This window comes from Notothenia rossii (assembly GCF_949606895.1).
Source record: "Notothenia rossii genome assembly, chromosome: 6".
NCBI lineage: Eukaryota > Metazoa > Chordata > Actinopteri > Perciformes > Nototheniidae > Notothenia > Notothenia rossii.
The window spans coordinates 88,335,538-88,399,337 of NC_136909.1; the positions used below are offsets into that span (position 1 = coordinate 88,335,538).

The 63,800-nt window shown below is 43.3% G+C and overlaps 3 protein-coding genes and 1 long non-coding RNA gene across 4 annotated transcripts; all 4 read right to left on the bottom strand.

The window, feature by feature from the left end:
* Positions 1-2,759: 2,759 nt before the first annotated feature.
* Positions 2,760-10,651, bottom strand: LOC307042888 (uncharacterized protein; the record flags this gene model as incomplete). The annotated part of the gene is made up of 8 exons (XM_079687054.1): positions 2,760-3,585; positions 3,712-3,758; positions 6,103-6,276; positions 6,529-6,702; positions 7,048-7,217; positions 8,352-10,036; positions 10,177-10,405; positions 10,559-10,651. The coding sequence occupies 8 exons, from the start codon at positions 10,649-10,651 to the stop codon at positions 3,035-3,037; spliced, it is 3,123 nt and encodes a 1,040-aa protein (XP_079543180.1). The 3' UTR covers positions 2,760-3,034.
* Positions 10,652-18,734: 8,083 nt separating this feature from the next.
* On the bottom strand, positions 18,735-19,760 carry LOC307044291. The gene is made up of 3 exons (XR_013809599.1): positions 19,671-19,760; positions 19,218-19,376; positions 18,735-18,792 (listed from the first exon to the last, which is right to left on the bottom strand). It is a non-coding gene; the product is annotated as an uncharacterized lncRNA (long non-coding RNA).
* Positions 19,761-37,019: 17,259 nt separating this feature from the next.
* On the bottom strand, positions 37,020-39,814 carry LOC307044688 (stonustoxin subunit beta-like; the record flags this gene model as incomplete). Its single annotated transcript, XM_079689997.1, has 4 exons — positions 37,020-37,815; positions 38,256-38,262; positions 39,334-39,629; positions 39,751-39,814. 4 exons carry the CDS (start codon positions 39,812-39,814, stop codon positions 37,253-37,255), a joined length of 930 nt encoding a protein of 309 aa, XP_079546123.1. The 3' UTR covers positions 37,020-37,252.
* LOC307044689 (NACHT, LRR and PYD domains-containing protein 3-like) lies at positions 38,367-54,486 on the bottom strand. Its single transcript, XM_079689998.1, has 15 exons — positions 54,298-54,486; positions 54,032-54,061; positions 52,147-52,260; positions 51,431-51,628; positions 46,467-46,571; positions 45,950-46,028; positions 45,568-45,796; positions 43,621-45,427; positions 43,181-43,354; positions 42,577-42,750; positions 41,852-42,025; positions 41,365-41,536; positions 41,240-41,268; positions 40,844-41,017; positions 38,367-40,519 (listed from the first exon to the last, which is right to left on the bottom strand). The coding sequence occupies exons 2-15, from the start codon at positions 54,037-54,039 to the stop codon at positions 40,324-40,326; spliced, it is 3,633 nt and encodes a 1,210-aa protein (XP_079546124.1). The 5' UTR covers positions 54,040-54,061; positions 54,298-54,486; the 3' UTR covers positions 38,367-40,323.
* Between the last annotated feature and the right edge of the window lie 9,314 nt (positions 54,487-63,800).

A 63,800-nucleotide genomic window follows, 5' to 3' on the forward strand; every position in this document is an offset into this window, starting at 1 on the left:
AACCTATGGAGGACAGAACATGACATAGGTAAGAATAAATAAATACATGTTTGAATAAATACTGGAACACTAATATAAATAACTGTGGAAATAGATACAGAAATAAAAATAATACAGTAATAAATAAATAAATACTTTAACTAAAAAGAAAATGATGTAAAAAATAAATAAATATAGATTGAGAACAAACAGGACACACATTATTATATATCTTTAATGTATTTCTACATTTATGTTCACTTACATGCATGTATTAAAACATTTCTGTAAGCTAACGAGGTATGGGGATTTGGGAACTACGGACGGAGGAAACTGTTAAACAACGATGTGTTACGGTATCTGAGAGGACCCAAACGCAGGACACGGCAGAGTGTTGAAAAAAGGTTTATCTTGAGGTGGAGGAGCGGGAAGAATAATCCGGCTGGTGGCGACAACACGGCGGTCGGAGAATGATCCTGCAGCTCAAGAAGAAAACATGTAAGAAGAACATCCAGGTTTGAGGAAATAGCTTAACAATGCTAAGTAGGCTAGGAGTTATACACTGTGGTTTTACAAAGATCTGGCACTGACAGGTTGTGGAGCTTCCGCTGATATGCCGTTGTAAATGGCTTGATGGGAATCAAGTGTGTAGTCGGGGAGGGTGCACAGCTGATTGCAGCAGGTGAGTGGAGGTTGAGCCGGGAGCCAGGAATGACAGCCACCACGCCCACACAAACAACACAGACAGGAAAAAGGAAAACAAACGCAAAAGAGGCAGCTGGAAGAGTACAGCTGCCACACGATGGGATTTCGCCTGATTTTTACAGTACACTTGCTTATGGGACATTTACGGAATTACAACAGCAGAAGTATAGTGCAGAAATATATTAAATATATCAAAGTAGGCACACGTTATTAATAATAAAAAACACAATAAGTAAAAACAAATAATAAGTAGGCTACACTATGGTTAAAACAAACTAAATAGCAGTATATATTTTTAAACAAGGTGACGATACAAAATTATAGAAGCAGCTGGTACTATTTACAGATCCTAAATAAATTGACAGAAAAATAAAGCTTCAATTGCACGACATTTTTAAACCAATCAGTGAATTTGAACCATTCATTTGAATCATTTGACCATTTATGTGAACATGAAGTGGAAGCACTTTACTGAATAGCAGAGGGGTTATTGATCATTAAAAAAAAACTCAAATATAAACACTAGAAATGTGGGAATGGAATTATTGACTACTTTTGAATTATAATTTTTCCGTGTTGCACTTTGTAGACGGTCCCTGCATTCAGATAGAAGTTGAGCAGCTCGGAGGACGGTGTGTATTGGCTTGTTTTGATAGAAAAGAGGGGTTAGAGCTTGTTGTCTACCTTACTGTGGTTGTTCAGAGACGACGATTGTGTTTGAGTCATTGATCTGTCAATATCTTTCTAACTGAACCAACTAGGAAGACACTCATCCCGCCCAGTAACGCTAGTCTTATGAATGAAGACTGTGAGAGGGCGTTAAAGCCTGCCTCTACGACCTCTACCTGTTATCCCAATGATATTTCAAAACCTATAGCCCTTTCTCAATTCTCTCCTCGACTCCTATCCTTGCGTCTTAGTCCCGCCCACAGGAGATGCGAGCGGAGGAGTGGAGGAGGGGAACCGAGGACAAACACCATGTAAACACCAGTCTTTAGTACATTAGAAGTTTATTATGTTACTGCCAACGTTAGGCAGAGGTTAAGATCTGTACAGTGGTTCCACTTCATGGGGGAGCAGACGTGTCCCCTATCCTTTTCTGTAGTTCTGGCCAGAGAGATTTGATTTGTATTCAGAGTCCAGTATGTGTTCGTCTCCCTGGCTCAGGGTTTGAGCTCTCATTCACACAGCAGCACTGGTTATGGGCTGCACTGTTTCTACTATATTTTTATTTTATTTACTTGTACTGTTGTATCTGTGTTATTGTGTTGCTCTGATGGAGCAGCCTGTGACCTCAGATCTTCGTTGTCATAACTACACGGTAGCTATGCACACGTGACAATGAAAGCCTTGAATCTTGAATCTGCGCTAACCACTGAGCCACAAACTGGTTTCTGTCTCTTTCTGAAATCAGCAGACAGAAAAGCTTTGTACACGACTGAGTGGCCAAAACACAACACATCTTTATTTTGAATCTATTTTATTATAATGATTGGTTTTTAAATAATATTTTGTAAAGTTTTTATGTAATGTTTTATCATATTTATTTATATTTTTGTCTTTTACAATTTAACAAAACACTTTAATATTTGTTTGAAAGTCTTTCTATTTAAATGTATTTAATTTGTATTTTTATCACTGTCTTGTTTTATTTATTTTTAATTGTTTTAATTTGAGTGTTTATTATTATTATTTTTTTTTTTATTATTATTTTTTACTATTATAATTGTGATTATTTTTTTATAGTATTTCTATTTCCTTTTTATTATTATTAATATTAATATTATTATTATTTATTTATTCGTCATACGGTTAATCTAAATCTCTCGCCCAAAAAAACTGCAAACACAACAGAAAGACGTGTTGTTGTTCAAACTAAGTGAAAGCTCAGAGAGCGCTCCAGAGGTTTTCTTTTCTTTAAATCTTATTTATTTTTCTGTATTTCCATGTGTTTGATTTCTATCTGTATTTGTGTGTGAAGTGATGTTTGTTGCACTTTCCTGAATCACAGTGAAGATATTGAATCTGAAGCAAAAGCATATTTTCAGAATCAGAATTCCTTTATTTGTCCGAAAAGTGGAAATCTACATTATTACATCAAAAGATGTATAGTGCAGATAAAGTGAAAAGAGTAGACTGTATATTCAAATATAACAAAGCAGGAAGACATTATTAATAATAAAGAAGAACAATAAGTAAAAACACATAACAAGTACACCACGGTTAAAAACAAATAGATGGAAATATATGTTTTAAACAACGTTGGTCTAACATCAGCTGTGATCCTGAACAGACTGAACTCTCTGGGCAGCAGGGAGGAAGTCTCTGGAACAGGAGGAGACTCTTCCTCCTACAGAGGAACCAGAGACGCTGAGGAACCAGAGCAGAACCTAAACCCAGCATAGAGAGGTTCAGTGAATGTGGTTCTGAAGGTGTGGAGGTGGATCAGTGTGTCAGAGGAGACTCTGTAGAAGGAGAGAGAGCCAGCAGGATGATCCAGATACACTGCTACTCTACCAGAGGAGGAGGAGGAGGAGGAGGAGAAGGAGGAGGAGGAGGAGGTGTGTGTTTCTCTCTTATTGTGATAGACAGAGTAACCACCATTAGAGCAGCTCAGACTCCAGGACTGATCATTCCTTCCAAACACACAGTCCTCACTCTCTCCTCTCCTCCTGATTCCTCTGTAAGTCACTGATATAGTAACCCATCCTCTCCACTCGACCTCCCAGTAACAGAGACCAGTCAGAGCTTCTCTACACATCAGCTGACACCAGAAATCAAATCTCTCTGGATGATCAGGATATGGCTGCTCCTCCTCCACACATGTCACCTTCCTGTTGTCCTCAGACAGTTTGAGGTTCCTCTGTGCTGTGTTTGTGTCGAGTGAGAGTTCACAGGAATCTGAGGAGAGGAACAGCAGCAGTTATTCATCTATCAGCTGTTCATTTATTGACACTTTGATGATGAAGGTTACATTTGAAGATGGTGGCTGCTTTGTTTTCATGAATCAAATTAAACCACACTCACACTTCCTCAGACCGGGTCTCAACCATCGGACTCCAGCAGGCTCCATCCTGAAAGAAGAGTGGGGGGGGGGGGGGGGGGGGGGTCAGAGCAGCATGGAGACGTGGACATCACTCTCAAACTCAGAGCTTTGTTATTCTCCACAGATGAAGCTACATGTTCACGATATCATTTTAGATCAGTCGATAAATAAAGCTCATTAACTTCAATTATTATTTCTCAGAGAATAAGATGTAAGAGTTGATCAGTGTTCAGTTAGTGTTCCCTCAGCATCTGCTAGCAGCAGTCAATGAGTGTTTCTCTTACCTGGAATCTGAAGAGGGAAAAAAATGAACTTTATTTAAAAGCATCTTTCATGCAACGCACTTTGGGTTTGCTTTGAGCAATGAAAGGTGCCTTGACCATACCATTTATTATTATTATTATGATGATGAATTCACAGGACATCTGATAGTTCATCATTGTGTTTAAAAGAGGGAGGGACCATTTAGTGCTTTAAAAATAGGAGAAGCACTTCAGAATCAATTCAGATACAGGAGCCAGTGCAGATGGGGTCCATCAGGAGTGGGATGATCTCTGCTGTGTTTAGGTTGTTGGATGGATTTTGACTCTATTGCCAAAATGATAAAAGCAGTTTTTGGTCAGCAAATTAAAATGAGCATTAAAATGGAGATCAGAATCTAAAATGATAAAGATGTATTTCTTGTTGTCGTGTCTTCTCTGTAAACACAGAGCTGCTGCCTGAGTCTTATCCCGTGTCTTTAGTTCCCTTCAATGTTTTTGTCTTGGCATACACACAGTGGAGGAAATACGTATTTGATCCCTGCAGACTTTGTAAGTTCACCAACAAAGAAATGACCAGTCTGTCATTTGAATGGTAGGTTTATATAAACAGTGAGAGAAAGAATATCAATAAGGAAATCCAGAAATGTACATTATATAAAAGATAAAAATGTATTTGCATTTAACTGAGTGAAATAAGTATTTGATCCCCTTGCAGAACATGTGTTAGGACTTGGTGGAGAAACCCTTGTTGGACACACAGAGGTCACACAGAGGTCAGACGCTTCTTGTAGTTGGTCTCCAGGTCTGTGCACATCTCAGGAAGGATGTTGGTCCACTCCTCTCTGAAGATCCAAATCCTTCAGGTGTTGAGGCTGATGCTTGGCATCTGGAAGCTTCAGCTCCCTCCACACATTTTCTATGGGATTAAGGTCCAGAGACTGGCTAGGACCCTCCATCACCTGAAGGTGCTTCTTCTTTAGCCTCTCCTGTGTTGCCTTGGCCGTATGTTCAGGGTCCTTGTCCTGCTGGAAGACCCCTCCATGACCCATGGTCAGTGTCCTGGCTGAGGGAAGGAGGCTATCGACCAAGATCTCACGGGACATGTCCCCGTCCATCCTCTCCTCGATGCAGGGAAGTCCTCCTGTCCCCTCAGCAGAGAAACAGCCCAAAGCAGAATGTCTCCACCTCCATGCCTGACGGATGGTGTTCTGGGGTTATAGTCAGCATCTCTCTTCCTCCAAACACGGCGTGTCGAGTTGAAGCCAAAGATCAACATTTTAGTCTCATCTGAGCTCATCCGCTTCTCCCAAGCCTTCTCTGAATCATTCAGATGTTCGTTGTCAAACTTCAGACGGCCTCTCGTGTTCTTCTTGAGCAGGGGGCCTTCAGGCACTGCAGGATTTGATCAACTATGGTGTAGTGTGTTACCAATAGGTTTCTTGGTGACTGTGGTCCCAGCTGCCTTGAGATCATTAACAAGTTCCTCCTGTGTAGTTCTTGGCTGATCCCTCACCTTTCTCATGATCATCAATACCCCACGGGGCCAGATCCTGTGTGGAGCCCAGACCGAGGGCCATTGATGCTCATTTTGTGTTTCTTCCATTTAGAAACACACACATTATTCTTCTGAATAATGGCACCAAGAGTTGTCTCCTTCTCACCAAGCTGCTTTCCGGTGGTCTTGTAGCCGATCCCAGCCTGGTGCAGGTCTACAGTCTCACCCTGAGGTCCTTAGACAGCTCTACAGTCTCGCCCATGGTGGAGAGATTGGAATCTGATTGATTGATTCTGTTGACAGGTGTCTTTTATACAGGTAACAAGTTGATTAGGAGTACTTTTTTAAAGGAAGATGAATTATTTGTCTGTGGGAGCCAGAATCCTTGTTTGTTGCAAAGGGATCAAATACTTATTTCACTCAGTTAAATGGAAATACATTTTTATCTTTTATATAATGTCAATTTCTGGATTTTCTTTTTTGATATTCTTACTCTCAATGTTTATATAAACCTACCATTACAATGATAGACTGTTAATGTATTGTGTGGGCAAACTTAAAAAATCTGCAGGGGATCAAATACTTATTTCCTTCACTGTATATGTTTATAATACCTGAGAGTGTCCAGTCTCCAGAGAGGATCCTCCAGTCCAGCAGACAGCAGCTTCTCTCCTGAGTCTCCTGGATGATTGTAGCTCAGGTCCAGCTCTCTCAGATGGGAGGGGTTGGATCTCAGAGCTGAAGCCAGAGAAACACAGCCTTCCTCTGAGACCAGACAGCCTGACAGACTGAACACACACACACACACACACACACACACACACACACACACACACACACACACACACACACACACACACACACACACACACACACACACACACACACACACACACACACACACGTTCAAACAAGAGTGAGTCAAAAAACAATAACAAATGTTATTGAAGCAGATGCAACAAAAGGTTATGAGTGTATCCATCATTAATGTACATCGCAATTTAACTGGCTATAAGTTGAACATGTTGATGAACCCTGACCTGAGAGTCTCCAGAGCACAGTGAGGACTCTCCAGTCCAGCAGACAGCAGCTTCACTCCTGAATCCTGCAGGTCGTTGTTACTCAGGTCCAGCTCTCTCAGACTAGAGGACTGGGAGCTGAGGACTGAGGACAGAGCTGCACAGCTTCTCTCTGACAGGTTACAGACACTCAGTCTGAGGAGACAATAATAAACAACAACATAAAATCAATAACTTCAGGGTGTTCTTTTTCATTAATGACTGCCTTATCGCATATTATTCCTTATTCAAAATGTGCAACTCAATACTGCTTCACATCTGTGATGCCAATGTTCATGATGTCTCTTCTCCACGATGGCATTAATCATTAACAGGATGAGTGTTTTACATCAACTGTATTTTATTAATGTTTAATACAAAAGAAGACTTTGCGTTTGGTTACCTGACTGATTTAAAAACAGGAAGAGAAAGAAGGAGATTGTAAATAAGCAGAGAGAGAGAGAGAGAGACAATAATTTAAGATAAAATAAGAATCCTGACCTGAGAGTCTCCAGAGTACAGTGAGGACTCTCCAGTCCAGCAGACAGCAGCTTCACTCCTGAATCCTGCAGGTCGTTGTTACTCAGGTCCAGATCTCTCAGACTAGAGGACTGGGAGCTGAGGACTGAGGACAGAGCTGCACAGCTTCTCTCTGACAGCTTACAGCCTCTCAGTCTGATAAAGAAAGTACAAACAATATTTTAAAAAGATGAGCATAATATTTACTTTACATTTCATTTAGCTGACACTTTTATCCAAAGCGACTTACAATTACCAATTACAGGGACATTCTCCCTGGAGAAACTGAGGACTAAGTGCCTTACTCAAGGGCACACGAGTGGTGGTGTTCCTGGCGGAACTCACAACGTTCCGATCTTCATCCCACCTCACTATCCATTAGACCACCACTACTTCATGTTATTACATGGCTTAGTTGAATACTCGATTCTGATTGGTCAATTCAGAACACCTGACACGTTGTTAATACCGAACAGACAGACCGCTGTCAAGCACTTATTGACCGTTGTTAAGGACGCTCACATCTGCACAAACAAGTCTGTTCGATTTAACTGTATACAGTTTGGCCGATTGCTTTCTAACTGACAAGACAAGAGCGACAAGAAAACAGCGGAGAAGTAACGGGCAGAAATCCTCCTTTTACGCAGCGGTCCAGACACAGACATCAAACGGCGACACATTTTCAGTGTGCAGTTCCTTTGGCATTAGGGCAGGGATATCTAGATACTCCCCAAGGTTTGACATCATGACTTCTGCTACTTTTAAAGCAAGCAGCGATGTTTTCAAATCTGTAATCAAAAAGCTCCTCAAAAACGCTATCGAAGCAGTTCCTGCCGTTGCTACGTTAGTTCAAACAGTAACAACGGACTATTTTTCTTAGCGGATGCGTGTCAATTTAAATCAATACATACAACTATTTTTTAAATCAATAAAATCATCTTCTAAATCCACAAAAGCATTTCAATTAATATTGGGAGTCATAACGTTACTTTGTTGAGAATGTGGCCGTGTAATAAGCGGGATAATGTGCAGCGACTTGGTCATGATGGGGAAAAGAACACCGACAGGCTGATCAGGAGCCCGACGCGAAGCGGAGGGATCTAGATCGGCATGAAGGTCGCGTCGCAGCACATTATCCCTTACATATTTGAATGTTTCTGTACTCACAGAGCCTTCCTGGAGGCTTTGACCACTGGCAGCAGCCTCAGAAGAGCCTTCTCTGAAGCAGAGTATCTCTTCAGGTCAAACACGTCCAGATCTTCTCCTGATGACAGTAAGATGAAGACCAGAGCTGACCACTGAGCAGGAGACAGATTATCTGAGGAGAGACTTCCTGAACTCAGGGACTGTTGGATCTGCTCCACTAGAGAACCATCATTCAGTTCATTCAGACAGTGGAACAGGTTGATGCTTCTCTCTGGAGACAGATCCTCATCCATCTTCTTCTTGATGTACTGGACTGTTTTCTTGTTGGTCTTTGAGCTACTTCCTGTTTCTGTCAGCAGACCACGTAGGAGTTTCTGATTGGTCTGCAGTGAAAGACCCAGGAGGAAGCGGAGGAACAAGTCCAGGTGTCCGTTTGGACTCTGTAAGGCCTGGTCCACAGCACTCTGGTAGAGATGTGTTAGTTCAGGTTTGGCTCTAAAGACTTTAGGACGCCTGGAGGTTGTTGGTTCTTCTGACAGCAGGTTGACTCCAGAGGTGATGAAGGTCAGATGGACATGAAGAGCAGCCAGAAACTCGTGAACGCTCAGATGGACGAAGCAGAACACCTTGTCCTGGTACAGTCCTCTCTCCTCTCTAAAGACCTGTGTGAACACTCCTGAGTACACTGAGGCTGCTCTGATATCGATGCCACACTCTGTCAGGTCGGACTCATAGAAGATCAGGTTGCCTTTCTGCAGCTGCTCAAAAGCCAGTTTCCCCAGAGACTCCATCATCTTCCTGCTCTCTGGACTCCAGTGTGGATCTGTCTCAGCTCCTCCATCATACTTGATGTTCTTCACTTTGGACTGAACCACCAGGAAGTGGATGTACATCTCAGTCAGGGTCTTGGGCAGCTCTCCTCCCTCTCTGGTTTTCAACACCTCCTCCAGAACTGAAGCAGAGATCCAGCAGAAGACTGGGATGTGGCACATGATGTGGAGGCTTCGTGAGGTCTTGATGTGGGAGATGATGGTGCCGGCCTGCTCCTGATCTCTGAATCTCTTCCTGAAGTACTCCTCCTTCTGTGGGTCAGTGAACCCTCGGACCTCTGTCACCATGTCCACACACTCAGGAGGGATCTGATTGGCTGCTGCAGGTCGTGTGGTTATCCAGAGGCGAGCAGAGGGAAGCAGCTTCCCCCTGATGAGGTTTGTCAGCAGCACATCCACTGAGGTGGACTCTGTGACATCAGTCAGGATCTCAGTGTTGAGGAAGTCCAGAGGAAGTCGACTCTCATCCAGACCGTCAAAGATGAACAAAACCGGGAACTGATCAAACCTGCAGATTCCTGCGTCTCTGGTTTCAGAGAAGAAGTGATGAACAAGTTCCACCAAGCTGTACTTGTTCTCTCTCACCACATTCAGCTCTCTGAAGGTGAATGGAAATATGAACTGGATGTCCTGGTTGGCTTTGCCTTCAGCCCAGTCCAGAGTGAACTTCTGTGTTAAGACTGTTTTCCCAATGCCAGCCACGCCCTTTGTCATCACTGCTCTGATTGGTGCATCTCTTCCAGGTGAGGCTTTAAAGAGGTCTTCTTGTCTGATGGTTGTTTCTGGTCTGCCTGGTTTCCTGGATGCTGTTTCAATCTGTCTGACCTCATGTTCCTTGTTGACCTCTGCAGACCCCCCCTCTGTGATGTAGAGCTCTGTGTAGATCTGGTTCAGAAGGGTTGGGTTTCCTGCTTTAGCAATGCCCTCAAACACACACTGGAACCTCTCCTTCAGGTTAGACTTAAGTTCACGCTGACACACTCCAGAACAACTTCCTGAATGAACACACAACAAATCAGATCAATAAGTCAAATACATCCTTAAAGAATGAGGATCTGAATATACTTTGTTCCATCTCTTGAGACTTTAGTCAACATTTATCCAGCTTGTTAAATCTCTATAGAAACCCTCTTACTGCTCTGCAGACGGTCAGCCAGCTCCTCCTGCTCCATGCTCCTCAGGAAGTGCAGTGTGATGTTCAGAAATGCCTCTCTGCTGCTCCTCCTCTGCTCTTCATCCTCACCGTCCAGCACCTCCTCATCATCCCTCTGACTCTCTAAGCATTCTGGGTAATCTGAACTCAGAGCCTTCTGGATCTTCTTCAGCTCGTTCTTCACAAAAGTGATGATGTTGTCCTCCAGCAGCTGGAACAGAATACATGAACAACACAATCAAACTAAAGTCACCAAACATCAGATCCATGTTGGACAGACTGACCATCCACTGATCTACAAAGTGCATCATGGAGTTGACTGTGAGCAGAACAGATGTGAAGTAGCTGTAGTTCATGTACAGACCATAAATGTGGAGTCCAGCTGTGTCTGATGCTGCTGGGCAGACTGACCTCTGGGAACCTCTGAGCTCTGCTGGTCCTCTCTGTGAGGAATCATGAAGAAACAACTCACATTATCTCTGATATGCTTCAGTGGTGCTGGAAATGTGGATCAGGTGCATGTGTGAGCAACAGGAGAAAGGTTAGATCACTGGATTTGTCTGGGCCTCGCACGGAGTACCAACTTTAGCAGCTGTAGAAGTTATTGCCAATTTTTATTTTAAACTAAAACCTCAAAATAACATTTTATAGACACATGAATTGGTACAAAGGTTAAAGGGCAGTGATATCACTCATCCTTGACTATCAGCAACACTAAATACTAAGAAGTGCCACGCACCAAAATGAAAGTAATCAGTGACTGTAATCTTTGATTAAGGTTTAACAATTACATTTAATTTGATCAAGAGCTGTTTAATTGTTCAATAGAGCACCAGGTTAAGAGCAAAACACCACACAGCAATTACACATTTTAGAAATGAGAAGCAAAAACTGCTGCAAATACAGGGAAACATTGACCTCCGACTGACGAGGAGCAATGGCAAACACTCAGGTATGTATTCACACAGAGCTGATCATAAGCTGGAGTAGACGTCCACACAGTTGAGTTTCCCTCCCTTTGGACGCAAGCTGCAGGATTACAAAACTCCAGCTTTACTTAAGAAGGAAAGAAATGTAACTCAGATGAGAAACACTGAAGGTAAACATGACCCTTATTTCTTTATTTAAAGAAACCTTCATCAGATTCAGAAACAGGTTTATTGCCAAGTTGGTGTTTATGGTGCTTAAAGCTTTCAAACCTGATACGCCTTATAAATGATCAAAGCTGCTTTTATTAGAAAGGAACCAGAGAAGTGTCTCACCAAGAAAATTCAACAGAGCCACACTTTCTTAGCTGGGTCAATACAACCTGAAAGCAGAGCAGCAGGTACCATGAAGGGGGTTATCAACTTTCAATCTTCACCTTTGACCAACAGAGTGTCGTCCATCTTTGAAGTGCATAGGTTTTTCCATAGACCAGTCACTCTTCATGGACACACAGCTGGGTTCAGGTTCCTCCAGCCTCCTCCTGAAACATGAGAAACAAACAGTTAGGAATCTGGACCGTCACAATGATCCTAAATACTATTCATATTAGAATGTGTTTAATAAACAGGGGCCATGCTTATAAATACATGAATCTCAAAGAAGGGATGAGTTATGCCAGATTAAGATCATTTCTATCTGCAGTCCTTAGACAGGGACGCACATAATGGTCATCGAACACTTAAAACATCTCCTAGTCTCCATCACACTAACACTTAGTCAGATCAGAGCTCAGAGCACCATATAACAACATGATAATACTTTATGATCAGATCAAGTCTGACATGCTTCTGGCATCACAGCAGCTCCTTTAGCAACGTCAACGAGGACAAACATCAAAACAAGAAACAAGGAAACAGATATTTACCATAACAACACAGTCACTGAAGACACCATGTTCATCTGACCTGGGATTTCACTCATTACATAATCATGGTTGGGTCAGAGATAATGTGGTTGGCCAGCCTCTAAAGGTTGTGATGGTAGGATGATTCGGAGAGGCTCTCAAATGTTGACCTACGACCTTTAAGCAGATTCTCTGATAGACTGGTGGAGCAGTTTTGACTTTAAAGAGGTGGACCTGTACCGTGTAGTATTACAGTACTGCAAAATACTCTAAAATCACAGATGTAAAAAATAAAACTTTATCTACTCTCTACTCTATTATTTGTTTTGTCTTTTTCAGATTCTATGAGGTCTTTCTAGAACAGAAGGGTCTGTCAGGACACCCACGTATTTATAAGAAAGTTCCTGCGTGATTTTCTCAGTAAGTGTTACAATAGAGACAGATATATTTACCCTGTTTCATCAGAATACTTGAGAATATATTGATTTGGTGAGCCTGTCCGAACTCTAGTCCGGAGCTGTTTGATTGGATCTCAGCAGGTTTGGTTATCTCCTGCCACCTTTTTCTTTTTCAGTATTCTCTATTTTACTGATCTGCAGTAGAACACCAATATATGAGCCACAAAGACAGAGCAGACGGCACATACAAGAGGGTACTGTGGTGAATGAAGTCATGTATTTATTTGACTACCCAATGCTCTCTCATTGCCTCCCATTTATTCCTAATGTGATACCTGCTCATTCTACAGCATTTAGGTCTGAAACTCTACCATAATGATGGAAAACCACTTTAGTTTGTGGACAAATTGAACTTTATTTATTGTTTAAACAGTGCTTTAAATATTTTACCTGCTATGGTATAGAAGGTTTCTTTTATTGAGCCTCTCTGACACGTTACACTCTGGCTTCAGGCTGAACACACCTTGGTAGTCCCTCCCTCAGCTTCAATAAGAGGTCTCTGTTCTTCAGTAACAACAAGTTTTCTACTGCTGCTGATATAATGAAGTCACATGGCGTCCACTTACTCTGTCTCTGAAGGGCGTCCTTTAAAATATAAAGGTTCATTTCTAGACCGGTCACTCTTTATGGACACACAGCCGGGTCCAGGTCCAGGTCCAGGTCCAGGTCCAGGTCCATGTCCAGGTCCAGGTCCAGGTCCAGGTCCAGGTCCAGGTCCAGGTCCAGGTCCAGGTCCAGGTCCAGGTCCATGCTGCTGCTCTGGGCTTCAACACAACACACACACAGAGTGTGAATAATGCCTGCTGAGCTCTGGAGAAGAGGACAGTCAGAGGTCTTCATCTCACCTCTGAGCTTTGGTGAGGCGTTCAGGGTCCCCACTCAGAGCGGGTTCAGTGTCCTCAGAGGGATTCATAGCAGAGCTCACACCTTCACACACACACAACCACCTGCTGGAGAACCAAACATTATCTCATCAGGACACAGAGCTCACACACCTCCAAACTAAAACACTCATGAGACAGTTTCCATGTTGTTGGCTCTGTGAGCTGCAGCGTCTTAAAGACCCTCTCAATGCTCTGTGGTCTTCAGGACGGTTTGAAGACTTCAGGAATATCCTTCATGTGGATTATTCTTGGCCTTTCTGTGCAGATCACTTCTATTGGACGGACTCTGAAGAGCTCAGCAAGCCTTCAAATCTTCCTCTGTTTCAGAGGTTCATACATTTTAAACAACCAACAGGAAACTGTGTTTGGAGTTCAGAGCAGAAGATTTGGAGGGTAAAAAATAAAGATGAAGAAAATAAATGTACTGATTTTTTTTTTTTAAACGAACAATAAATTGATGTTCTGTATTATTTTAGATCCTTTAATAAAGGAACACACTAGTAGTTTGTGATTGGACAGAGAAGAGTCTGCTTATTGTCCTGAGTCAGTGGTGAGGACCAATCAGAGCAGAGGAAGCTCCACCAGATGGAGCTGATGCAGGATTTCACTGCTGCACCTTGACTCAGGTGTTGTACTTCAGTTCAGCTTTTAGGTACTTTAGTTCACTTCATTACCTGCTACTTTATTCTTCTACCATTCTACATCTTAGAAGCAAGTATTCTACTTTTTCTGAAGTACATGTATGTGATAACTTACGTTAAGAACATGTTGTGTAAACGTTTCAGATCTAGATTAATAACACTAAATATAATCACCAAATTGTCCTGCCTTAACTATATATTAAAATATGATTCCTTGGTGGAATTCACGAGGCACAATGTACTGTATATGACCTTTATTTAAAAAAGAAAAAGCTCTTCCTTTACCAGCTGTTACATTAAAGTGAACAGACGGATTAATTAATTATTATTATTAAATAATGTGAAACATATTATCATGAACTGGTGCAGAATGAGTACTTTTGCACTTTAAGTATATTTTGATGTTTAAACTTGTACTTTAGTGAAGTGTTGAATAGAGGACCTGAAACAGATTATTATCACACTGTGGTTTCACTAATGTTTCTGAAACTAAAGATCTGAGTCCTTTGTCCTCCTCTGTGAGAAACCAGAAACCAGCTGCAGTTCCTCAGAGTGACCACTGGAGGTCCTCCTCCTCCTCCTCCTCCTCCTCCTCCTCCTCCTCCTCCTCCAACACCTTTAGCTTTTATTTTTGGCCCATATTTGAGCTTTCCGACTGAATTGAACACACCTTTTCTTTTCGTTTGTTGACGTGTTTGGACTTGAGTTATTTTTTTTTACAGTGAAGACTAAGAAACAAAATGGCTTCCGTCCTGCTCAGCTGGTGTTTAACACAGAACACCTGAAGAGAAGACTACAACAGAGAAAGAGTCCCTCACAGTTTCATCAGAAACTAAAACCTTAATGTGCTCTGTGAAAACAGAAAACTTAGAAATAAGTTAAAAGACTGTCAGCAAAAGTAGTGAAACAGTTCCCGTTGAATGACAGTTTATAGAATATATTCTAATGCCATCAGATACAGATATTGCCTGTAAGTACATGTTGTAACTTTACAGTCTAGTACAAGTACACTTCTTCATTATCAGGACACATGTATCAAGGTGAGAATACTGCATTAAGACGTTTGAGTTTCACTGTTTAGACTTTAGATCAGAGTTCCTGAGGGGGGGCCAGGAGGGCGTGTTGATCGACCAATGAAACGCAGCCAGAGTCTCTCAGGTGTTTCAGGAGCAAAGGCCCAGGTGAGCTCTCCTATGGCTGCTGGGTCCTAGTGCCCTACCGTTTCCTCCCCCTCCACATCAGTAGCCCTCCTGACAGACTGACCCCCATCAGCCTGAACTCCTCTTCCTCCTCACAGGGAACTCTTTAAACTAACCTGCACCTCTCTCTCTGCTCGCACAGCTCGGAGGCCATCTTGTTTCCCAGCTTTAAACAATCACACGTTCATCAACTCAAGCGTTTCTGCGACCACAACAATCAACAACATCAACCAATCACAGCTCTACTTACTGAACTGTTAGCCGTGAGATTCATCAGTAGCAGCTTTGTCTGAGCTTCATCAACTTCAGGGTCCATCAGACGAAGTGAAGTGAAGGCGCTTCCTATCCTGTGTGTGTGTGTCCTCACCTCACTTTTTACAGTTAGCAGTCAGACTGGTTGGACTGAGTCTCAGTCTGTGCTGCGTTCACAGGATCAAATGTTTTTGTGAATAGAATTATTGGGAAGGGATCTTTAACAGAGTTTCCTGCTATACTAACCTGCAGTGCGTTTGATCAAAACAGGAAGTCATTACTTTTTTGCAATTTTGCAGAATAATGTCCGATTGAACTCTTTGCAGCCTCTGTTGTGTAGAGTTCTGCTTCCTGGACACAGCTTGAATAACTATATTCATTAAAACAACACAAAGTGATCTCTTCACTGCTCTTTGGTGATCTGGTTTTTCCTTTGTAGAGTAACCGCAGCTGTCAGATAAGTGTAGTCCAGTAAAAAGTACAATATGTACCTCTGAGATGAGTACAGGTATCTCACTCTCATTTCTGGTGTAACATCCTCTCGACCGCCCTTCCAAAGTGTGTTATCTCCACCATCTCACCCACATTTCCGTTCCTATTGCCTCACACCAAAGTTCATTTTGTCATGCTGGGGATTGTCAACTTTCGGACTCTTAGACATCCATTGACCCCTTGAGCCACACCATCCGGACAGATTCCAGTCAAATTTTACCGGGTGGGGTTTTTCGTAAATTAGGGTGATGGAATGCTCCGGTTTTGGGACAAAATTAACATGGGATCACTCCGGTCATTGTACGTACTTCGTCTCACTGGAATATTAACGGTCAGATTGAATCCAACAACGACCCCATTTCTCCGGTCAATGACGGGAGAGTTTTGAAAGTGACAAAACACTGTTCCACACATTTAAAAACACTTAAACAATTAAACAATGTTTACCCAGGATTCAGGCACCTTCCCTGGCTTGTAAAATACGGTGATGCGCCCTGGAGGTATCAGACTATTTAAAACATGTATACCCAGGATTCAATCACTTTTCCTGGCTTGTAAAGTGCTGTGGAGCAGCCTGTTCTCTGGGTAAACTCTCTTTGCATTGTAATCACTATTTCTGCTATCACTATCACCACTTTTCCCCGCCTTTCAAAGACTTATTCCTGGGTAGGAAAGCCATGTGCTGCATGGTGCTCTGTGGGTCTCTGTGAGTCTCAGACCCTGCTAACAGCAGAGACCCTGCTGCCAGTACTATGAACAGATTGATCAGTTTCTAACAATACTTTAGCCCACATCGGAGCCCTCCCAGATGGCAAAAAGTCATTGAATCAACATTGAGATATTGTCACGCTGAAGGTTGCAATCAACATTGATGTCGGACATTGAAAATAAACTAAAATCAACAAACAAAAAAAGAGCCCATTATTTATTCAGTTTCTTTATTCAGATTCAATGATATGAACATCTTGTAACATCTTTTGTCCACAAGCACGAAAAACATTCTCTCTTGAAGGTCCCATGTCATGCTTTCCTGGTTGTTACCCGTCCCCTTGTGTGTTATGAAGCTTTTTCTGCATGTTAACGGTCTGCAGAGTCACAAACCCTCAAAGTACACCCTGTAGGGAGTAAAACTCTAACACAGAGAAGACCTGTCTATGCTGCCCCAGAACGCCTCGGTGGACATTTCTCTTTTTCCATTGTTTACTTCCTGAGTAAAGTGACGTAACGGATTTCCACACACACACACACCGCCTGGCTGTGAGAGTGTGTGTGCTCAGGCTGAGTTCCTCTGTGTCTCGCAGACCCCATGCCATCATCAGTTTCTGTTTAAAGCAGCTTTGCTAGACGTTGATAACATGCATTCTTCACATGCTGAAGATATGGATTTGAAAAAATGCACGTTTTGCAACATAGCACACGTTAAGGACATTTATTGACATAATAAACATCTAGCAAAGATGTTTTAAACAGAAAATGATGATGGCCTTTTGAACACAGATTCTGAGGATCGTTTCTGCTTCTGCTTTTATCCATCAGGTCAAAATAGGATTCACACACCTGACATCATTGTGATAGATTAGGCCTCAGCCTCTTCAGCACATCACAATCAAAGAATTTAAAAATAAACAAATATAATAATTACAATCCAGTGCCTCTTGTCAACTGGCAACTCACAATTCCACACATTTCAATTTCACAGGCAAATGGGACTTCATGCTTAAAATGACTACATGTGCAAGCATGTACATACATTGAAGTTTTACCTGATCACTAACAATGAACTTGAACAGTAGAAATACTGGATATGCCCCTCTTTTGAACTGGCAGCTTACACATCCACACATTCTTTGATTCCCTATTTCAGAAGAGAACTTATATGCTTAAAATGAAATGAATGCTGTGAGGTTTTACATGAGCACTAACCACGATGCACTAGAACAGGTGAAACATAGATTAAAGTAATATCTGGCTTCCCCATTAACATTCACAGCAAAAGCTTTGTTTTCCGAGACCTTATGCGCTGTGAGCATCGAGAGCCAAGCTCGTAAAAGATCGTCTGAATGGCTTCAAAGGTATACCTCATCTCCTTTGGATAATCCATGTTCATTGCATAAAGTAGGCCGAAGAGGAAAGGCAGTAGAGAGGTCTGGCAGGTCATGCAGTACAATGGTCCCTTCCCACACAACAGCCACGTCTCGCACATTTGGCGATATGGCGGCATCATCATCTTCAATGACGGTGAGGATGGCCACAGACACACCTCTCAGCAATCGTTCTTCATGGTCAGTGTCCTGAGGAAAAGTCAAATATGCATGAATGAGTGCTATGGAAAACTAAACGGCAAAATACATATCCACTGATTCTAGCTTTAGCACCAAGCTACTGAGTCTTAACATTCAGCTTGTGGAAGTTATAATTGCAACTCAACAGCACGGCGGCTATCACCCACCAACCTTGTTGTGCCGACTTCTATAAAGAAGTATTTTCTGATAAAGAACACCAGACAACAATGGCCAGATGTATCGGGTTGGCTGTTGCTCAAACAGCGCTGATATTTATTTTTAATTTTGGGTGAACTCATCGCGCTCGAGTTCATGAGGTGAAAACATCTCTGGGCTCAAAATAAATCTTACACAAAGTGTATTATGCATAAATGATTAGCATAAGCTATGAGGTCATAAAATGTTTAAGCTACATTAAGCAATATTACTTGTATTGTGTTAATAAGTTTATTTCCTACAGTTAGTATTACTTACCAAACACTCCAGAAGAAACTTGGTTGTGTCATCTCGGCAGGCCTCTCAGTGCTCCTGTCTTTCGGTGAGACACAATGTCGGATGTCTAAGGAGTACCCAGTGGAAACACACAAACATATCAATGAGTTTAGTGCCGTAGTGAATTTATACAAAATCCGACGTTCTGTATAGTAATGAGGAGGATAAAGAACAGCTCAGATCCCAGTAGCATGCTTCAGTAAAAGACTGGCAAAACAAAACAAAACAAAAACTGCAATCCTGCGGACAATTCTACTTTTACAAATTAAAAATATTGTTATAGTTCTCAAATTGCACCAACTAAGAACACCAAGCAATGACTTTTAACATCCATTTTTACTGAAGCCTTTCCATCAAAGCGTTTTCACTCCTACAAATGTTAGGCGAAGGGCATTTCATATTTTCAAACAGGGGATAGGGCTTTGGTGGACCCGGCTCCGGCCATTCTCCCCTCAACTTTTGCATGCTCTTAGATTGAGGCACTTCACTCACTTTTTCATCAAGTTTTTCCAAGAGGTCTTCCATCTTCTGTCCAAAAGCTCCCTTCCTAGCCCGGTACAGTTTCAGCAGGCAAGGCACATGTTTGTCAAAGGCTGCCCCGAAGGTCCCCAGGAGGTCTTTGCTGGTGATCCGGTGAAATTCTTCAGATATCTGAAAAACAAAATAATAAAACAATGTAATTTGATTGTAACCACAATGTCATGTTTTTTCTGTGCAGCAAATTCCTGGGTAGCTGTCTTGTTCAAAGTCTGCACCATCTTAAGGGGATAGATAGTTTGGATGTTTTGAAAAAAAAAAAAACTGGTATTACAATTTTGGGGACTGATTGGAAAGTGGGGCGTATTGTGTTGGAGGGGCCTGGAGTGGAGTGGTAGGGCAGGGTATAGTATAGTTTGCCAATTGACTGACATACACAGTCAGTGTGAATACAGGGCCAGTTCGCACCTTTTCCGTGACAAAGGCGACAATGTTTTAGAAGAGTCTCTTGATTGGAGCTTGCAAATCTGTAAAATCTGCACTGCATGTGATCCAGCCCTGAAATACAAGAGAAACATATAGGACATTCAGTTCAGTCAGCACTCGCAGAGATATCATTTTTGAAACTTTTAATTTGTTAGTTTTCATCCTTCCTCATATACTTAGTCGGACTTAACGAAAAAATGATTTAAAACTCAGTTAATGGGGTTAATTTTTAAATTGCTTCAGTTTATCATCGTAACAGATCAAAACGTTTGGATTCATTTTACAATAAATCAATAAATGGTATTCTTCTACAAACAAAAAACAAAACAATGAACACATTTAAACAAACCACTAATAGTATATTAACTACGTTATTCAAAATTAACATTCACTTTAGATAATAACACCGGTATAATAAACAGAGGGTTCTCTTTTCCTCTCTCTCTCTCTCCCTCTCCTGACAGCCCGTCAGTATCTCATGCAGCTCGCTACTCCAGTAACGAGTGACCCGACAGTGAAGAATAAACATATGTATAACTAGTTTAGCTAGTTCCAGAGGTAGATAAAATAGCTAAGTGTGTTTGGTCTAACTTGAAACGTGTGTTTTGCTCCGCTCATCGGACCGTTACAGCGGCTGAGCTTCAGGTGATCACGGAGCTGCGTGACCTAAACAATAAGTGTTGCTTGGCAACGGGGTGTGGCTGCAAAGTATATATTTTTTCTCTCAAGTTTTAGATGTTTTTTACCCTCAACCAAACAACAAGACCTGTAACACAACAATGTCAGAGTCACCGGCGGCCGGCTACCCCAATAAACAGACGTTACTAACCGCTTAACAACAATGCCCCCCATTCCATGTATAGTCACACATACACACAAGTTCTTTATAAAACGTACGAACATGGCCTCTCAGCGAAAATGTATAACACATACATTTCCGCCATGGTCTACATGCGCTTGTACGTCGCCGCCATGTTTCAACGGTTAACCGTATTCAACCCAACATCGGACAAGGCTGCCGCTGGCCTGTAAAAATACATGTCAAGGCTAAGTTTCAACACAGCAGCAACGTTGTCATATCCCAATCAATGCTGTGTGTAAAGTTATAGCGTTATACGTCTAGCTCGGTTTAATTAACACCGGTCGTCTCACCATCAAAATGCATTATAAACGCCTTCAGGTGCTTGAACATAAATTCGACGCCATCTGTAGCTAAGCTAGCAAAGCTAACTGTGGTGGGTCAACCCAGTCTCATGGCATTTTGTGTTATAGTCACAAAATGTAATCCATTGATTCGTGTTCACCAACACAATTATCAAGTAAGGGTTACGATCCACCCGCTGTGAAATGAACTTAACTTCCACAATTGCCGTACACTTGTGTTTACGGAAGTTGAGATGTTTCTCGGTTCTGATTGGTTGTTCCTCGTCACATGACGAGCGGTGCGCTCTGCTGCAGTGCACGTCTCCATTGAAACCAATGGAAATGAGATCCCAACGCTGATGTGCATGGCTCCGTACAAAGTTGTACTCTCTGCATTAGTATAGGCAACTGTAGCTTTTTACACTGGAGGCGCCCATCTCGGCCGAAGTCGGTTCATATTAACCTAAAGGTACATCATTAAATGGTAAATGTCGCCTTTAAGGAGCAGAACATTTTTGTTTTATTTGTTTGTGAATAATGAAATAATTTCAAATCAGTTTTTCTGTGATAGGTAATTGGTGTGGAGAAGATTGACCTCAGCCTTGCTTTGAACATTGTTCCAAAGGCTCTGTAGTAAATGGTGAGTATTCAAATGTTTTCTGTGATTTACTTGAGTAACTTAAACTTGATCTTTAACTAATTGAAAACTGATATTAGTCTGACGATTTCTGAATATTTATTCATAACATTTACATACTGCAAACATTGCAGGGATATACACATGTTCTGATTTATTAGGCAAAAGTGATTCAGAAAGTGAGAGGCAAAAGCCAAACATTCTGCGATCAAGCCTCCTTCACAAAGTGATCATGTTTTGTTTGTTGAAATGGCTATAAGGGTGTTTCTTATATGTAGTCTTACATCAGTAATACTTATTTTAAGTCGCTTTGGAAAAAAACGTAACTAAATGAAATGTAATGTAGTCTAACCTGGTTGTTCGTACTTGATATAAAAAGTTATTCTCACTATAGAGCCAAAACAGGAGTAATGTGGTCCCTTCTCCGTGCTCTGGTCAATACATGTTGAATCAGCTGAAGCAACTTAACTGAGTTTTTGGTTCACCCTGATAATAAAGAGTTACAATAAGCTAGCCTTGAAGTAACAAATGCATGGACTAGTTTCTCTGCATCGTTTTGAGGCAAGCACACAACTACAATCATGACATCATTAGAAAATGAAATGATTTCTTGATTTTTATGACTGTGATAATTTGTTTTCTTTGATAAATGTGGAGTTTAAGCGTATAACAACCCTGCCCCTCCAATCAACATTTCTCTCTCAGCTGGATGTGCTGTCTGACAAACCTCTGAAGGTTTTTGAGAAGAGAGGAGGACAGATAGGCCAGCGTCTGAACTGTATTATGTCAAACATGACTCAAGTAAGAATTCATTTTAAGGAAATTATACATCGAGTCAATAGTGTACACATTTCATTGAGCAAAACAGATTCTTTATTTTCTTATTCCCCTTCACTTAGGTTGATGATGTCGATTTAGGCCGGGATTGTCTTCTCAAGCGGCTGTGTGTGTACCTCTGTGTGTGTACCTCTGTGTGTGTACCTCTGTGTGTGTACCTCTGTGTGTGTACCTCTGTGTGTGTACCTCTGTGTGTGTACCTCTGTGTGTGTACCTCTGTGTGTGTACCTCAATGAGAGAGTTTGTGGTCAGTCGAAGTAATATTTGACCTTTTGATTTTTTTGTTTGGCTTTAAAATATGTATTTATTGAAACACCACATAGTATACAGCCTAAAGTAAGTGAAAATCCCTGTTTTTGGTTTAATAGCCAGACTACACTGAAAAGCTAGAGGGCTTTTAATTTAAAACGGATACAGGAAATGAAACATTCTTTATCAGGTCAGACAGGAGTATATCAGATAACAAGGAGGCTTAAAAGTACTGAAATCTGACCAAATGTACTTGTTAGACACAGGGACTTAGTAATGGGTATATATATGTATTGATTTGTTAGATCTCACTCTGTTCCTTTTGTGACTGTGCGCTCTGCAGGCAGAAGATGAAGACGTCATTCTGCGGTCCATTCAGGGGATTACGGTGGGACTTTATGTTGCCAAACACAATTCCACCATGAGAGCAGAGGACAGATGAGACCAGAGGACATATGAGACCAGAGGACAGATGAGACCAGAGGACAGATGAGACCAGAGGACATATGAGACCAGAGGACAGATGAGACCAGAGGACAGATGAGACCAGAGGACAGATGAGACCACAGGACAGATGAGACCAGAGGACAGATGAGACCAGAGGACAGATGAGACCAGAGGACAGATGAGACCAGAGGACAGATGAGACCACAGGACAGATGAGACCAGAGGACAGATGAGACCAGAGGACAGATGAGACCAGAGGACAGATGAGACCAGAGGAAAGATGAGACCAGAGGACAGATGAGACCAGAGGACAGATTGTCCTGGAAGGCCAACAGGTACTAACTGATGTGGACAACATTGCACTCGCTGCTACCATGCTGTTTGGACTAATGTATGCAATGAACCTGGACGACCCCCCTAAACTGAAGTGCACGTTCGAAGTGCCCCAGCAAATGTTAATGGAGCTAGACGGCAACATGCTCTCCAAGAAAGCCCAAGCGTTTAAAAACAAACTGTTTGAGTGAGCTGTTGCCATGGACCATTGTGCGCTTTTACAGCATTCATCCTGGACTTTCATCGATACAACTGTCTTGCACTTCCTTTGCTCATGCTTTTTGCTGTATTGATTTGCATGTTTCAGAAATGTGGGTTTTTCCTGGGGTCATGTGTTTTCAGAATGTACCACTTGTCATGTGTTTCAGAATGTACTAATTGCGCTACTTCAAAATGTCAGTTCTTGTTTTTATTTGTAATACTTTCTTTACGTGGTGAGAAACCAGGCCATTATTATACTGTCATGTATTCTTCCAAAGCAATGCCATATCTTTTTTGTATTAAAGTTCCCTTTCATATTAGCAGGTTACTATTTAAATAATGGATTTGCAAGAACATTTCCTTTTTTCGGCTAGGCATTGACATTTTCTGTTAATTGTTTACTATGAATGAGTTACAAAAATAAGCCTTTCTTTGCCATTTGGTCCAATAAACCTTTCTTTTGGTCGGGAGAATAGTTTCCTGCTTGCTGTGTTCTAACACAATAATGTATATGTACATGCATCACAAACTTTTTCTATTTCTTCTATTTCTTTATTTTCAATGTATTTGTTAATTCTCCTGGGGCTGCATGATGGAAAAACCAAAAGCTCATCTGGATGTGTGGTGGTTGTTAATATTGTTTTATTTTTTGAGAAAAATACATGAATGTTGTTCAAAGAAATGTGTTTGTCTTTATTGACTATTTGTTTTAAAATGTTATGATAAATGCTATAGATATAAGAGATTAGGATGGATCCTGTAGAAGAATGTACGACATGCCTCTATTCACATGAAATAAATAATCTTATGTACCCCTTGAGCACTAGGTAGATTAAACAGAAACTATAGCATGGAGTTTAAACAAAACATTCATGTGGCTTCAACAGGTACAAATGAAATGAGTATATTAAAAGCCTATAATGAACATAAAAAGTAATGTTGGTTAAACATAGGGTAAATGAATATACCTGTATTAAAGGAAATATTCAAATGAACATAACAATTTCATGTTTCTTTGACATAACATAGTTGTGTGTCTCTAACATTATGGAATAGTTTTGAGTACACATGTTTTTAATGTGTGCAACCGGTTTCCATATTAAAATCATGTTAATCCAACTGCCTTTTTTTTCAGTGCAGTGGTCAACTTTGATGAAACTGAAAGTAAAGATGCCAATGAACCAGATTCAGCCTTTGCTGCCGCCAGTGAGAGCTCAGATGAAGATGACCAGATGGAGCCTGAGCCTCTGTCAGATTTGAAACATCCCTCTCTCCCCCCTCACATAAGGTGCATGGCTCACACCTTGAATCTAGTGGCCAAAGATACAGAACTGAAAAATGCTACAAAGCAATGTCAAGGGCTGTTTTTGCAAAAGCATCTGCTCTGTGGAACAAGGTTAAGCGGAGTTCAAAGGCTTCTGATACTGTGGAGGAAAAGCTTGGGATTAGCTTTGTTGCGCCAAATGACACAAGATGGAACTCTGTATTTCTTTCCATGGAGCGACTGTCTCGCATTGCAACACTAACTACCAAGGCAGAAATGAATGTGGATGAGGTCACCTCTGCAAATGATGCCACTCCCCTACATGACAAGCTGCTCCTGCACGATGTGAGTGATGAGTTTGGCTTTCGTCGATTCTCACCAGATGAAGTCAACTTCATACACAAGTTTGTGGATGTGATGAGGCCTTTGGCACTTGCACTAAACATCCTCCAAGCAGAGAAGAACATCTTTCTTGGGTACCTGGCTCCAACCATTGTGCAACTGCAATGTCATATGAATGACCTGTTGGATGAGAGCACAAAACCCACTGCTGCAGAGGGTCTCATTACATGCCGTCCCCTCATAAAGAGCATCTTGCAGTCACTGAGCACAAGGCTGGCAGGTCTTCTGGAGAAGAGGGAGCACATACTGTCCGCTATACTGGTGCCAAGATTCAAGCTTGACTGGGTCCAAGATGAGGAGAAACATGTGCAGCACAGATTGATGCTGAAAAGAGAATTGCAAACCAACTCTGATGACTCGGATGCAAGAGACTCAGCTCAAACCCAGTCCAGTGGCGAAAGTAACAAGAAAGATCCTGCAGCTTCATTCTTCAGATTTAACAGAAACCCTCAGGTTCCTCAAAAATCTGAAGTGGACACGTATTTGGATGCCCCAACCACAGATGGGTTTGATGAGTACATGCAGTTTCCAAAACTCAAAAGGCTGTTCATAAAACACAGCACTGCCCTCAAGCGCTCCGGTAGAGAGGCTCTTCAGCATCGGTGGTCAAATATTCAGGTAGGGATGAGCTGTGATTATATTCCTCATCTAATTATTTCAGTAATTGCCATTTGCCTCAGTACACAATTCCTTTAATACAGATTACTGTTACAATGTTTGCCACAATAATCATGATGTTAAAATGCCTTCTCTTCTTCTTCTTTCTTCTTTTTCTTTAATTTCTCATTCAGGCCCAGGAGAAACCGGCTGGGAGATGACAACTTTGAGAAGCAGCTGATCTTGAATGCAAACAAAAATATTTGAAGGTATATATATTATTTTTGTGACCTGTTTTTTGGGCTATAGAAGTACAATGTATTGCTAATGGAGATGAGTATATTGGTGTGCAGAGGTGAGCTGCATGAAAATAACAGTCAGAGCATATCTTGTTTTTGTTTTTACAGGAAGCAAGAAACAGCAGATCCACCAGGGAGTGACCAGACCACTTTGACCGAAACAGCAGATCCACCAGGGAGAGACCAGACCACTTTGACCAAAACAGCAGATCCACCAGGGAGAGACCAGACCACTTTGACCGAAACAGCAGATCCACCAGGGAGAGACCAGACCACTGTGACCAAAACAGCAGATCCACCAGGGAGAGACCAGACCACTGTGACCGAAACAGCAGATCCACCAGGGAGAGACCAGACCACTGTGACCGAAACAGCAGATCCACCAGGGAGAGACCAGACCACTGTGACCGAAACAGCAGATCCACCAGGGAGAGACCAGACCACTGTGAGCGAAACAGCAGATCTACCAGGGAGTGACCAGACCACTGTGACCGAAACAACAGATCCACCAGGGAGAGACCAGACCACTGTGACCGAAACAGCAGATCCACCAGGGAGAGACCAGACCACTGTGACCGAAACAGCAGATCCACCAGGGAGAGACCAGACCACTTTGACCAGTGACAGAGGATCTTCATTCAGATAAGGCCTTTTCAGGATGGACAGAAAGTAACAATGTCCTTGCCCCTGCACACTTTTGGACTCTTTTTTTATTTTCACAAATTATTATTTGTGATTTAGTTATTTTAGTTATTTATTTGAACTGTAACCAGTGGTGACAGATCTTCACTCAGTATTTTCACTCACACTGGACAGAAAGTAATAGCAGTACTGTCCATGGGCCTTGGGCTCTGACTGACTCTTTAAGTTATTGGGTTTTTTTACCTAATTTTTTTTACCTTTTTTTGCCTCATTCATTTGGGCTGAATATTGCACCCAAGTTATAGAACTTTTTGTTCTTTGGGCAAACAAGTCAGGAAAAAAAAAGAATGCGACTGACTTAATGAAAAGATAATTAATGTTTAAATGTTTTGCACTTTGAATATTGAACTTTGAGGTACAACCTTAGTTTCATACCTCAGCCTGGTTCCTACCTCGTGTTGTGTTAGTACAGAGTTATGTCGGCACATGTTTATATGTTAAATGTTTGCACAATGACTACTTTCACTTTTGGTACTTTAAGTATATTTAGATTATTATACTTAATAAAGACCATTCAAGAAGCATGTTTTTCCTCATGTTTTTGAAAATATAATGTAGAGATGAAAGCTGCAGCTGCTACTAGTGTGGACTGAATGGGCGGCAGCAAAGCGTTATGGAAATGCCAGTATTCTGATTGCTGTCTGTGGTTCTATATGGGTTATGGAAATCATTTTGACAAATAATAGCTCGCAGCAACGTATTGAAAAAAGAACTATAAACTATAAATTAGTTCATTTTTGAAACCATGAACTTTAGTTCAACATTTTGAATTATGAACTATGAACTGAACTAGTTCATTTTAAAATGTGTGAACTGTGAACTGAACTAGTTCATGTAGAAAGTGAACTTTCCCAACACTGCTCTCAATGCTCTGTGGTCTTTGTTTTTGAAAAGGCCCCCAGATCTCCCCATGTCGCCCGACGACTTCATGGTTATACAGAGATCCAAGGAAAGGCACGCGCACTAGAGGACGTGTCGGCTCATGCCCTAGCTCAGCATCATGACTGAGTCATAAGTGTGTAAAGGTGAAGTAGACAGAGTAATTAAGCTTGAAGGACAGAGACAGGGAGGTTAGTAGGTGGTTACCAACGGATGCCTTCCCCTTGCCGCAATGGCCGTATCTGTTTATGGCCCGTTTCCTTACGTTACACCCAAAAGGGCCTCGCCCAGAAAGGGGTTGAAAGAAAGATCAGGATGAAAAAGTGGGGAGAGAATGTGGTTTAGGTTTAGGCAAAGAGCCAGAGTGGTTAAGATTAGTGGTCAGATTAAAGGTAAAGTAATAGGCCTGCTGATGTATATTTAAAAGGAATGAGAGGCATGGACCTAGTATTTATGTTTAGGTACCAAACCCCAATAGGTTAAGTCTAGGGGTAAGATTAGGGTGAGGTAATAGGTCTGTTGTTGTATATTTAAAAATACTGAGAAGCATGGACCTAGTATTTGTGTTTAGGCACCAAATCCCAATTGGTTAAGTTTAGGGATCAGATAAAAGGTAAGGTAATAAACCTGCTGAGGCATACTAAAAGAATGAGAAGTATGGACATAGTATTTATGTTTAGGCACCAGATCCTAACCGGTTAAGTTTAGGGGTCAGGTTAAAGGGTAAGGTGATAGGCCTGCTGATGTATATTACAAAGAATGAGAAGTATGGACATTGCAGTTATGTTTAGGCATATGACCTCAAATGGTTGAGTTTAGGGGTTAGATTAAAAGGTAAGATAATAGGTCAGCTGAAGTATACTTAATAAGAACGAAACGCATGGATAATGTACTTATGTTTAGGCATATGACCCCAAATGGTTAAGTTTAGGGGTCAGGTTAAAGGGTAAGGTGATAGGCCCGCTGATGCATATTACAAAGAATGAGAAGTACGGATATAGTATTTATGTTTAGGCACCAGACCTCAATCGGTTAAGTTAAAGGGTACGGTGATAGGTCTACTGATGTATACTACAAAGAATGAGAAGTATGGACATTGCAGTTATGTTTAGGCATATGACCCCAAATGGTTAAGTTTAGGGGTCAGGTTAAAAGGTAAGGTGATAGGTCAGCTGATGTACCCTCACAAGAAAGAAAAGCATGGATAATGTACTTATGTTTAGGCATTTAACCTCAATTGGTTAAGTTTAGGGGTCAGCTTAGAATAATATAAAATAAAGATTTATTTTTCAAACTAAACGATCCGAAAATTGTGTTCATTTGCATGTTGTGACTCCCATCCTCAGCCACTGGAGTGGTTTGCAAAAATACTGTAGCAGTCAGCCATCCATTCGTGGTCTCCTGCCTCCATCTAGTGGTGACAGGGGGTAGTGCAAGTATCCTTTTCTCACATGGTTTGTTTATTAAAAACAATTTATTATTATTGTAAAGGATACCAGAGGGATTGTCATAAACCCTGAGTGACCGGAGAGGTTCCTTTGGATTAAGCTTGTGAAGGGGAAGAGTACTTTATTGGTTATTTTTAGTGGTTAAAATTGAAAGACAAATGGTCTTTGAATCAGAAAAAAACCCAAAATATTAGTCAAAATAATCCGTTTTGTTGTCTAAAAAAACCAGGATTATCTGAAGATCAAGTTGCCATAGTTTGTCATTCATCTAAAAACAGAGAGAGTACTATGTTTTTTTAAAAAGAGGTTTATAGGGTCATGTACTATTGACGCTCCTATTTGTCCAGTGCAATCTTCATGAACGGCAGCATAAAAAGCTCTCCAAATAGAGAGAACAATCATAGCCATTAGCCTCCCTAGGTTTTGACTCGTGTTTTCAGTAGCATCATTAGCATAGCATGTCGCTCCCCAATAGCCGTGGGCTAATGGTATCAACATCCGGTCCGGGGTCATGGTTCATATACTCCTGAGCTCATGACGGCATCCGTTAGCACTCTATTAGCTCCGTGGTAGCACGGTAAAGGTTGTTATCTGACCCTTTTTGAGGGGAATAGACTTTTTATTGTTTTTTTTATTTTTATTGTTTGTGTCTATATAAAGGTGAAACCAAACGGTATCATTTATAATAAATAAATATACATAGATCCTTTTTATAGAAAAAGAATCCCAAAATTAAATAGGCTACTTCTCAGAGAGGTTATGTTTGCATTTGCGTATTACAAGTCTTTAATATTAGGAGTGAATAAAGCGGATGTTACAGCGCCTTCACTTAATAAAATTAGTTAGTCAACCGCTTTTTGTATTATTTTAGAATAAGTAAGAGAGTTAAAAAGGATTGGAATAAAGTAGTTGTATTAAGGGTTAAGCGACCCACCTATTAAAAGTTCTCTTTTAGAAATAGGGTGAAGATAGACGGAGAGAGGGAGAGAAAGAGGTGTATCTCTGGTGGGATACTGGTTAGAGAAGTTCAGAGGTCAGGAGTTGGGCAGTGCATACGTTCCACTCTCCCTTAGCCGGAATAGGCTTTCTCTGTAAACCTGCTACCCTCTGGCAGGACCCCGGAAGGCCTGAGAGGGGAAAGGTCTGGGTTAAGTGTAGTGAGCAGAGAATCCTATTATTATGTCATATGTAGAATAAGAAAGTAATTAATAAACATCATCCTACTGTAATTATTATTTGTGTTCTGTATATTAAACCTGTAGTTGAGTAAAAAATAAGCATCTTTATTCAGCATCATTACTAAGAAGAAAGGAGGGAGGGAAGGAACAAACCGAATCCAATTATTTTTGGTGTTTTTATTCAATAGAAAATGATCAATCAACGTATATATACTTTTTAAGTATTACAGAAATAACAATAACTTGTCATTCCCTAACATCTTATTTCAAAAAGGAAAACTATAAAGAAATAATCACAATAATACTAAATTCTGTCTAGTCTATCCAAGGGGATGAAGTAATAAACGATGAGGAAGATATGAGAACAAATATATATAGTGTTTATATTTTATCTTTCTCTAAAAAATATATAGGACCCCTATCAAGGATTATGTTTTTTAGTTAGACTCCCCTAACAGGAAACACTTAAAGTGATTGGTTCCTTACCAGTAGATAGATTTGGAAATATACTCAAGAAACATGTATAGTTTTAACTTTAGACACTCTAAAAGGAGTGTATATATGTACATAGAGGATTCCTAACAAAAGGATGTAAAAAAAGGAAACAAAGAGTAAGACTCCTCTATAGAGAAACCACTATGGCTGCTTAGTGCAGTTCAAGTCAATACACTTTGGAATAATAGGAAACATGTATAGTTTGACCTTTTATGTATTTTTTTGAAAATATATACAAATATGTGAAAGACCCCCTATCCAAAGGAATTACTTTGTAGTTCAACTCCTCTTGTTTTGGAGACCCTCTAGGTGCCTTGTTACCTTGAAAGGAGTAAACTCTAAAAGGGAAAATGATTATGGTCAAATTACTGTTTAACAAGTCCCGAAGTATAGTCCTGTCCCTCGGCTTATTTTATAGGTTTAGGAATGATTTCCAGTGTTCCCACATTTTTTCAGCCGTGTAGGGGGTCCAATGGATACGGTCCCCTTTGGTGGAGAAGTATTTACGCTCCAGTTCCGGTATGTAGTTTGGGGTTTGAATGATCAGTTTATTAAGGGTTCTGATGTTTCTGATGGTGCTAAATGACAGTTCCGGAGCGTAGTTGATGCTTGTCATACGTACTGTGGCATTGGGGAAGGTATCTCTGGTGGAAGCTAAAAGCTGATCCAGATTATTTGATACGATAGCTCTGTTGCTATTGTCCCTATCGTTGAGGCCAAAGCACAGAAGAACTTTTCGGACCTCTCCTGATGTTGGGGTCATGTGTTTGATAAGAAAGGCGGCCTGGCCCAAATTGGCCCCTGGGAAGCTATCCACCTGTATTTTGATATTCTCTATCGGTTGGAGACGGGAGATATTGGAGTCCCCAATTATTAGGACCTCACGTTTAGGGTTCAGGGACCAATTCTTTTTCTTATTTCCCCGGTGTTCATGGCGTGTGGCCAGACTTGTCGGAGGAGAAGGGGAAAGATTGAAGTCCTCCGTTATTAGAGGTCTGGAGCGTTCCGGTCTAGGTTCCGGAAACATGTGTGTTGTCAGAGATGTGTTGTCTAGCATCTCAGTCCTAGGAGGGCGGGTGGTCGGAGTAGAGGGACTAACCGGAGTTAAATCTCGGTTAGGGAAAACCACATTCTTGGCCATTAATTGTGGCTGAGGGATTGATTGGTTGTTGGTGATAGTTAGGGGGGTAGGTGGCTCTAAGGGTGTCCTATTTTTCTCCGGAGGTTGTTCCCCGCTTAGGCCTCGGGATGCTCCAGTCTCGAGTTGGTGGACTGGAGTGGTAATGTCCCCCAGAAAGGGGGGTCTGTGTACATCGATCCTGATGTTCATCAGATTGAGGTCTTCTGCCGTTTGGATAAAAATCCAATTTTCTGTTGTGTGGAATTTTGATTTTATCCAATGACAGGCTATGTCCCAGGCCCTTTGTTCTTCTCCGTCTGTCATTTTCCTTAATTTAGACAGCAGATCTGTGATTGTTTGAGTGTGGTGCTCATCAGAAATCTGTAAGCCAGTCTGCAACCAATTAGTGGCATTGCCCTGAAGCAGATGGGAGGTTTCTACCGTTGGGGTGTAGGGCCGAAATGTAGTTGCTAATTTGTCTTTGGCCAAGAACAAATGTGGAAGGAGGTTGTTTGCGCCCTGTATGGTCTTCCTAATTTTTCCTTGGTGGTGGTAGGTACGCAGGATCCTAAAGATGATTCTTGTGAGAATCTGGAAGTCATTGTACTCCCTGGACGTCATATTGGCCGTTCTCTATTCTTTCCTTCTTTTCTTAGATTCCAAATCTATGGAAAGGATAGAGTAAATATTGTGAGTTAAAGACTGATCAAATAGGAGCTTGTGATTAGAACAGAGAAAACGAGCGATTCAATCAATCAAACCCCGGTTCAGAATAAGTCCCCCGTTTCTCCAGGCACTGGCTGGGAATCGGTTAAGTAAAGCCACCGGACCTCCCCATGTCGCTCGACGGCTTCATGGTTATACAGAGATCCAAGGAAGGGCACGGGCCATAGATAGCGTGTCGGCTCTTATCTTAGCGTGGAATCATGATTGAATCAGAAATGTGTAAAGGTACAGTAGACAGAGTAATTGAAGTTTGAAAGACAGAGACACGGAGGAGGGTAGCTGTGGTCACGGCGGATGCCCCCTCTTGCCGCTTTGGCCGTATCTGTTTATGGCCCGTTTCCTTTCTTTATCCCCACATAGGGCTCGACCGGATAGGGGCTGAAAGAAAGGTCAGAACGAAAAAGTGGGGAGAGAATGTGGTTTGGGTTTAGGCGAGGAGCCCGAATGGTTTAGTAGTTGTATTTTAAGGGAAAGATGGTTAATGTATTTTATAGAATTTGGAGTTAAGCCCCTGCTTCCAGCTGGTAAGGTTGAGGGGTCAGATTAAAAGGTGAGATCATAGGTCAGTTGATGCACACTCACAAGAAGGAAGCGCATGGATAATGTACTTATGTTTAGGCATTTAACCCCAATGGGTTAAGTTTAGGGGTCAGATTAAAAGTTAAAACAATAGGCCTGCTGATGCTTATTGAAAGGAATGAGAAGTATGGACCTAGTGTATTTAGGAACCTAATAAAGTTAGAGATCAGATTAAAGGTCAGGTAATAGGCCTATTGATGTCACTAAAAATAATGGGATTAATACAAGAGGGATAAAATAGAATAAAATAGAATAAAATAGAATAAAATAGAATAAAGAATTATTAAAAAAAATAATGATCCGAAAATTATGTTCATTTGCATGTTGTGGCTTTCATCATCAGCAACTGGAGTGGTTTGCAAAATTACTGTAGCAGTCAGCCATCCATTAGTGGTCTCCTGTCTCCATCTAGTGGCGGCAGAGGGTAGTGCGAGTATCCTTTTCTCACATGGTTTGTTTACTAACTTTAGAGGTTCATACATTTTAAACAGCCAACAGGAAACTGTGTTTGGAGTTCAGAGCAGAAGATTTGAAGGGGAAAAAATAAAGATGACGAAAATAAATGTATTGATTTTTTTTTTTTAAACAAACAATAAATTGATTTTCTGTATTATTTTAGGTCCTTTAATAAAGGAACACACTAGTAGTTTGTGATTGGACAGAGAAGAGTCTGCTTATTGTCCCGAGTCAGTGGTGAGGACCAATCAGAGCAGAGGAAGCTCCACCAGATGGAGCTGATGCAGGATTTCACTGCTGCACCTTGACTCAGGTGTTGTACTTCAGTTCAGCTTTTAGTTACTTTAGTTCACTTCATTACCTGCTACTTTATTCTTCTACCATTCTACATCTTAGAAGCAAGTATTCTACTTTTTCTGAAGTACATGTATGTGATAACTTATGTAAAGAACATGTTGTGTAAACGTTTCAGATCTAGATTAATAACACTAAATATAATCACCAAATTGTCCTGCCTTAACTATATATTAAAATATGATTCCTTGGTGGAATTCACGAGGCACAATGTACTGTATATGACCTTTATTTAAAAAAGAAAAAGCTCCTCCTTTACCAGCTGTTACATTAAAGTGAACAGACGGATTAATTAATTATTATTATTAAATAATGTGAAACATATTATCATGAACTGGTGCAGAATGAGTACTTTTGCACTTTAAGTATATTTTGATGTTTAAACTTGTACTTTAGTGAAGTGTTGAATAGAGGACCTGAAACTGATTATTATCACACTGTGGTTTCACTAATGTTTCTGAAACTAAAGATCTGAGTCCTTCGTCCTCCTCTGTGAGAAACCAGAAACCAGCTGCAGTTCCTCAGAGTGACCACTTGAGGTCCTCCTCCTCCTCCTCCAACACCTTTAGCTTTTATTTTTGGCCCATATTTGAGCTTCCCGACTGAATTGAACACACCTTTTCTTTTCGTTTGTTGACGTGTTTGGACTTGAGTTATTTTTTTTTACAGTGAAGACTAAGAAACAAAATGGCTTCCGTCCTGCTCAGCTGGTGTTTAACACAGAACACCTGAAGAGAAGACTACAACAGAGAAAGAGTCCCTCACAGTTTCATCAGAAACTAAAACCTTAATGTGCTCTGTGAAAACAGAAAACTTAGAAATAAGTTAAAAGACTGTCAGCAAAAGTAGTGAAACAGTTCCCGTTGAATGACAGTTTATAGAATATATTCTAATGCCATCAGATACAGATATTGGCTGTAAGTACATGTTGTAACTTTACAGTCTAGTACAAGTACACTTCTTCATTATCAGGACACATGTAACAAGGTGAGAATACTGCATTAAGACGTTTGAGTTTCACTGTTTAGACTTTAGATCAGAGTTCCTGAGGGGGGGCCAGGAGGGCGTGTTGATCGACCAATGAAACGCAGCCAGAGTCTCTCAGGTGTTTCAGGAGCAAAGGCCCAGGTGAGCTCTCTGATGGCTGCTGGGTCCTAGTGCCCTCCCGTTGCATCCCCCTCCACATCAGTAGCCCTCCTGACAGACTGACCCCCATCAGCCTGAACTCCTCTTCCTCCTCACAGGGAACTCTTTCCTGTGTGTGTGTGTGTGTGTGTGTGTGTGTGTGTGTGTGTGTGTGTGTGTGTGTGTGTGTGTGTGTGTGTGTGTGTGTGTGTGTGTGTGTGTGTGTGTGTGTGTGTGTGTGTCCTCACCTCACTTTTTACAGTTAGCAGTCAGACTGGTTGGACTGAGTCTCATGCTGCGTTCACAGGATCAAATGTATTTGTGAATAGAATTATTGGGAAGGGATCTTTAACAGAGTTTCCTGGAAAAAAATGGAAAAACTTCTGTCAATATCTTTCTAACTTAACCAACTAGGAAGACACTCATCCCGCACTCATCCCTCCCCGTAACGCTAGTCTTATGAATGAAGACTCTGAGAGGGCGTTAAAGCCTGTCTCTACGACCTCTACCTGTTATCCCAATGATATTTCAAAAACCTATAGCCCTTTCTCAATTCTCTCCTCGACTCCTATCCTTGCGTCTTAGTCCCGCCCACAGGAGATGCGATCGGAGGAGTGGAGGAGGGGAACCGAGGACAAACACCATGTAAACACCAGTCTTTAGTACATTAGAAGTTTATTATGTTACTGCCAACGTTAGGCAGAGGTTAAGATCTGTACAGTGGTTCCACTTCATGGGGGAGCAGACGTGTCCCCTATCCTTTTCTGTAGTTCTGGCCAGAGAGATTTGATTTGTATTCAGAGTCCAGTATGTGTTCGTCTCCCTGGCTCAGGGTTTGAGCTCTCATTCACACAGCAGCACTGGTTATGGGCTGCACTGTTTCTACTATATTCTATTTTATTTACTTGTACTGTTGTATCTGTGTTATTGTGTTGCTCTGATGGAGCAGCCTGTGACCTCAGATCTTCGTTGTCATAACTACACGGTTGCTATGCACACGTGACAATGAAAGCCTTGAATCTTGAATCTGCGCTAACCACTGAGCCACAAACTGGTTTCTGTCTCTTTCTGAAAGCAGCAGACAGAAAAGCTTTGTACATCACTGAGTGTCCAAAACACAACACATCTTTATTTTGAATGTATTTTATTATAATGATTGGTTTTTAAATAATATTTTGTAAAGTTTTTATGTAATGTTTTATCATATTTATTTATATTTTTGTCTTTTACACTTTAAAACGAAAAAAAAAACACTTTAATATTTGTTTGAAAGTCTTTCTATTTAAATGTATTTAATTTGTATTTTTATCACTATTTTGTTTTATTTATTTTTAATTGTTTTAATTTGAGTGTTTATTATTATTTTTTATTTTTTTATTATTATTTTTTACTATTATAATTGTGATTATTTTTTTATAGTATTTCTTTTTCCTTTTTATTATTATTATTATTATTATTATTATTATTAATATTAACATTTTTATTATTATTATTATTATTATTATTATTATTATTATTATTATTATTATTATTATTTATTTATTCGTCCTCCGGTTAATCTAAATCTCTCGCCCAAAAAAACTGCAAACACAACAGAAAGACGTGTTGTTGTTCAAACTAAGTGAAAGCTCAGAGAGCGCTCCAGAGGTTTTCTTTTCTTTAAATCTTATTTATTTTTCTGTATTTCCATGTGTTTGATTTCTATCTGTATTTGTGTGTGAAGTGATGTTTGTTGCACTTTCCTGAATCACAGTGAAGATATTGAATCTGAAGCAAAAGCATATTTTCAGAATCAGAATTCCTTTATTTGTCCCGAAAAGTGGAAATCTACATTATTACATCAAAAGATGTATAGTGCAGATAAAGTGAAAAGAGTAGACTGTATATTCAAATATAACAAAGCAGGAAGACATTGTTAATAATAAAGAAGAACAATAAGTAAAAACACATAACAAGTACACCACGGTTAAAAACAAATAGATGGAAATATATGTTTTAAACAACGTTGGTCTAACATCAGCTGTGATCCTGAACAGACTGAACTCTCTGGGCAGCAGGGAGGAAGTCTCTGGAACAGGAGGAGACTCTTCCTCCTACAGAGGAACCAGAGACGCTGAGGAACCAGAGCTGAATGTGAACCCAAAGCCAGCATAGAGAGGTTCAGGGAATGTGGTTCTGAAGGTGTGGAGGTGGATCAGTGTGTCAGAGGAGACTCTGTAGAAGGAGAGAGAGCCAGCAGGATGATCCAGATACACTGCTACTCTACCAGAGGAGGAGAAGGAGGAGGAGGAGGAGGAGGAGGAGGAGGAGGAGGAGGTGTGTGTTACTGTGTTATTGTGACAGACAGAGTAACGACCATAAGAGCAGCTCAGACTCCAGGACTGATCATTCCTTCCAAACAAACATTCCTCTCTCTTTCCTCTCCTCCTGATTCCTCTGTAAGTCACTGATATATAAACCTCTCCTCTCCACTTGACCTCCCAGTAACAGAGACCAGTCAGAGCTTCTCTGCACATCAGCTGAGACCAGATATCAAACCTCTCTGGATGATCAGGATATGGCTGCTCCTCTCTCACACATGTCACCTTCCTGTTGTCCTCAGACAGTTTGAGGTTCCTCTGTGCTGTGTTTGTGTCGAGTGAGAGTTCACAGGAATCTGAGGAGAGGAACAGCAGCAGTTATTCATCTATCAGCTGTTCATTTATTGACACTTTGATGATGAAGGTTACATTTGAAGATGGATGCTGCTTTGTTTTCATGAATCAAATTAAACCACACTCACACTTCCTCAGACCGGGTCTCAACCATCGGACTCCAGCAGGCTCCATCCTGAAAGAAGGGGGGGGGGGGGGGGGGGGGGGGGGGGGGGGTCAGAGCAGCATGGAGACATGGACATTACATCACTCTCAAACTCAGAGCTTTGTTATTCTCCACAGATGAAGCTACATGTTCACGATATCATTTTAGATCAGTCGATAAATAAAGCTCATTAACTTCAATGATTATTTCTCAGAGAATAAGATGTAAGAGTTGATCAGTGTTCAGTTAGTGTTCCCTCAGCATCTGCTAGCAGCAGTCAATGAGTGTTTCTCTTACCTGGAATCTGAAGAGGAAAATCAATGAACTTTATTTAAAAGCATCTTTCATGCAACGCACTTTGGGTTTGCTTTGAGCAATGAAAGGTGCTTTGACCATACCATTTATTATTATTATTATTATTATGATGAATTCACAGGACATCTGATAGTTCATCATTGTGTTTAAAAGAGGGAGGGGCCATTTAGTGCTTTAAAAATAGGAGAAGCGCTTCAGAATCAATTCAGATACAGGAGCCAGTGCAGATGGGGTCCATCAGGAGTGGGATGATCTCTGCTGTGTTTAGGTTGTTGGATGGATTTTGACTCTATTGCCAAAATGATAAAAGCAGTTTTTGGTCAGCAAATTAAAATGAGCATTAAAATGGAGATCAGAATCTAAAATGATAAAGATGTATTTCTTGTTGTCGTGTCTTCTCTGTAAACACAGAGCTGCTGCCTGAGTCTTATCCCGTGTCTTTAGTTCCCTTCAATGTTTTTGTCTTGGCATACACACAGTGGAGGAAATACGTATTTGATCCCTGCAGACTTTGTAAGTTCACCAACAAAGAAAGGACCAGTCTGTCATTTGAATGGTAGGTTTATATAAACAGTGAGAGAAAGAATATCAATAAGGAAATCCAGAAATGTACATTATATAAAAGATACAAATGTATTTGCATTTAACTGAGTGAAATAAGTATTTGATCCCCTTGCAGAACATGTGTTAGGACTTGGTGGAGAAACCCTTGTTGGACACACAGAGGTCACACAGAGGTCAGACGCTTCTTGTAGTTGGTCTCCAGGTCTGTGCACATCTCAGGAAGGATGTTGGTCCACTCCTCTCTGAAGATCCAAATCCTTCAGGTGTTGAGGCTGATGCTTGGCATCTGGAAGCTTCAGCTCCCTCCACACATTTTCTATGGGATTAAGGTCCAGAGACTGGCTAGGACCCTCCATCACCTGAAGGTGCTTCTTCTTTAGCCTCTCCTGTGTTGCCTTGGCCGTATGTTCAGGGTCCTTGTCCTGCTGGAAGACCCCTCCATGACCCATGGTCAGTGTCCTGGCTGAGGGAAGGAGGCTATCGACCAAGATCTCACGGGACATGTCCCCGTCCATCCTCTCCTCGATGCAGGGAAGTCCTCCTGTCCCCTCAGCAGAGAAACAGCCCAAAGCAGAATGTCTCCACCTCCATGCCTGACGGATGGTGTTCTGGGGTTATAGTCAGCATCTCTCTTCCTCCAAACACGGCGTGTCGAGTTGAAGCCAAAGATCAACATTTTAGTCTCATCTGAGCTCATCCGCTTCTCCCAAGCCTTCTCTGAATCATTCAGATGTTCGTTGTCAAACTTCAGACGGCCTCTCGTGTTCTTCTTGAGCAGGGGCCCTTCAGGCACTGCAGGATTTGATCAACTATGGTGTAGTGTGTTACCAATAGGTTTCTTGGTGACTGTGGTCCCAGCTGCCTTGAGATCATTAACAAGTTCCTCCTGTGTAGTTCTTGGCTGATCCCTCACCTTTTTCATGATCATCAATACCCCACGGGGCCAGATCCTGTGTGGAGCCCAGACCGAGGGCCATTGATGCTCATTTTGTGTTTCTTCCATTTAGAAACACACACATTATTCTTCTGAATAATGGCACCAAGAGTTGTCTCCTTCTCACCAAGCTGCTTTCCGGTGGTCTTGTAGCCGATCCCAGCCTGGTGCAGGTCTACAGTCTCACCCTGAGGTCCTTAGACAGCTCTACAGTCTCGCCCATGGTGGAGAGATTGGAATCTGATTGATTGATTCTGTGGACAGGTGTCTTTTATACAGGTAACAAGTTGATTAGGAGTACTTTTTTAAAGGAAGATGAATTATTTGTCTGTGGGAGCCAGAATCCTTGTTTGTTGCAAAGGGATCAAATACTTATTTCACTCAGTTAAATGGAAATACATTTTTATCTTTTATATAATGTCAATTTCTGGATTTTCTTTTTGATATTCTTACTCTCAATGTCTATATAAACCTACCATTACAATGATAGACTGTTAATGTATTGTGTGGGCAAACTTAAAAAATCTGCAGGGGATCAAATACTTATTTCCTTCACTGTATATGTTTATAATACCTGAGAGTGTCCAGTCTCCAGAGAGGACCCTCCAGTCCAGCAGACAGCAGCTTCTCTCCTGAGTCTCCTGGATGATTGCAGCTCAGGTCCAGCTCTCTCAGATGGGAGGGGTTGGATCTCAGAGCTGAAGCCAGAGAAACACAGCCTTCCTCTGAGACCATACAGCACGACAGCCTACACACACACACACACACACACACACACACACACACACACACACACACACACACACACACACACACACACACACACACACACACACACACACACACACACACACACACACACACACACACACACACACACACACACACACACACACACACACACACACACACACACACACACACACACACACACACACTCAAACAAGAGTGAGTCAAAAAACAATAACAAATGTTATTGAAGCAGATGCAACAAAAGGTTATGAGTGTATCCATCATTAATGTACATCGCAATTGAACTGGCTATAAGTTTAACATGTTGATGAATCCTGACCTGAGAGTCTCCAGAGCACAGTGAGGACTCTCCAGTCCAGCAGACAGCAGCTTCACTCCTGAATCCTGCAGGTCGTTGTTACTCAGGTCCAGCTCTCTCAGACTAGAGGACTGGGAGCTGAGGACTGAGGACAGAGCTGCACAGCTTCTCTCTGACAGCTTACAGACACTCAGTCTGAGGAGAAAATAATAAACAACAACATAAAATCAATAACTTCAGGGTGTTCTTTTTCATGAATGACTGCCTTATCGTATATTATTCCTTATTCAAAATGTGCAACTCAATACTGCTTCACATCTGTGATGCCAATGTTCATGATGTCTCTTCTCCACGATGGCATTAATCAGTAACAGGATGAGTGTTTTACATCAACTGTATTTTATTAATGTTTAATACAAAAGAAGACTTTGTGTTTGGTTACCTGACTGATTTAAAAACAGGAAGAGAAAGAAGGAGATTGTAAATAAGCAGAGAGAGAGAGAGAGAGACAATCATTTAAGATAAAATAAGAAACCTGACCTGAGAGTCTCCAGAGCACAGTGAGGACTCTCCAGTCCAGCAGACAGCAGCTTCACTCCTGAATCCTGCAGGTCGTTGTTACTCAGGTCCAGCTCTCTCAGACTAGAGGACTGGGAGCTGAGGACTGAGGACAGAGCTTCACAGCTTCTCTCTGACAGGTCACAATAACTCAGTCTGAGGAGACAAACATTTAAATTAAAAGTTCGGCATTTACTCCTTTTTACAAATTCAAAAACAAAATATTAAGACCCTATAATCATAAATACGAGGAGTCCTACATTATTTGAACTGATGGCAAACATTTTGCATACATGGTGGATTGAAAGCCAATGTTAAAAATGTGTCAAAAGTAGAAAGGGAGAAGAGTGTGTAGATTTGCACCTGAACACAACAGCAAAGAATCATTTAACGGGTTTAAAAATAGTTCATTTACGATAGTAAGTTAAATACATCCAAAAAAGGGAGCTCAACATATTGATTTATCCTGACCTGAGAGTCTCCAGAGTACAGTGTGGACTCTTCAGTCCAGCAGACAGCAGCTTCACTCCTGAATCCTGCAGGTCGTTGTTACTCAGGTCCAGCTCTCTCAGACTAGAGGACTGGGAGCTGAGGACTGAGGACAGAGCTGCACAGCTTCTCTCTGACAGCTTACAGACACTCAGTCTGAAGAGACAACAAAATAAATGGAAGCAAATGTTAAAGTGAACTATGTTTTTATATAACATGTTTTCCTGGGCAAAACAGAAAAACTGTAAAGTATATTATGTTACATAGGGTCTGAAAATTGACGATCACAACTGGGTTGAAAAATAACTTGAGTACAGTGAACTTAGAAAACTCATCCAGTAATCATAGATGTTATTTCAGCTTAGGCTTTTACTGAAGCAACTAACAAACACTTCAATACAATGTCTAGAAAATAATTTGAGGTCAAGTATCTTTCCCAAGGACACTTTGACATGTTAACCTCATGGAGAGGGGATCAAATCAATAACCCTCCCATTGGTACTTGCCTATTTCCCTTCTGGGCAACAGCAGCCCAATATATCAATACATATTCAAAAGGGAGCTCAACATATTGATGAATCCTGACCTGAGAGTTTGACGAACATAACTATTTCAAAATCATTTTGGTAGAGAAAAGAAGGAATTAAACCATTGAAATGGTTACGAATTAAAAAGTCCATCGGTTGAACATGTTGATGAATCCTGACCTGAGAGTCTCCAGAGCACAGTGTGGACTCTTCAGTCCAGAAGACAGCAGCTTCACTCCTGAATCCTGCAGGTCGTTGTTACTCAGGTCCAGCTCTCTCAGACTAGAGGACTGGGAGCTGAGGACTGAGGACAGAGCTGCACAGCTTCTCTTTGACAGCTTACAGACACTCAATCTGAAGAGACAACAAAATAAATTGAGGCAAAAGTTAAAGTGGACTATGTTTTTATATAACATGTTTTCCTGGGCAAAACTGAAAAACTGTAAAGTATATTATGTTACATAGGGTCTGGAAATTGACGATCACAACTGGGTTGAAAAATAACTTGAGTACAGTGAACTTAGAAAACTCATCCAGTAATCATACATGTTATTTCAGCTTAGGCTTTTACTGAAGCAACTAACACACACTTCAATACAATGTCTAGAAAATAATTTGAGGTCAAGTATCTTTCCCAAGGACACTTTGACATGTTAACCTCAGGGAGAGGGGATCGAATCAATAACCCTCCCCTTGGTTATCGCCTATTTCCCTTCTGGGCAACAGCAGCCCAATATATCAATACATATTCAAAAGGAAGCTCAACATATTGATGAATCCTGACCTGAGAGTCTCCAGAGTACAGTGTGGACTCTTCAGTCCAGCAGACAGCAGCTTCACTCCTGAATCCTGCAGGTCGTTGTTACTCAGGTCCAGCTCTCTCAGACTAGAGGACTGGGAGCTGAGGACTGAGGACAGAGCTGCACAGCTTCTCTCTGACAGCTTACAGCCGCTCAGTCTGATAAAGAAAGTACAAACAATATTTTAAAAAGATGAGCATAATATTTACTTTACATTTCATTTAGCTGACGCTTTTATCCAAAGCGACTTACAATTACAGGGACATTCTCCCTGGAGAAACTAAGGACTAAGTGCCTTACTCAAGGGCACACTAGTGGTGGTGTTCCTGGCGGGAATTGAACTCACAACGTTTCGATCTTCATCCCACCTCACTATCCATTAGACCACCACTACTTCATGATATTTGAATGTCTCTGTACTCACAGAGCCTTCCTGGAGGCTTTGACCACTGGCAGCAGCCTCAGAAGAGCCTTCTCTGAAGCAGAGTATTTCTTCAGGTCAAACACGTCCAGATCTTCTCCTGATGACAGTAAGATGAAGACCAGAGCTGACCACTGAGCAGGAGACAGATTATCTGAGGAGAGACTTCCTGAACTCAGGGACTGTTGGATCTGCTCCACTAGAGAACCATCATTCAGTTCATTCAGACAGTGGAACAGGTTGATGCTTCTCTCTGGAGACAGACCCTCATCCATCTTCTTCTTGATGTACTGGACTGTTTTCTTGTTGGTCTTTGAGCTACTTCCTGTTTCTGTCAGTAGACCTCGTAGGAGTTTCTGATTGGTCTCCAGTGAAAGACCCAGGAGGAACCGGAGGAACAAGTCCAGGTGTCCGTTTGGACTCTGTAAGGCCTGGTCCACAGCACTCTGGTAGAGATGTGTTAGTTCAGGTTTGGGTCTGAAGACTTTAGGCAGCCTGGAGGTTGTTGGTTCTTCTGACAGCAGGTTGACACGAGAATTTATACATTTCCGATGGACATGAAGAGCAGCCAGAAACTCCTGAACGCTCAGATGGACGAAGCAGAACACCTTGTCCCTCTGGTACAGTCCTCTCTCCTCTCTAAAGACCTGTGTGAACACTCCTGAGTACACTGAGGCTGCTCTGATATCGATGCCACACTCTGTCAGGTCGGACTCATAGAAGATCAGGTTGCCTTTCTGCAGCTGCTCAAAAGCCAGTTTCCCCAGAGACTCCATCATCTTCCTGCTCTCTGGACTCCAGTGTGGATCTGTCTCAGCTCCTCCATCATACTTGATGTTCTTCACTTTGGACTGAACCACCAGGAAGTGGATGTACATCTCAGTCAGGGTCTTGGGCAGCTCTCCCCCCTCTCTGGTTTTCAACACCTCCTCCAGAACTGAAGCAGAGATCCAGCAGAAGACTGGGATGTGGCACATGATGTGGAGGCTTCGTGAGGTCTTGATGTGGGAGATGATGGTGCCGGCCTGCTCCTGATCTCTGAATCTCTTCCTGAAGTACTCCTCCTTCTGTGGGTCAGTGAACCCTCGGACCTCTGTCACCATGTCCACACACTCAGGAGGGATCTGATTGGCTGCTGCAGGTCGTGTGGTTATCCAGAGGCGAGCAGAGGGAAGCAGCTTCCCCCTGATGAGGTTTGTCAGCAGCACATCCACTGAGGTGGACTCTGTGACATCAGTCAGGATCTCAGTGTTGAGGAAGTCCAGAGGAAGTCGACTCTCATCCAGACCGTCAAAGATGAACACAACCGGGAACTGATCAAACCTGCAGATTCCTGCGTCTCTGGTTTCAGAGAAGAAGTGATGAACAAGTTCCACCAAGCTGTACTTGTTCTCTCTCACCACATTCAGCTCTCTGAAGGTGAATGGAAATATGAACTGGATGTCCTGGTTGGCTTTGCCTTCAGCCCAGTCCAGAGTGAACTTCTGTGTTAAGACTGTTTTCCCAATGCCAGCCACGCCCTTTGTCAGCACTGCTCTGATTGGTGCATCTCTTCTAGGTGAGGCTTTAAAGAGGTCTTCTTGTCTGATGGGTGTTTCTGGTCTGTCTGGTTTCCTGGATGCTGTTTCAATCTGTCTGACCTCATGTTCAGCATTGACCTCTGCAGACCCCCCCTCTGTGATGTAGAGGTCTGTGTAGATCTGGTTCAGAAGGGTTGGGTTTCCTGCTTTAGCAATGCCCTCAAACACACACTGGAACCTCTCCTGCAGGTTAGACTTGAGTTCACGCTGACACACTCCAGAACGACTTCCTGAATGAACACACAACAAATCAGATCAATGAGTCAAATACATCCTTAAAGAATGAGGATCTGAATATACTTTGTTCCATCTCTTGAGACTTTAGTCAACATTTATCCAGCTTGTTAAATCTCTATAGAAACCCTCTTACTGCTCTGCAGACGGTCAGCCAGCTCCTCCTGCTCCATGCTCCTCAGGAAGTGCAGTGTGATGTTCAGAAATGCCTCTCTGCTGCTCCTCCTCTGCTCTTCATCCTCACCGTCCAGCACCTCCTCATCCTCCCTCTGACTCTCTAAGCATTCTGGGTAATCTGAACTCAGAGCCTTCTGGATCTTCTTCAGCTCGTTCTTCACAAAAGTGATGATGTTGTCCTCCAGCAGCTGGAACAGAATACATGAACAACACAATCAAACTAAAGTCACCAAACATCAGATCCATGTTGGACAGACTGACCATCCACTGATCTACAAAGTGCATCATGGAGTTGACTGTGAGCAGAACAGATGTGAAGTAGCTGTAGTTCATGTACAGACCATAAATGTGGAGTCCAGCTGTGTCTGATGCTGCTGGGCAGACTGACCTCTGGGAACCTCTGAGCTCTGCTGGTCCTCTCTGTGAGGAATCATGAAGAGATAACTCACATTGTCTCCGTCCATACAGAGACACACACACGGTAAAGGTCCTTGAAGCGACTTCCTGTAGCAGTACATGTTTACTTCTCCTGCTAATCCCAAAGAGTTTGGTTTTCTGCTGTAGAATTATACCAAACTTGTCAACCACTGAAAAAAGCTGATCTGTTAAAATAAAAATGAATCACAAATAAAATGCGTAAGTAGATATACATGTCTTACTATGCACATGTATATCGTTATCCACAGCCACTGAGTAAAATAACATAAAATCAATGCAGGTCAGTTTTCATATGCTTCAGTGGTGCTGGAAATGTGGATTGAGTGCACGTGTGAGCATCAGGAGAAAGGACGGGTTTGCCTGGGCACGGGGCACCAGGTTTAGAAGTAAAGGTTATCATCAAATAACTATCAATTTCACCTTTGACCATCAGAGTGTTGTCCTTCTTTGAAGTTAAGAGGAAGACCCATAGACCGGTCACTCTTCATGGACACACAGCTGGGTTCAGGTTCTTCCAGCTTCCCCCTGAAACATGAGGTGAAAACAGGAAATAATCTAGAATTGTCAAAAAAGGTCCGGTCCTAACTCTTCCTGAACACTTTGCCTTAACCTCTGTGACAAATGTCTTGGGCTCAAGGAAAGGTGTGAAGGAGAATTCATCAGGATTTAGGAGAGAGCTTCAGATCTAAGAGAATCGCTTGGAGACGTCATTATGATGAGCATGATCTTTGTTTTGTTTTCCTTATTTTATTTTGAAATGCCTTTTCTCCTGGGGTCTAGTTCTATTTCGTATATGGCTTCGCCCTCTAAGGCTATCGCTATTGGGTAATCCCCTGCGCACCCGCGCAGCACTGAAACACTTGTAGTCCACGCCCACCCGCAAGGTGGGCCCCACCCTCGGGCTCCCTTCCGGTATAAATAGGAAGGAGGCCCGACAATCTGCTCCCCTCTTTTCTTCAGCACACCGTTACTGAAGCACAAGAGACACTTCAACTGCAGAGTAAACATGAGTAACAATGGTGTGAGAGATTGTCCCTCATGTGGCTCTGGGTTCATAATGAGTTATGACCAGCAGAGATAAAAGCAGTATGCGAATCCTGCCTGGGGCCTCGTGTCCCTGGGGCAGAGTGCCGGGCAGGAGTCCGACAACTCCTACCCCGCCTCCCTCCACGGTTCACCGTTCGGTTCTCCCCTCCCTACTCTCCCCCGGATGGGGGAGACATAGTCGGAGCAGTGTGCCAGCTTGGCGGCCGAACATGCTTTCCCCCTCTCCGTCACCACAGCGCGGCGGCGAATAACATCGCGCTGTAACTGTGTCACCACCGAGGCAGAGGAAATCAGCAAGGCGGCCAGCACGGCGCTCACTCTGTGCGCGTCCGTCGCCGTCTCCCAGGGGAGCATGTCAGCTGGCTCCAGCCTGCTGAGCGTTACCAACGCCCACAGCAGCCGCCTCGGCGTCAGACTCGCCCTTCGGCGGCTGCAGGGGCTCCGTCCCACGTCTCCGCTCCCCCGCCACCCCAGAGACAGGGTCTCCCAGCGGCGAGTCAAAGGGGAGTGAGGCTCCCCCGCTCCTGGTCTGCTCCGCCAGAGCCTCCGATAATTAAGCCGGCTGCCACTAATCTGTTGATTAGTAGACAGCAGGGCTCGCTGCAGAAGCCTGCTGGTTTTAACCTATCAGTTAATAACCTGCAGAGTTCGCAATCAGACCAGACAATCGTCTGCGGTTCGGATATTTCCTGGCTCCTCGCATTTTTGTGTAGAGAAGGCTGGAGCCACGACACAGAGGAGGGATGAGAGAGTGGTTTTCTCTGGACGACCTGCTATTTGCTGGCTCGCTCCAGGGAGGAAGTCGCTTTACAGACGGTACATCTCGTATCGCATCTGTCAAAGCCTGGGTTTCATAATAAATTGGAAGAAGAGCTGTCCTCTTCCCTCTCAGACAATCGTTTATCTGGGAGTGGAGTTAAACTCAGCCGGCATGAGAGCGCGACTCTCGCGGCAGCGAGGGGAGGAACTGACAGCTCTCCTCCGGCGTGTCACAACCCACACAGCCCTCTCCGTGACGCAGCTCTTCGGCGTTGGCCTCAGCTGGTCACGTGATGATCCCCCTGGGTCTCTTCCAACAGGGGTACACTCCAGAGGTGGTTCATTCGCTGCAGAAGCCTGCTCTTTTAACCTATTGGTCTATAAACTGCAGAGCTGGCGGTATTCCTCTGTCCCAGATATGCCTCCTACACACGGTCATAATACATGAACCGTTATAACGCCTCGTGTGGACAGCATGCAAACACCTCTCATCCCCTGGGCGTGTACGCGCCTCATGATGAGAGACGGAGTGAAAGGCAGCGTGTGGAAACTCCCTCGCAGCCCTTTTGCCTCACGGTCAGCGGCGGCGATGGCGTGGCTCGTCACCATGACGACCATTAGGGCACTTCACAGAGAAGCCTCTCCCCCCCAGCAGTTCCATGGGATACAAGAAACACTCCTGTCCTCCCAGGAACAGAGTCTTGCGCGGTTTTTACTCCGCTATTTTTCTAAATCTCGGAAAAGAACGGGGGAGTCGCCCCGTTGCTGTTCTATCGATGTGTTGATTCGCTCAGACAACAGGCCACGGCTCTGGAAGCAGCCTCAATCTCCAGGGAGGAGTACGATCTGCGCAGCTTCTGAACGCAGCCAGGCGGCTGCTGTTCTGGGCGCGCTCACACGTTGCTTTCATCAGAGCAATGTATATTCCAGGAGAATTGAACAGAGGGGCTCGCAGAGCGCAGCAGCGTGTTATGGAGGAGTACGGAGACTCAGACCTGTGTCACGCGCACTAAGCAAAGCCCCATTTGAACCTTTAGACCAGGTTCCCCTTAAACTGTTATCAGCCATAGTAGTATTACTTTAAGCTCTATCAGCTAAAGGGTGAGTGATGTGTCTGCTCTCTCTGGGGCTCCGTCAGGCCTCCGGATCCAAGGAGATGCAGCTCAGCTGTTTTACGCCCTAACCCGGCTTCATGCCAAAGGTCATCACAAGCTCGTTAGAGTGGAGAGTGATCACCCTGAATGGCTTCTTTCCCCCTCCTCACAGGTCGGAGAAAGAAGCCACGTCTCATCTCCTCTGTCCTGCTAGTGGCGCGCACGGCTGCCTTGCGCCGTTCTCTCTGAGTCGTGGCTGCGGTCCTGGATCATAAGTCCTGGATGGATATCCTCGTGGATTCATCTTCTTATTATACACACATGCATTTCAAAACATTTGGACTACCTATGTTGCAAATGTATTATCTTTTCAATTTACACACGGCATCTATTGCACGTCTGTCCGTCCTGGGAGAGGGATCCCTCCTCTGTTGCTCTCCCTGAGGTTTCTCCCATTTTTCCCTTTAAACTGTGGGGTTTTCTCTGGAAGTTTTTCCTTGTACGATGTGAGGGTCTAAGGACAGAGGGTGTCGTATTGTCATACTGATATTCTGTACAAACTGTGAAGTCCACTGAGACAAATGTAACATTTGTGATATTGGGCTATATAAATAAACATTGATTGATTGATTGATTGAACCCAGTGGGGCGCAGACTACATCATGCTTCGCCCTTAACCCAATAGCGATAGCCTTAGAGGGCGAAGCCATATACGAAACAGAACTGAGGTTATCTACTGTAACCCCAGCTTCTATGAGTAAATGGCGCAGCCCTCTAAGCGCGGGGCCCCACTGGCTCCACGAATAGCTGAAGAAAAGTTATTTGTTATGGGAGCAGATTGTCGGGCCTCCTTCCTATTTATACCGGAAGGGAGCCCGAGGGTGCGGCTCACCTTGCGGGTGGGCGTGGACTACAAGTGTTTCAGTGCTGCGTGGGGGCGCAGGGGGATTACCCAATAGCGATAGCCTTAGAGGGCTTCGCCAATACTCATAGAAGCTGGAGTTACAGTAGGTACCTTCAGTTTTACTTCCTGTCTTTGTGATTTCCTGCTTGTGTGATAGTCTGATTGTGTTCAGCTGCTGCCCTCCCCAGCTCTGTCTTTGTGAAGAGCCCTCTGTGTATATATATCTGTCTGTCTGCCTATAGTGTTCTCTACTTGAATATTAGCAATGATAAATATCAATGATTACTTTCTTATCTCGGTTCAGTCAGCTACAATATACCAGCAGAATGAAACAGACTTCTGCCATTCAGGATAATAAAAACATTACAAGTGTTGACGTTATGTGTGTGTTAATCTCACACGCAAGTAGACGTCATTCTGTTAAGTATTATAGTTAACTACTAATGTATCTGCGATTTTAAAGATGGTCTCTTTTATTGAACCAGTCTGACACGTTGTGAAGCTGACCGTTGAGCGGCCCGACCAAGCAAGGAGGCAGAGGCAGAACATCCAAAAATATAACCCGACGTGGGCATTTATTAAAATCATGTGCAAATAGTTCACAGCCTCAATCCTGCTGTTCTCCTTGAACACATCCTGCAGCCACAAAGATCTAAAAATGCTCAATTTCAATTTCAGTCTACAGGCTAAATTGAAATTGAGGATTTTTATTTCTCTGAATGTATTTAAGGCTCGTCTAAATGAAATGCTTTCTGACACTCTGGGTATTTGTAAATGTTGATATGTAAATATGATATCCTCTGTTGTTTGTTTGTATGTTGTTTTTATGTTTCATGTGGAACTAAATGATGCAGGTCTCCCTTGTAAATGAGATCGATGATCTCAAGGGACCAATCTGTCTAAATAAAGGTTTGAAATGAAATGAAATGAATCTCACACACTACTCCCAGCCCAACAAGAAAACAGCACCTAAATACACACACAGACTAACAAGACACAGGTGAGGGGGAAGGAGACAACACAGGGCACCCGGTGCACACAATAAGCAGCCACAGACATGGGGAAGTGATATGTCAACTTTACACAATTAACAATTAATGCAACTTAACGTCATGATTTTCAAACCCTCAACATATTATTTGCACCCTGATTCTTCTCAACCGCTGTCATCGTTACACCAGCATAAATACTCTCTGCGATCTCGCTAACTCCCCTATCTTTTCAGGCGGAGCCGAGGACCCGACCAGCACCTGCCAGACGACATTCCAATCAATACGGTTTAATCAGTTAATAAATACTACTTCGATAATTAGTATAAATTATGTGCAAATCTGTAATGCCAACTGTACTGTGGAATCACGCTAATAAAGTGCAAACTGTTCACTAAAGTGCTGAGTTACAAGGCCCGAAGCCGTCAGTCCACAGTGACAAAGTTACCTTCGTCACACACGTTAAACTCGAATGTTACTGGCTTCAGGCTGTTTGAGCCTACCTCAGCTTCAACAAGAAGTCTCTGTTCTTCAGTAACAACAAGTTTTCTACTGCTGCTGATATAATGAAGTCACATGACGTCCACTTACTCTGTCTCTGAAGGGCGGCCTTTAAAATATATTGGTTTGTACATCGATCGATCACTCTTCATGGACACACAGCTGGGTCCAGGTCCAGGTCCAGGTCCAGGTCCAGGTCCAGGTCCAGGTCCAGGTCCAGGTCCAGGTCCAGGTCCAGGTCCAGGTCCTGGTCCAGGTCCAGGTCCAGGTCCATGCTGCTGCTCTGGCCTGTAACACAACACACACAGAGCTTTGAGTGTGATTAATGTGTACTGAGCTTTCTCGTGGACAGTTACGAGATTTTCATGTCTGTATAACACAATATTAAAATAAGGGCTGTTAATGTTAACGCATTGACGCTTGTGATTATTGTGCAAACTTTAACGTTGAAAGCAACTTACAAATTACCCCAAATGAATCACATTACCAAGTTCAACCCAAACTTCCCATATTTCCAGCGTGGATGTTTACCATGAATTGCATGGCAGAGAGAAGGAAAGCCTCAGTGAAGAACACACATGTCCTGTGTATCGCACAATAAACAGAGGGAAATCACAGCGGCTTTACTGGATCAATGGTTTAGCTTAGAATTTGGGAATTGTCAGATATTATGCCAATAATTCAGAAATCATGTTCTAATAAAGTAAAAACCCTCTGATTTCTCAATGATGGAAGACCAAATGAGTATCTGACTGAGGATGACAACAACAAGCCCATCCGTTAAATCAATGGCTTCATATACTTACTCTGGGTTAAAAGAGGGGGGGTTATCTTTGCAGTCAGGCATATGACCCTTTGACTGATCACTCTTCATGGACACACAGCTGGGTTCAGGCGACCTTTCTTTCTGTTGCTGGGAACTGATAGGAAAAAGATAAGATGAGATAAGATGTATTTTATGAATCCCAATTTGGGAAATGTATGACAATACAAGATTTAGACCTCTGCTTTCAGTCGATTTGGAGAGTAAAAGTCCTTTAACTGCCATTAATGCGTGTCTTTTACACATCATGTTCATCATTTGTATTCAAACTTGTACATGTTTGTATACATTTTTAAGCCTATTCGTTTTCTTGTATTTGGTTTATAGTTGGATGTGCTATGGTTTAATACTGTTGACCATGGATTAGAACTCAACACATCTGAAAGGCCCAGAGTCCGGGTTATGTCCAGAATGATACTTCCTGTCTGTGTAAAACCTAATATAAGCTTCCCAACACCATTTCTCTTGATCTGTGGTCTCTGCAACTAGTCCCAAAGACTTCTGGATCTAGTCCCTAGATCTCTGTGACTCTGGCCTTGACATCTGCAACTAGTCCTCAGGTATCTACGAAGAATCCCTAGAGATCCAAAATAAGTCCCCGGACCTCTGTAAGTAGTCCCTAGATCTCTTTAAATAGTCCCCAGATCTTTGCAACAAGACATCTTAACCCCACACACACATACACACACACACACACACACACACACACACACACACACACACACACACACACACACACACACACACACACACACACACACACACACACACACACACACACACACACACACACACACACACACACACACACACACACACACACACACACACACACACACACACACACACACACACACACACACACACACACACACACACACACACACACACACACACCAGCAGCAGCACTGTACTTGCTACAAACTTAAATATGAAAAGGTTCAACTACTATTAACAGAGTAGAAATGATCATTCTATTTATGAGAGCACTTTATCCCACAGACGCCTCAATAAATATAAAATATGAACCTTCTTAAGATAAGGGAAGTATCAACATTATGAGTCAATGTTCAGGGGAAAAGTAGGGAAACAAGTCTTTGCAACAAGTCCCTAGATCTCTGGAACTAGTCCTTGGACCTCTTAACCAGTCCTCAGATCTCTCTGCATTGATTGGTTCTTACTTCAAAGACTATTTTTTCCATCAAAACAATAATATACTGTTTCTGAGTTATTAATTAACAGAGATCTATCTATGAGAGCCCTTTGATCCACAGACGCCTCAATAAATATGAAATATGAGCCTTCATAAGATAAGAGAAGTATCAAAGTCCAAACTGCAGTCCAGTATCAGGATTCAATCTGAATGTGTTTTATAGATTTACAGGTTTGTTATGAGTCATGCTGCTGAAAACTCAGGGGAAAATATATCATCAACTAGTCTCTGGATCCCTTCAAGTAGCTCATATATATCTCAGCAACTAGTCCCTTGTGCTCTGCAAATAGTCCCTAAATTCCTATAACTAGTCCCCAGATTCATGCAACTAGTCCTTAAGACATCTTAACTTCTCCTCAGATCCCTTGTTGTTTCTGAGTTATTCATTAACAGAGATCTTTCTATGAGAGCACGTTGACCAACAGACGCCTCAATAAATATGGAATATGAGCCTTCGTAAGATAAGAGAAGCATCAAAGTCCAAACTGCAGTCCAGTATCAGGATTCAATCTGAATGTGTTTTATAGATTTACAGGTTTATTATGAGTCAATGTTCAGGAGAAAGAGCAGAGACAGTCAACAGCCAGTCAGTGAGAGAGAACATGTTGAAGGGTGAAACAGTTTCAAACATCATGTGAAGTGTTGAGTGTGATACCTTTCCATGTTGGTGATAACCTGCAGCCACCTGATGGAGACAGACACACGGCTTCATTATTACTTTAATGTCATTATATTTGTTAGTGATGAGGAAATAACATCTGTTTCTACATGTAGACTTTAAAGACAGTGAGCTGTAGTTTCTAACATCAGTTGTCAGATAAACTGAGTGCTGTCATTCTAAAGACAGGAGGTGAACACATGAACCCACAAAGAGCAGCTGTTTGAAACATTAGACACTGAATGAATCAAAGTCCCACTTACTCAGTTTCTTCTCATGAACTCCATCAGCTGTGAGGACCAGGTCTGTGTAGAAGAAGAGTTTCCTGCTGATCTGACCATGTGCTCCATCAGCTGTGAGGACCAGGTCTGTGTAGAAGAAGAGTTTCCTGCTGATCTGACCATGTGCTCCATCAGGAGTAAATCCTTCTTCATCAGTCCTCTGTGTCCAGCACTCTGATGAAGCAGTGTGACGCTGCAGCTCTCACTTCAAACTGTATATGACTTTATATCGTAGTTAAAGATTAACCCCCAGCCGCTCCCTGCTGCACTCTGACAGCTGAGAACAGACCAGGGGACACTAAAGAGTGACGCACACAGCTGGGAGACCAGGGGACACTAAAGAGTGACGCACACAGCTGGGAGACCAGGGGACACTAAAGAGTGACGCACACAGCCATAGCCGTGGGAACATGTTTCAAATGGGGGGTGGTGTGGGGTTGACACCAGTTCTGAACAATTTGCTGCCCTACGCAAGATTTTAGCTGGCAATTAAAAAACTCTATGACCAATACACTACAAAAAGATAAACGTATTGACATGGTGGACAGCTTATATAAAAGGCTTCAAATGTATTTAGTATTGTATGAACATGTTTTAATTGGGGGGTGGACTTCACATCCACTTGGGAGGTCCGGGGGAGCCCCCCCGCGAAGATTTGTTTTAACATTTTAAAGTAAAATGCTTCAATTACAAGAGACTGATCTAGGGGGTGCAACTTAGAACACCCATGTGAAAAAGATCGGTTTGCATTTTATTAATCAAATAAGTATGTGAACAGAACCAATAACCTACCATAGCCAATAACAAATACATGTAGGCTAACTTATTTTATTTTTGTGGTTCATTTATATCTTATTTTACCATTTAATATTTATTTATGCATATTTTTAAATCTCTCCAGTTTTAACCAATATGTTTGGCTACTGTAGCTATATATAGTATGCAACACGCAGTATTGTTTTTATTTATCCTAATAATTATAAAGGTGTACCATGGAAATATTTGTTTACATAAACTGTGATCAAAACGTTTGAGACCCACTGAGATAACTTAGACTAAAGTGAACTATCTAAACCCTCAGAGTCCTTTACCTCACTGAGCCTCTCAGTCTGACAGGACAGCTCTCCCTCCACATTATTGTAGAAACAGCTTCTTACGTTAGCGCAGCAGAAGTTAACAAAAATCCCAGCCGGTACCGGTGCTCTCTCTCTCTCTCTCTCTCTCTCTCTCTCTCTCTCTCTTTCTTTCTCTCTCTCTCTCTCTCTCTCTCTCTCTCTCTCTCTTTGGATGTGAGCTGCGGGCGCCTGATAAACCAACATCCCCCACTTTCATCACTTACAGCACCCATCGTACAGGGCAAATGGAAAATGTAACCGGGGTGAAAAGGGAGTTATGTTTACTTAATTATGAATGTTGTTACATCAACGCTGAAAATTCGTTTTTTTTGTATTATATTTGCATTTAATCTTCTGGAAGTTGTTGTGGATATTTTAAACTCGTCAACACTGTAAAGATGTACAATGACAGTAATCAATAATAAACTGGTGAAAGCAGGCAGCGTTGTCTTTTAAGATCTTTATTCGAGGCGCCTCGAAGGTACATGTCTCACAGAGTATAGAGTAGTCTGCAGGAGTGCACACAGGGTATAATGTGTGTGTGTGTTTTATAGAGGACTGATTGCTGTGCAGGAAGTAAAAGATAAGACAACTACAGAAAACTATTATCTTACAATCCTCCCATAGGGAGGGCCGCATTCTTCAGGTACGACCTTGGCGGGATGCTCCCTTGTGGTTCAACAGGTCGAGTTGCTCCAACACAATTTCTAAGCATAATATAATCATTTGGCTTTACCATATAAAGTAACATAAGAAATTGCCACTACATTCCCCCCTTTTGATCATATTTGATCAATCAAGAAAATAAAACAAATGACAGGATAGACTGATATAACACATCAATGAATACATTCCATCGCTGGTTTAGTAAACACATCATAAACATATCATGGAAAGTGGCTGTTTTTGTGGAGGACAGACTCCGTATGTAGAAAGCAAAAGAATACTGAAAAGAGGGAATGGCAATTTTACACACAATTGTACAGTTCAGTGTCTGACTCTTCAGTGTCGGAATCAGTGGGGGCTGAATCTGGGTTGGTCGTAACTTTGTCAATGGTTTGAGGTAGAGCGGTGTATTGTACGAATGCAGAGGAGATCATACTAGAAAAACATTTCTTCATGAGGGGAACTACACAGCATGTACAACAGAGGAGCAAGGCTAAGATGGTGAGGAGTGGCGTGACTATTCTGGCCAGCCAACCTTCCCACCCTCCCGATGTGAGCCAGGACCACCAGTCCCAGCCTATAGGGTCGTAGTCCACATCGTCAGCCTTCATGTCTGCCAGAAGTGCGTTAAGGTGTTGTATGGTGCGAGTCATGTTCTCTGATATGTCTGGAATGTATGTGCAACAAGAGTCTCCAATAACGTGACATAGGCCCCCTCTTGAGGCAAACAGGATATCTAGAGCAAATTGATGTTGCATTAGCATATTTCTAGTTGCTACCATAAACGGATTCAGTGCCTGAAAACCTTGAGTAACTTCGAAAGTGAGGTTTTCCAATCGTGTGTGTATTTTGTCTATATTATGAGCGTTATTCACGGAGCCCCACCAGGGGAACGCCCCGCTGAAACCCTTCTCGCCGTGAGATGTCATTGAAGCCCTCTTAGCCCTATGGTGGTCGGGATGTCTGAATTCTGGATAGTGGTGTGTAGTATGCATCAATGAGTCGAGAACGGTGATTGCTGGAGTCAAATCCACTAAGGTGCACGTGCCCGTCCAAAAGGGTGCTAAGACTTGATACAACTTGTTTCCGCACAGCCACACATAGTCTTGCGGAGCCCCTGCCCCAGCATCGGTAGGCCATGCTAGGAGAAGAGAGGTATGCGTGACATTAGGGAATGCTTGGGACGAATTGATTCTATCGGGAAATCCTTTTACTAGACAGTCTTTGAGATTGAATTTTTCAGCGCCGCATGTGTTTTTTATGATACGAGTACAACCCGTGGTTGTGCCAAGGTGTAAGCCTATGCGGTTTTTCCTTCTACTAATGCAGACACTATGGGTAAGGTTTTCTAGACGGCTGGGGTGAACGCGTGCCACCGGGTCGTACAATTCGAAGGAGTTAGTCATCATCTCGGTGGAGTTTATTGCGCAGTGTGGCGTTCGCCATGTGCTCACATGGTGCTAGTGTAACTGCCATCTATTACATAGCAGATGTAGCCGTCTGCCCGCCCCAGCTTCCTAGGGTTGGGGCAAGGGAAGTAGTTACATGGGTCTAACTGCAATGTGCTATCTTCCCCTTCTCCCAGAGTAATGTTACCAATCCCTGCTTTGATAAGCCCCTTTGACCATACGGTTCTCCCGGATTCCCCAACGTACCTTTTTGCTACTTTGACTTTGATTAGAGGGTTGTGTACTAACCATGGATCAAGTATAGGATTATGGCAAACACAAAACCCATAAGGAATATGCAAAGGATCCACTCTACTAGTGTCCAGACCCTCCAACAGTTTCTGCATTGCTCACGGTTGCGTTGTCGTCTTTCCAGGTGGGCGTTAGCCAATTCTTGTACGAGGGGTTCCATCTTCAATCACTCGCCAGCGATCAGGCAAACAGTTTATGTGGGGGCTCGTCCGTCTGCTTCGTGGATGTGTCTAGTCTGACTGAGCCCTTGCCTTCATGACCATGTCAATTAAACCCCACACCATGACGGCACAGACGAGGAACCAGAGGCATATGAAAAAGCACAGCTGGCCGTCGCCCATGAGTCTTGTGTGTGGTACTAGGGTGTATGTGCTGCGTGTGTGGTGCTGGTGGTGACTTGGCACGTCACTTGTCGTCGTCTGTTTCTACTGGACCGGCTAGACTGGGGCGGAGATGACAGCTTTGCAGTGGCTGGCGTGGACCCACGTGGCTCTCTCGGCGACCTTGACCGCTGTCTGGGTGACGAGAAGCACCTGGTAGGGACCTTGCCAACGGCTGGATCTCCAGCTCTTTCTCCGGAAGTCCTTGACCAGCACAAAGTCGCCTGGTTGGAAATGGTGGAGTGGACCAGTAGCAGGGGTAGGTAGAGCTGCCGCTACCTGGCGTCTGATATCTGCTAAATTGGATGACAGGTTAACACAATATGACAACATAGCATCCTCACACAAAGTTGTGGAGGGGAGAGGACATCCTGGAGCCTTGATCCCAATCCGTGGAGGAGCTGCAAAAAGGATCTCAAACGGGCTGAGTTGACTCCGTGTTCGTTTCCGCATCCTCATGTACATCAGCACAATGGGCAGGGCTTGTGTCCAGGATAAACCTGTGTCTGCGCAGCATTTTGCTAGCTTGTTTTTGATTGTACCGTTCTCTCTTTCCACCGCACCACCACTCTGTGGATGGTAAGCACAATGCTTTCTGATGTCCATGCCAAGGTATTCTCCTATCTGTGCAATGGCCTCATTAGCAAAATGTGAACCATTGTCGCTAGAGATCTTGCTTGGTATCCCCCATCTAGGAATAATTTCCCTTAGTAAAGCTTTAGCCACAGCATTTGCTGTCTGTGCGTTTACCGGAAATGCTTCAACCCATTTGGACCACATGTCAACCATTACAAGAAAGTGTTTCTTACCCTACCTACCTCCGCTCTTCCGAACCTGCTCCATACCTGGGAGACCAGCTCGGGGTGGAGGCTCCAGTCCCCTTGTCGAGGACCTCCTCTGGACATGAGGTCTGCCCCTCTGTTCAGCTCGCCGGGAATATATACTGCTCTGACAGAGAGTACGTGTGTGCGCGCCCAGCACAACAGCCTCCTGGCTGTGTCCAGCAGCTGCGCTGATCGTACACCTCCCTGACGATTTATGTATGCTGCTGCTGCCTTGTTGTCCGTTCGAATCAACACATGATGATTCCACAGCAACGGGGCGAAGTGCCGGATTACTTTCCATATGGCGAGTAATTCCAGCGCGTTTATATGAAGGGACATGTGAGGCGGCCACTGTCCCCCCACTGCCTGCGACATGCATGTTCCTCCCCACCCTGAGAGCGATGCGTCTGTGAACACCGAGGTGTGTGACGTCACTCTGCCGAGGGGAACCCCCACTGACAGGACGTGGGGATTTTTCCAGTAGGTCAGATCTAAACCTACGGACAGAGGAATGTACACCATGCGTCTCTTCTGACGCACGGGGTCGATGCGCAGGCGAATAAACCATCTCTGAAGTCTCCTCATGTAAAGGAGACCCAGGGGGATCACCACGTGACCAGCTGACATCATGCCCAACAGCTGCATCACGGAGAGGGCTGTCACCACCCTGCCGGGTGTGACGCGCCCGAGGAGAGCTGTCAGATCCTCCACTCTCCGCTGTGAGAGTCGTGCTCTCATGCGGGCTGAGTTGAATTCCACCCCCAGATATATGATAACCTGGGAGGGAAGAGGACAGCTCTTCTCCCAATTGATTATGAAACCCAGGCTTGACAGGTGAGATACAAGTTGTACCGTCTGTAAAGCAGCTTCCTCTCTGGAGCGGGCCAGCAATAGCAGGTCGTCCAGATAAAATAACACTCTCATCCCTCTTCTGCGTAGCGGCTCCAGCGCCGTCTCTACACACTTTGAAAAAGTGCGTGGAGCCAGAGAATATCCGAACGGCAGTCGATTGAACTGGTACGCTATTCCCTGGAATGAAAAACGCAGGAATTTCCTGTGTTTTGGGATGATGGTTATGTGGAAGTAAGCATCCTTCAGGTCTATGGAGGTGCACCAATCTCCCTGGTGAACACACTCCATTACCTGTTTGATTGTCAGCATATGAAACGGTCTTTTCATTATCACCCTGTTGAATGCTGACAGATCTAGGATGGGTCTCATCCCCCCGGTCTTTTTCGGGATAAGAAAATAACGGGAGAAAAACCCCCGATTTTCTTTCCCCTGAGGAACCCTGGAAATTGCTTTCTTTAACAGGAGTTTCCGCAGCTCTGACTGGAGCGCAAGACACTGTTCTTGGGATGACAGGAGCGTTTCCTGAATCCCCTCGAACTGCGGGGGGGGTAAGGCAAATTGCAGAGAGTACCCTCTGCTGATCAGCCTGCTCATCCATCCGTCCATTAAACATAGCCGCCTCCACTCTGAGCACCGCTCTGAGAGCGGGCGTACCTGTTTTTGTTGTGTTGTGGTAGTCATGGTGACAAGCCATGCCAGAGCCCTTGCCGCCGTTGCCCGTGAAGCAACCCAAGGGGGGCCCCGCCCTAAAGGGCTTTGAAGGGGTCTCCACACGCTGCATCACATACCGGCTCTCAACCTGTCTCTGTTTAGGAGAAGACTCATCAACAGGACCCTGAGGCGGGTTTATGCTCCAACTCGTGGAGGTGTGTGCAGTGCTATTCACCTCGTGCGTAATAGCCGCGCTAGGCTTAATACGACTGTGTGTAGGCACAACTGGAACAGAGAAAAAACCGCGCTGCTTGTTACCCGAAAGGATAGAAGTAGCCGGTTTAAATGTCAAGCCCTGTTGTCTTTTAACCGACTGGTTAAATACCGCAGGCTTATACAGCGAGCCTTGCTGTTTTCTAACCGACAGATTAGAAACAGCTGGCTCAAACGGCGAGTCCTTCTGTCTTTTACCCGAAAAGGAAAAAACAGATGGAATATTCAACAAGTCCCGCTGCCTTTTAACCAATAGATTAATGGCAGCCGGCCTGACTAGTGTGGGGGACATGTGAGACACAGTTGCTACAGACACACTGTTGAGATTTGAATCGTTTTTATTCAAAATTCTCTCTTCCCACATAACCCCCCCAAAGAGTCATCTTCGGTTCTGTTTCCTCGGAGGTTCCCTCGGAGGAGCAGACCAGGAGCGGGGGTTCCTTTTTCCCCTCCGACTCGACGCCTGCAGATCCTGTCTCTGTGGCAGAGGAGCGGAGACCTGGGACGGAGTCCCTGCAGCTGCCGAAGGGCGATTCTGACGCCGTTGCTGTTCTCGCCGTTGCCCGCTCTGCCCTCGCTGAGACTGTTGCGGGGGCTGCGGGTGCTGTCGTTGCTGTCGCTGCTGTTGCTGAGGACGTTCGTCCTGAAGCCAGCTAGCGTGACGCCTTATGTCTTCTGCCTGCTCCGCGGCAGATTTCATAGACTCCACCATGGTGTGGAACTGTGGCCCAAACAGTCCGTCCGGACTGACTGGCGCCTCCAGCAGCTCCTTTCCTGCACCCTCCGGTATATTCCCCTGCTGTAGCCAGAGGTACCGTTGAACCTGTGTCGCCCATGTCGCAATCCGCGCCTGCGAGACTGCGACTGCTGCGCACAGGGTAAGTGCAGTACTAGCCGCCTTACCTATCTCCTCAGCCTCCACTGAGGACATGGTTTTAGACTGCTCTGACATTTCCACCATGGAATTTGACAGCAACGCTATATTGTTTGCCGCCGCCGACGCCTGGAACGCACACTGATGCATGCGGTCAGTCTGTCGGGCGACAAACCGATCTTTGGCGGCAGCCAACATGGGTTGCCGTCCGGAAACCGTGTTGGCCTGCCTAGCCCCAAAGAATGCCGTGAGGTTCGGCTCTAGAGGAGGCACGGTCGGGAAATTCACGTCCGTGAATCCCTCCACTCTCGTGAGGGGCACGTATGTCCCTATCGGAGCTTTCATTGCTCCAGGGTCCCTCGCTGCCCCCTCCTGGTACTTCCTTATGGCCGGGAAGCGTGGCCAGATCGGGTCAGTCCTAACCCTGTGCACCCGGGAGAACACCCCGGACATATCATCCGGCGGTGAGCTCTCCTGAGCTAGGGGAACAGGGAGATTTCTCCAGGCGGCCGCCTTAGATATAATCTCCGGAAGTTCTAGGAGGATCCCACCGATCGATGGCAACGCCGTGGCGCCGGAGATAGGGATCACTGGGACGTACACCGGCCCTGCACCGGGCCCCATACCTGTCTCCTCCGTCCGGAGGGGAGAGATGATGGGGGAATCACCCGGTGATCCCTGAATGGAGGGGACGTAGTCGTCCGACTCGTGCCCTCCATTCGGATCCAGGAAATCAAGGGCTTTGTCCCCGGAGTACTCCTCCTGGACGTGCCAATCGTCCTCGGCGGCCGCAGCAGCGAGAGCGTCCGCTCTCTGCTGTCTGAGGGCCAGCGGGAGACGGGCACAATGCGAGCAAGACACCCCGGGATTGAGAGCAGCGTTCGCATGCTCTAATCCCAGGCAGGACTCACACTGTGAGTGCCTGTCAAAACTCATAATGTAGCCCGTTCCGCATACGAGGCAATCCCTGACACAGCCTTGACTTTCCTGTCCAGTCTCCATTTTACCGGAAAACAGAAGCTTTTTAGGAGGAATGCTTGTGTTACGGTAAGTAGCTCTTAACAGAACTGTTTTTGCCTGACAATGCTTCTACAACGGAGTGCTGAAGAAAAGTGGGAGTAGATAGTAGGGCCTACTTCCTATTTATACGGAAGTGAGCCCGGAGGTGGGGCCCACGTCATAGGTGGGCGTGGATTAAATCTGTCAGTGCTGCACACGTGCAGGAGGGATTACCCAATAGCGATAGCCTTAGAGGGCGAAGCCTTATACGATATAGAACGGTGTGTATTGGCTTGTTTTGATAGAAAAGAGGGGTTAGAGCTTGTTGTCTACCTTACTGTGGTTGTTCAGAGACGACGATTGTGTTTGAGTCATTGATCTGTCAATATCTTTCTAACTTAACCAACTAGGAAGACACTCATCCCGCCCCGTAACGCTAGTCTTATGAATGAAGACTGTGAGAGGGCGTTAAAGCCTGCCTCTACGACCTCTACCTGTTATCCCAATGATATTTCAAAACCTATAGCCCTTTCTCAATCCTCTCCTCGACTCCTATCCTTGCGTCTTAGTCCCGCCCACAGGAGATGCGAGCGGAGGAGTGGAGGAGGGGAACCGAGGACAAACTCCATGTAAACACCAGTCTTTAGTACATTAGAAGTTTATTATGTTACTGCCAACGTTAGGCAGAGGTTAAGATCTGTACAGTGGTTCCACTTCATGGGGGAGCAGACGTGTCCCCTATCCTTTTCTGTAGTTCTGGCCAGAGAGATTTGATTTGTATTCAGAGTCCAGTATGTGTTCGTCTCCCTGGCTCAGGGTTTGATCTCTCATTCACACAGCAGCACTGGTTATGGGCTGCACTGTTTCTACTATATTTTTATTTTATTTACTTGTACTGTTGTATCTGTGTTATTGTGTTGCTCTGATGGAGCAGCCTGTGACCTCAGATCTTCGTTGTCATAACTACACGGTAGCTATGCACACGTGACAATGAAAGCCTTGAATCTTGAATCTGCGCTAACCACTGAGCCACAAACTGGTTTCTGTCTCTTTCTGAAATCAGCAGACAGAAAAGCTTTGTACACGACTGAGTGGCCAAAACACAACACATCTTTATTTTGAATCTATTTTATTATAATGATTGGTTTTTA

Excerpts from the sequence above, each read along its gene's own strand:
- LOC307044689 (XM_079689998.1), bottom strand. Across the intron at positions 46,572-51,430 it reads GGCCGCCCTTCAGAGACAGA|GGGGAAGCTGGAAGAACCTG; the intron begins GTAAGTGGACGT and ends CTCATGTTTCAG. Across the intron at positions 45,428-45,567 it reads GGCTGACCGTCTGCAGAGCA|GAAGTCGTTCTGGAGTGTGT; the intron begins GTAAGAGGGTTT and ends GTGTTCATTCAG.